The 72,089-nt window shown below is 42.7% G+C and overlaps 1 protein-coding gene across 2 annotated transcripts; it reads right to left on the bottom strand.

Moving 5' to 3' along the window:
* Positions 1–36,799: 36,799 nt before the first annotated feature.
* Positions 36,800–69,149, bottom strand: LOC117385697 (BTB/POZ domain-containing protein KCTD1). Of its 2 annotated transcripts, none has more exons than XM_033983007.2 (5): positions 68,701–69,149; positions 48,451–48,629; positions 44,367–44,511; positions 41,762–42,067; positions 36,800–37,914 (listed from the first exon to the last, which is right to left on the bottom strand). In XM_033983007.2, exons 1-5 carry the CDS (start codon positions 68,707–68,709, stop codon positions 37,750–37,752), a joined length of 804 nt encoding a protein of 267 aa, XP_033838898.1. In that variant the 5' UTR covers positions 68,710–69,149; the 3' UTR covers positions 36,800–37,749. The 2 variants fall into 2 exon arrangements, with proteins under 2 accessions (XP_033838898.1, XP_033838897.1); XM_033983006.2 differs by lacking the exon at positions 68,701–69,149 and adding an exon at positions 57,483–58,163.
* Positions 69,150–72,089: the final 2,940 nt, after the last annotated feature.

The raw sequence follows: 72,089 nt of genomic DNA, 5'->3' as shown, positions 1-72,089 counted from the left end.
GGAACGAGAGCATTGAGCTATAGAATATCGGGGGAATGCTTGTTGTGTAGAGTAAATTGTAGATAAAATGGTTAACAGAGAGAATAAGAATAAAGGATAAAGATACAGAATGCAGGTTTTTCAAGAGATAAACACATTTCTTCTTTTCATTTAGTCTTTATTTGTTAGGGACCGTGCACAAATGTATTAATCTTGCAAAAGAAAAGATGATTTGTACCAGATTTAGCTACTGCTGCTTTCCATGTGCAGTCCCGAGGCAGAACACACATTAAAACACACGTTTAAATAAGATTATAAGACAGGTCACCGTTGACATTAGCAGGAAAATACAATAAATGTACATGATGTTTCCTACAGTCTGAACTAATTCAATATAACTCAACTTTGATATTACAAAGAGAAATTAAATTTGAAATGACAGACACATCAGTAGTATTCATATTTAAAGTATTCTTATTTAAATAAATCATATAAATTATGTCTCTCTCTTTAGCCTTTCAAGTTCCTTTTTAAAGTCAATATTTTTTTCACAAGCCAAAAATAATAATAATAATAATAATAATAATAATAATAATAATAATAATAATAATAATAATAATAATAATAATAATAATAATAATAATAATAATAGTTCTCTGAAAATTCAACAGTCCAGGCCTCGGAGTAGAAAATTGTACATAGAGAAAACATTTATTCAAACTCTATTTGCTGCACTCTGATTTACTCGGTGTGAGGTTGAAACCAATGCACAAACATACTAGCAAAGCATTCTGGGATTTGTAGTATTAATGGTGCATGCGCTATATACTGGCTCTAATGTACATTTGATATGATCTCACGGGCCAAATATAATTACACCACGGGCCAGATTTGGCCCCTGGGCCTGAGTTTGACATATGTGAAATCGCCCATAAAAAGAATCTGTACCTGGAGTTTGAGTCCAAGATATTTAAGATATAACCACGCTCTGCAGTGGAGGAAGAAATAGAACTTAAAAGTACAGATACTAGAGCTAAAAAGTACTCAAGTAAATAATATTAAAGTACCTGTTTAAAAATGATCTTAAAAAGTGAAAAGTAAAAGTATTTCTTGCAGATTTTGAGTTCTATAATAAAGCTTCAAATGTGGTGATTTTAATAAAAATTTGTGTTGAATTTTGTTCAACAGAAACAGTCGATATTTTTTTTTCTGGCTGGTTTTATTTGTAAATTTGTGTTTGCTCAAATTATGACATTGACAAAAAAAGCCTGCAGCTCTTTCAGCATTTCTCAGACTATAATGGAAAACACTTTTACTTTTCAGTCCAATTTTTATAATGTAGTGCAGTAGAAAGTACAGATACTGCTCTCAAATGTAGTGAAGTTAAAGTAAAAAGTACCTTCTGTAAAATGTACTTAAGTAAACTACAGAAACCTAAAAGTTTTACATAAGCACAGTACTTTACTACTTTTACTTTGTTATGTTCCACCTCTGATTGCAAGATATCAGTCCAGTGCCTTGGTAGAGGTTCACTACAGACTTGTGTATTTGTCTTACCTATTTACTTATTTATTTGTTTGTTTATTTCCTTATTTATTCACTGTGTTTGTTTTTTTTTCATTATTGTTTAAAAGAACCAGCTCTCTCCCTTTAACTCTTGCGTCCTCCTGTTTGTGAGACACGACTCGTGCCTTGGCAGAGGTCTACACACGTTTGCTTTTATTCTCCCTTTTTTTAAAAACGCACATTCCTTTTGTAAATTACTGCATCTTATCTTTCGCGTTACTCACATTGGGATTGATAGAGTTCTACTTCCAAGCTATTTTCAACACATCTACATTTTTTTTTGTCATTCTAATTCGCTCCCGCCGGCCAAAAACACTCCCCTCTTGAGGTTTTTTAAAAAATCTGTCAGCTCTGAATGTCCTTAGGTCCAAATAAAGCAACTGCTCCAAGGGTAGACACACACAGACAGTCCATCCTGAGGGACCTGAGCCCACATTAGTCCACTGCAGGATTATTCTGTTGTAGTGTTCTCATCCGCAGCCACCAGAGGGCAGTGTTGTACCAAAGCATGCTCCTCCCCTCCCTCCCTCCCTCACAGCATCGTATCATTTACACTTTCATCTCTCTTTGCATCCTTGCACAGACTGACAGAATAAGCTCCTCTTTAGCTAACAGTAAGCACAATCCGTTGGCATGTTTTTGTCTACCGCTGCCGCAAAGGTCTTCAGTGAATACTTCAAATGGGCGGCGCGGTTGTTTCGCAATTGTCAGATGAAAAATGCAACTTGCCCCTGAGCCATGGCCAAGCTGTCAGACTGAGTTGGGTCATAAAAGGCTACCCTATCCTACGCTGTCCTGTTTGAGCTCATCACATGTCCAAAAAAATCCTCACACACCCACCGCTGTTTGGGGATAGAAGACGGGGCCTGCCTCCCCCTATCGAGGCTTCAAGGGGTTTCGCGAGTGTAAAAGTAAAGTTTGGGTTTACTTGCCTTACATATCCATAAGCCATCAAAATATGGTTCCTTTTAATGTTCTCTTTTAACTCGTAGCTGCGGGGAGACATTTTGAATATCATTCTATTATCTTGTATCGCTCATCTCATCTCCTCCATCCGTAAATCTCTTTCCATTCGCTCTCCTTTCACACAGCCTCACTTCAAAAATGGAAGTCGTATTTTTGAACGAAATTTATAATCACATACAACCAGGCCCCGGCGATGGAAATTTAACGACCCGGGGCAGGAAATCTCAAATGGTCCCCCCCTCGTTTCTTTCTCTAATAAGCAGAGGTTTGAATTCTGGGCCCCCCTAACACCCTGGGGCCCGGGACAACTGCGCTTTTTTCGCCCCCCTCGTGTCGACTCCCCTGCGTAAAAAACAATGACAAAGTTGAGTAAACACTAAACTAAAGCAGTGATCAGAACAAGCTGGAGCTGGATCGTGGAGAAATGATCCGAAACAAATTGACATGTTGAAATTCGCAGAAATGACACAACAGAAAATGAAAAAAAACAAGAAACGAAGGGACTGACAAAAGCTGCAGGGTGTTTTATTTGAATCTTTGTTGTTTTGTTTACGTAATATTTAGCTTTTTTGGCGTTTGCGTGTTGTTTTGAAGCAGGTTTCTACCCGAATTGACGCATTAAGCGAAGTAAATTGGGGGCGAAAGTGCTTCAGTTTGTGTAGTTTGTCCGCTGACCGTCAGGTGCGATTCCGGCTTCTACAAATGAACGCTGCTGTTGTTGTGTCCTCGGGCAAGATACTTCGCCCATACGCTGCTGTTTGAATGAGCGTCTTTGAGTGCCTCGAAGCTGGAAAAGCGTTATATATAAAAACATGACCGTTTACAGTTTAGTTGGAAACAAATGATCTATGGCGAACGTGTTTGACGCCAAAAACAACTCTCCGTTTTTGTGATGCGTTGGCCTCTGTCCAGACCGTCCTTTAATACACATTTTTACTCGATAGTTTGGCGTCACTTGTAACTCTGGACAGTATGAAAGTGAGTGAATAATGCAGTGTAAAGCGCTTTGGGACTCATGGCGATATATAAATCCAATGTTTAATTAATAATGAATAAAAGAATTAAGTGAACGATGCTGTAACGGGATCATTGAGTAAAAATCGATGAGTTGTGGAAGACGTTATCACAGTTTTGTTCATACCTGGTGTTTTCATTTTTACGTGCAGCCCTGGTCCTCCAGCCGCTTCTTCTGCGTTTTACTTTCTTCTCCGTGTGTCCTTCTCCTTGCTCACATGTGTCAAACTCAAGGCCCGGGAGCCAAATGCTGGCCCGCCACATCATTTTACGTGGCCCGCGAGAAGATAAATTAAAAGGCGTGACTGTCGTTTTAAAATAAGTCTATACTGCTTTAATGTGTGCACTGACAATAAACTAATACGATTTTCCCTGCAAGTGAGAGAAATGAAGTGAGAAATATTTGCAAACGTCGTCACAAAATGGTCACGAAGAGGAAAATTGTGGGCGTGGAAGGAAGTTGGGAGGAAGAAAGGTGAAGGTGAATACAAGTTTGTGCTTTGAGGAGAAAAACCTGTGTGTTTTTTGTGTTATGAGGCGCGGTCGGTACGGTCTACGTCGACATTCGGTTACATTTAGTGATTTTTACACTGCCGTACAGTCACGTCTGGCCCTTCATAGCCGCCATTTTGCTGATGTGGCCCTCGGTGAAAATGAGTTTGACGCCCCTGTCCTTGCTCCTCGTATAAATTCGCGGTTTGACTCCCGCCTCTTCCCTTTGCGAATCAGTGTTGGGAAGAGGTCAGTCATCTATTGTGTCCTCTTATAATTATCTTTACTTTACTTTTTGTTTGCTCTGTGGTTATATTTTATTTGTATTTAAATTAATATTGAGCTCCGGTGTTGTTTCGTTGTTTTTCGTTTGTCCATGTGGGCGATTGCTGGACCGACGTGTTCCTAAAGTTTTGTACTTTTATGGAACAGATTAAAGGTGACTCCAAAAGTTCCCGCGGTGTCTTACGGCTCCTTGTCACGCGACGCAGAAGTCCGCCGGTCACACTACATCGGGTCATGTGATTGCAGACGGACGTAAAGACGAGTGGGCAAGAAAGAAAAGGTTCCTGTACAGAATTTGATGGAAAAGTGCGTCATAGAGACTCTAAATATCTGCAAAACATCAACAGGTTCTGGCAAAGACATGAGGGCTCTACAGATGAACGCACGTGCTTACAATTCCCACGTTTTTATTTGCATGTTCGCGTTCTGATTTAGACGTCTGTGTAATCCCTCAGTTGTCCAAATCTGATCGACAGCGAAAAACGAAATTTTAATCTGTTGACAAATCGTCGTCGGAGTGAAGACGTTTCGAAACTTTTGATTTAGACCAATTCAAATGTACATTACTATTTGTACATATTTACACAGATGGGAAGAATACTTTGAAAATGCATAATAAATACCTTTATTTTATGTATTCTGTTACATGGTCCAATCAGGGCACTGTACTCTGAATACTTAGAATACTTTTACACAGAGTTGCATTTAGATTATAAGTATAAAAACGCAACATATGAACGGACAAATACTGCAGCGTTTTCCTTTGATTTTAATAAAGTAACTGAATCCTGAAAACGAAAAAAACACAAATAATTGTACCGGAATGTAGCTACTCAAAATTAGTATTCTGAAGATGTATTTTCAGTCAATATATTCATTTACTTCCCAACACTGCGCATTTACAAACTACATATGGTCAAATTTTTATATAGCGCTGTATATAGGAACCAATTGCCCATTCACACACAATCGAGGTGGGTTAACCTCCTGAGACCTGGCGTCCTCATCTGTGGACAACACATTTTGGGCTGTTTAGGCCACAGTGCAAATTTTAATTTTTGAATGTATTTTAATTACATTTTTTTAATTTAATTTTTTTAATTTAATTTTATTAATTTTATTATTATTATTATTATTATTAATTGATTAATTAATGTATTTATTTATTATTTTATTTTTAATTATTATTATTTATTTATTTTTTAAATTTATTTTATTGTATTGTATTTTTAATTTTTAATTTTTTAATTTTTTTTTTATTTAAAGGCATACATCTTCCTGCACCTGTCAGCAGCACAAATGAGACACATTGTTCCTAGAGGCACATTTGTTTCTCATTTTGTTTTTTACACAAAATGTCTGTGTTCAAGCACTTAATAGTTTTTGCAAATAAAGTCCTGCAAGAGCTCGGGTCTCAGGAGGATATGTGTCTTGCCCAACGACCCAACGACAGGATTCATCTGCCCGACCTGTGTCCAGATGAATCTTTACTCTCAACCAGCTGATCTTCTATGGCCTCCACGTATTTACTGTTGTTTACTTTTAAGCCCTGGCCTTTGAGATGACACGGTTTGAAGTTGCCCCTTTCAGAGTCACCTGTCAAAGCTTAAGATTCTCACCAGAACATACATGGAGACTGGACACGTTTTGCCCAGGGATAGATGCGAAGGAATAGGCAAAAGAAGGAGTCAGACAGCGCTAAAAACAATTCTGACTGAGGGCGAATGACCCGGGGGCGAGGAGGCGTCTGCGGGCGGTGGCAGGAGCCAGTCACACACATCACATGGCATTACTCTGGATGGGGTTACAAGAAAATGTCAGCCGACGCATAAGGAGAACCATCGGCCCATAGGATAATTCGATCGCCGGAGGGGAAGTGCAATCTTGCATTCCCACGATTCTCCACTATCCACCCACATCCTCGTTTCATTGTGTTTTTGAAAGAAATCACCCCGTTCTCTGTTATTTAATGCTTTCAATGTGGTTGTTTGCTTTGGTACCGGCGTTTTGTTTTGTTTTAAAGTTGCTGTGTTCTCGTCGCAGTGGGGTTGGAGTGGCATCCCTCTTCTCTTTTACCCCATGGGAATTTTCCACGCAAATGGTTCATAGCGTGGCCCGTGATGCCTGATTTTTATTTCAATACGTTTTTTCCTCCCACTCTCGCATATTCCGCGTCCCATCTCTGGTTATGGTACAAATTATGTCCCTGCAAGAACGGCTCCGGCGGCAGATGGTGTCAAGATGCGGAGAACGCAGAATGGTGCGTTTAAGCAGATGTTCGCATGCACATTAGCCTACCTTACAATTAGCTGTTTGGGAGAGAAACAGGCAAACGGGAGGCGGGCGAGGGAGAGTTCAGCGCGGATATGTGAGTGTGTCTGACAGAGAGGACAGCCCCGCAGGCAGGTCCCAGCCCTTCAGCACCAAAAATGACACATGACTGCTTTGACTTTTGTCATCACCATCTCCCTCCGCCTCCAGACTTTAGCCGCTAACACACAACAGCACTAGCGCAGACACACACGGGGAGACTCACATGGTCACACACTGTATACTGCTTAGATTACATTATCTTTATCCCCGGGACATGAGCCCTCCTTGTTGGATGACATTTGGGCTTGTGCAGCACTAAGGTTACCTTTCTTTGCCCCTGAGTTAAAGATGCCTGTCTGTAGCATGCATTGGAAATGAAGGACGGGGGGTGAAGGGAAAAATCAGATGAGAAAGATTTCCAAAAGCACTTTGATCAGAGGCATCAACAGTCACGCACAAACTTGTTAAGCAGTATGTAAATTTGGGCTGATACTGAATAAAGTTGCCAGAATGGCATGAATCCATTGTGCTGCGATGATCAAAATAAAAGAGGGCTTCATACGCTCCAGGGCAAGAAAGTCACAGACATGAAGGTTTTTTTCTACAAAGGGGCTGATGGGATGCAGAGGAGAGAAGGAGGGGAGCGAAATGAAAGATAGGGTAAAGCCTGCGAGGATCTCAATCTAAATTAGCAGAGTAGGAGCAAGAGTGTGCTGAGTGAGACGTATAATTAAAAGCAAAGCAGTAAAAACATCATTCACTCACTGGATGGTTTCTCTGCCATGTTAAGGTTAGCAGAGTATTGTTAAAACGCTCCGATCGCTGTGGTCGTTTCTCAGAACATTTCTCTCCAGCCAGAAGCTCCTCGCTCCTCCATCTCCACAGCTCGGCCTTTCTTCTTGCCTGACACTCCGAGATGAATAGACGGTGTCACGGAGACTCTTGTAGCCTGTCAGCTTTTAAACAAACTGTTAGCACTGGGATTGCCTTCACAACAAGTGCAAGGGTGAGGTGCAACTGCAGTCTGGAGTGTCTGTAAATAAGGATTGTGGATGAAAAAGAACTTTGAACAATGTAAATGGTGTCAACTCAAGCCAGTTCATCACAGTACTGCACTGAGCCTAAGAAATACGCCTCATCAAAGCACCTTAAGAGTGCAAAGTACAGCCCAATTCATCTGGTCTTCTAATAATTTATTTTAACAGTTTTTTTCAGACCATGGACTTGGATAAAGAAGTGCAGTCAATGAGCGTGACGTCACCTTTTGCATTCAGCTCCAGTCAAATGAAGCTCATCGAGTCTAGAGCAGTTATAGTGTCATTTGGAGCCGAGTTCCATATTTGGAAGTTCGACTGCGTGTATCATAGCAACCAAAGAGCCAATCCGGAGCGAGGCTGTTCAATTTAATGTCACTTCCCCCCTGCATCGTTAGCTTAGCAGGGAGTGGGCATTTAGCAGCGCTGTCAGTCAAACTTGTTGCTAACGCCAGCGGGGAAAGAAGGCGCCTGATTTGTCTGTTTTAATGTTCTTATCTTGATTTACAGACACAATAGTGAAATAAAAACCCCAGGATCATGCAGAGCGGGTTAATACGAACATTTAAGACCAGAATGACGAGTCCGACAGCAGCAGTTACAGAGAGAGAGACCCACAGTTTTTCAATGTAAAGTGAACTGGAGCCAAAGTCGAAGGAGCCAAACGCAAGCCCATGAGAACTTCACATTTTGGAACAACTAGCGCATTAGCTCTGTCCATTTATATAAGCCAAGGTTTAGTTTGTTTTCATACCTGAGAGTTTGGACTGGTCAGAGTGGTCACGTGATGTTACTGTGACGTGTTTAAACAGCGGATTTAAACAAGTTTTGCTGCTCAAATCCGACATTTCTGATCATGGTAAAAGAGAAAACCACATTATGGACTGGGACGAAGAAAACATCACCGACGAACACTGTCGCTGGATTAAGAAGATGATCGAAATATAGAAACATGCCCATGGGACTTGAAACTGGGACGAGGGGGCCTTTTTACTCTCACACACCTGGGATACTGTCCTAAAGATGTCGAACTGCAGATGGCGCTGTCGTCCTGCTTCCACCAGTAGAAACACAGCACCAAAACCTGTTTAAATAGCTGACCGGACAAGTCACAACGACATCACGTGACCACTCTGAGGCGCTAGTGAGCAGAACAAACAGTCAGGTATGAAAACAAACTAAACCTTGGTCTGAAAAAAGAGACTATTAAAATAAAAATAAAGTGCAAAGTGTGTTTCTATGTACAGTTGTAGTAGTAGTACATGTAGTAATAGTGTTACGGTAAAAACAAACTGAAGCAAAGAGAAAGCAGGCCTACGCTATTACTCTGTAGTTTTGTCGCAATAATACAATTTCAAACTCAATTTCAATACCAAAGGAATAGACTCGATACACAAAACACTATTTCTTTAGACAATAGAATGTGACTTTCAACATTAAATGGTAATACTTTGTTCCATTCCCATGCTATATCCCATCATGCACCGCGCCAACGCAAAAAAGAGACAAACATGGAGTCCACTACACAATACACGTCCAAATGTTCGTACGGGTTTACTTCACCTACAACAGAGCAACATGAAACTGTTAAAATGTGAGAAAAGATCTGTACGAGGCGACTCTCAGTGAAGTCCTGTTCATTTGTGTTTTACAGTCATCGCTGTAACTGACCAAACGGTGAGCGGAATTATCCCTTACACTTGTATATTAGCGTAGTTATCGTAATGTTTATTATTCATCCTTATTTAAGAATATTCTTTTGTTTTTAGGAAGCGACGAGCAGACGGCGGAGAGGGGAGAATGGACACTTATTCACCAAGGACAAATTCTCCACAATGAAGTTCGCTCCGTGACCCATTTCGGCACAAAGGCGGCTACATGGAGGAGTACGCTTCATCGGGTGGGTACTTCGAAGGGTACTTTGAACTGTGCATTGAAGGGTACTTTGAACGATGCATTTGCCAAATTGTTGTTGTTGTTCTGATACAGCTCAAGATCATTCTAAAAATGTTCAGGAAAGGTTCATTTCTGACTTTTTTTAGTATCTATTCTTGCTAAAATGAATATCTAGTTTCAATACTCGTTTTAGCATCGATTAGCATCCGATTTTCTCATTTGACAAGGCTATTAGTTTGCATAACCGAATCAGTGTATAATAATAACTAACCTTTGGATCATTTCTCCATAATAAATTGAATTGCTTTTAAATGAACCTCCATGTTTAAATCTTTACATTATGAACCAACATTTCATATTCGCTATCTCCAGTTTTTGAGCAGATTGTACAAAACACACTTTAGATTCCTTTGGCGCTTTGAAGGCAGCACCGCTCTGCATCATGTCACAATGCTAACAGTTTTATTAGCTCTGGCTCTGCATCTGTAGCCAAATGTCTATGGCGGGAAGTCTTCTGTTCTGAGGGGCATTTTTTTTCCCCCTCTACTATTACATCTGTCTTCCCTCTCCACAAATGTCCCTGCACTAAAAAAAAACCCCAACAATTCAGATTTTGTGAGGTAAGAGAGAGAGGGAGAAGCAGCCCCAATTGCCCCTCAGGTGTACTGTTGCTTTTTTGCACCTGCACCACTCTCTCAAGTCCTCGCGAGTCCCTGCACACACAATGGAGGCAGACAGTGCATCGTGGCCCGTGGCGGCTCTCTCCAGCTGAGAGTCACCATCTCTCCAGAGGACAAGAGGAGGAAGACTGCCAGCGCTAACAACTGATGCTGGCAGATAAAGAGGCAAGATACGCCCAGGGAGAGTGCCTTGGCCGACGCGAGCTTTGCCCCCGCGTTCACTCCCGCTTCCTCCAGCTCCCAGATAAGTGCCATATACAGCTACAGCACAAGAGGGGACTAAAAAAAGAACAGAAAAGTTTTATTAGTAATTGTAGTTGTGTAGTGTAGTGTGGTGAAGTTAAGCAGGAAAAGGTAAAGCGAGTTTATTTGTATAGAACAATTGGTACATAAGGTAAATCAAAGTGTTTTACAGAATAAGAAAGATATTAAAATCACAATACAACAAATCAGAACATTAATAATCATCATAAAATTAACATTTGGTCCTCGTTCAGTCCTGGTTCAGTCCTGGTTTAGTCCTGATTCAGTCCTGGTTTAGTCCTGGTTTAGTCCTGGTTTAGTCCTGGTTTAGTCCTGATTTTTAGTCCTGGTTTAGTCCTTGTTCAGTCCTGGTTTAGTCGCGGTTCAGTTCCGGTTTAGTCCCGGTTTATCCAATTTAGTCCTGTTTTATTCCTGGTTTAGTCCCGGTGTAGTCACGGTTTAATCCCTGGTTCAGTTCTGATTCAGTCCTGGTTTAGTCCTGGTTTAGTCCTGGTTTAGTCCTGGTTTAGTGATGATTTAGTCCTGGTTTAGTCCTGGTTTAGTCCTGGTTTAGTGATGATTTAGTCCTGGTTTAGTCCTGGTTTAGTGATGATTTAGTCCTGGTTTAGTCCTGGTTTAGTGATGATTCAGTCCTGGTTTAGTCCTGGTTTAGTCCTGGTTTAGTCCTGGTTTAGTGATGATTTAGTCCTGGTTTAGTCCTGGTCTAGTCCTGGTTTAGTCCTGGTTTAGTCCTGGTTTAGTCCTGGTTTAGTCCTGGTCTAGTCCTGGTTTAGTCCTGGTCTAGTCCTGGTCTAGTCCTCCTCATGTAAGATGGTTCATGTGGCTCATGTGGGAGATGTTCTTTGGTGCTGGTCCATGGAGAGACTTGTTCACACTGAGCTGCTTTAAAGTCTCTGAGCCACAGGAGCCACAGACCTGAGCCACAGGACACATGTGTGAAGTACTTCCTGGTTCTAGACCTGACCCGAGCAGCAGTGTTCTGGATGTTCTGGATGTTCTGGATGTTCTGGATGTTCTGGATGTTCTGGATGTTCTGTTCTGTGTCTCGTTTGGAGAGTCCAGTGATCAGGACGTTACAGTCGTCTAATCTACTGGACACAAACGCAGGATAAGTCTCTCTGAGTCTGGTTTTGACAGTTTACCTTTGATTTTTGACATGTTTTTAGACGGTAAAAAGCTGCAGATGTTACTGATTTGATGTGGCTGTTAAAGTTCAAATCCATTATTACCCTGAGATTTCTCGCCTAAAGTAATTTGGTTTGTAATGTCTCTAACATTTTTTTAATTCCCCAGTATTCCACACATTCTTAGTTCATTACTAGTATTGTAATTATTCCTTGTGATTAGTTTAAGTGGTTTTCACAAATTTCAGAGACCAGGGCAAAGTTTTGACATCACGGTATGCTAACAACAAGTAGCATGTTAAGAGCGCACTTCCTGGTTCACTGATGCTAACAAAGCTTTATAAATAGATGCGAACAGAACACAGTCTTTTGATCCGAACAGCTGCTTGTACAATATATTGAGAGCAAAACAAATGAAATTACATGAAAAAAATGTAGTTCATATTATACTGTGGTTCAAAAAGGTTTTCTCTTTCTCTAGAATTAAAGTAGCAGCTTGGATGAGCAGTCTTCACTCCCACGTTTGTCCATTTGACAGGTTTTGTTTCTCTTTTTCTATCATTCTTAAAAAGCTCAAATGAACCATGTTTTTAGCGAAAACGCCCCCCCAACATCATCACAGCACCTTAAAAAACGTCCTTTTTTTATAGAACGTGCACCTCCAGTCCAATGACGTCCATCTGGTTTTCTAATAGATTCTTTTCCCAGACCAAGGTTTAGTTTGTTTCATCCCTGACAGTTTGGACAGCTCTTCCTCACAATGGTCACGTGATGTTGCTGTGACGTGTCTGGTCCGCTGATTTAAACGGGTGTTGAGGCGCTGTCTTTCTACCGGTGGACGCAGGACGGTCTGGACAAAGGAATCTACATTGTCTGGCCAAAAAAAAAAGTCGCTACCTGGATTTAACTAAGCAAATAGGTTGAGGTTGGTGCAGTTGGTCTGGTCTAGGTTCAGCAGAATGAGGTCAGCTGACACCTGAATATACTGAATGACCAGGTTATTCCATCAATGGATTTTTTTCTTCCCTGATGGCACGGAGCGTATTCCAAGATGACAATGCCAAGATTCATCGGGCTCAAATTGTGACAGAGTGAATCAGGAGCATGAGACGTCATTTTCACACATGGATCGTCCACCACAGAGTCCAGACCTTAACCCCATTGAGAATCTTTGGGATGTGCTGGAGAAGCTTTGTGCAGCGTCAGACTCGACCATCATCAATGCAACATCTTGGTGAGAAATTAACGCAACACTGGATGGAAATAAATCTCGTGACGTTGCAGAAGGAGTGTGTGACCTTTTTTTTGGCCCATCTATGGAATCTATTAAAATATATGTTGCTGTTGTTGTTGTTGTTTTCTCTCTTCACATTATTTTGTTGCAAATGGAGAGCGCATTAGTATAGACATAGCCCAGGGTTTGGTTTTCTGCTGCGATCTCGTCTGCTGATGGTCACTACGCTAACCTCTATTTTATGCGGTCAGCCATATTGTGTAGGGCTGCAGTGACCACATGTCTGAGCATTCATGTTAGCCGTATAAGAACCACGGACCTCGCTCCCTCTGTGGGCTAAACTGCGCCGGTCATCTCCGGTCATGGCAGACAGAGCAGAAGCTAAAGCTTGTTTGGGCCTTTTTAATATGCTGTAATGTAGCGGTGTCAGGCGAGATGACCCAGCAGCGGATCAGGGGAGCTCTCACACTCCCGGGGGCGGTTGAGTACGCAGCAATTCGCCAGACCACAGATGGGAACCACCAGGAGAAGTCCTTATGCGATTATATGAACATTTGAACTGCATCAGGACAATACTTGACGCTCTAGTTACACAGAAGGAATGTATTCTGCAGAACGATATTACAGTCAGTGTTTCGGGCAGATCAAAGTTTTGACCAGGTTAAAGTTAAGCTTGAAATGTGTCTTTTGCAACTTTAAGAGTACAGGCGAAGTCTATAAAAAGTAAACTGAATCCGTGACCATCGAGGTGAAGTTCAGGAGAGGTTCTGACGCGTTTAAGTAATCAGTTTGTCTCATGTCAAACACCCTCAAAGCCTATGGCCCATTTCGTCTGCTTCTAACCCAACTTAAGGGAGAAAATGTTTTTGCTGCGTTATTTTCACCTGCTAGCTCTGAAAATGGCACGCTTGATCTTCGGGAAGTTGTAGGCATTTATTATCTCGCTGTTTTTTTCACATAATGGTGCAGTATGACTATGCAGCTTCTCAGGCGGCGGCTCGGCAAGCAGCTCACGGGAATATGATCGAAAGTAGCTCAGTTGGGAGATGTTTGTCCACTGATCTGAAGGTTGACGGTTTAAATCCCACTCTGCGTACACTGGTGTTTGAACGTGTGATTGTTTCCTCGATGTAAAGCCTTGAAGGTGGAAAAGTGCTAAATAAAAATGTGACCGTGTTCCACAAACAGCGTTAAAATGACATATTTCCATGGTGACAAGCAAGTAACGAGTCTTTAAACTGAATAAATGCAAAGTAATAATATCTGCAGGCGCCGTAAAGTTCCATTGTACTCGCCCATCTTTAATAAAATAACCATTACTTAAATATATTGACTTATACCTGGACATCATTTGTTCTCAAAATCCTATATGGCGTTTACTGATTTGCATAGTGTGTCCTCTCCTAATCCGCCCCAGCAACAGGGCCCAGTGTGTGTGTGGTCCACCAGAGCCCAGTATTTGTCCTGAGAAAGACCTTGATAGGAATGGGGCCTGAGCAGGAGCGCTTATTTTATTCTCCTCTACGCCGCTGCGGGCTATGGCTGTATTAATGCAATGGCAGGGATCTTTTGAAGTTGTGACTTTATGAGACAAAAGCTCATTTCCTTTCCTTTGTTCATTATCGAGAGAGACTTCCAGCCGGGCGGAAAGCATGCTGTGCTAATTATTCCATTCATGAGTCGTCTCCAAAGTATGTAATGGATTTCAGTGGGCTTTTCACAGGTAAGCAGTGTGATTCGATGCACACCCTGTCAACACACCGCCTGGGCCTGATTATACCGCTGGGAGACGTAAAGCCCGATGGATAAGATGAGCAAATCAATGGGAGCTTTTATGGAGGACCTGAAGGCAGCCTACAGCAATTTCATAATGCTATAAGGTTTGTAAGGGCCTGAGCCAATGTGTTCCTATACCATTTATTCAATGGAGCATATATGTCACATCATATATAAAACTGAAGCATGAAGGCTACGGCGGCCCAGAATGTCCACAACATCACAAAGTAAGTGTACGTTTCTTGGAATCCAGAATTGTGTTTCACTATTATAACAGTATGAAAGAACAAACACTTTGCTTCGATGTTTTAGAACTTAATATAATGACGTCTTGTTTCTAATGTATTTACGTATTGGTTTTATTGACATCTACTGGCAGCGGAGGGAATTACGTTTGAAAAATCACACAAACTCAAAGGTTAGCAGCTTTTTCTGACACGCTAACACAAACATGCAGTTGTAACTAACGCGATTTGAAGACATAAATGCTCTGATTTTGATTTACAGATTCAAACAACACAGGAGAATATCAGACTTTTACCTATAATGTCACAAAACTGGGAATTTTAACATTGTGTGTGCTTTTTCTGGGGTTTAGAGGGAGAGAAAAACTAAAACAAACAAGAGAAAAACTAAACAAAACTTCAGGTATTTTTATATTATAGATCTGTTAAATCCCTGTCATCGGCCTTTGAGAAAGACCACGCAAAAAGGATTAAAAAATAACCAGAAACGATGAACCATTTCGTTTGCGCTGCACGTATTGTTTGATATCAACTAAAACATAGTCCACAATCAGCTTTAGTTGTTAATCTTCTGCTGGTTCGTTGTCTGAGATCATTTCTAATTCGTGTTATGTTTAAAACTCCAGTTAGTGCTCTAAAAATACGCTGCTAGTAAAGTTTAGTGGCACGGCATACAGAGAAACAGATTTCCTCCTTGGAGCTTCTTCCTGAACCAAACCAGGGCCAACCAGCTCCTAAAACACTATGGGGACTATTGACAGAATGTTGCTAATTATGATAATGTATGTTAGCTATAGGCAAATATGAAAATTCCAAAGTAAACTTAAATCAAGTCTTGTATATTAACGAAAGAACAAATATTGCCTCATTGCACACTGCTCCAAACCACTCTGCAACCTGTACCCAGTTTTGACAAATGACTTTAGGAGTTAGTGAGTTAGGCAAGAGAGGTAATGGGATTTCCATCTTTCCCTGAACCAGTACTTGGCAGCGCATGAAGGCAAATGGCAAAACACTTCACTTTACATCTGTAGCTTCTTCCACCCACAACACCTGAGCCTTCTCTTCTCTGCTCCCTGCTCCTCGACATGACGCTCTCGCCCCCCGTCCGTGTTCAATCCGCGGTCTGCCACTCAGCGTTACCTCAGACGGGAAAGGAAAAAACGTGGAATCTGGGAAGGCGGAGATACACGCACATTCTAAAGTCGGTTTGGGCCGTATTCTAATCGCGTGGCCGGTCGAAACCACACGCTTTGACAAGTATTAAGATGAGTCTGGAACTGTATCTTTGTGATTTCCAAATGGCGGATTAACGCATCAAAAACGCACGGTCATTTGGGTCAAAACAAACATGGCGGTTCGTGAGTAAAAAGGGCAAAATTAACGCAGAGGACTGAGAAACACCGAGAAATAACATGAACTTCTGCAGAATCAGCAAAGCATTGAACTAACAGAAGTGATTTTGTTCTGATTGACAAAACAAAATGGCGGCTCATGAGTAAAACAGAAAAAAAATGATGCAGAGGACTGAGAAACAACATGAACATCTGCAGAATCAGCGAAGGACTGAACTCCTATTTATCTCAAGGAAAAGAAGTGATTTTGTTCTGAATTATTAGAGAATTTTCGAGTTGTATTTGACAGACTAATACAAATGAGCCTAACTCTAACCTCTGACTGGACCATTCCAAGTTAGGACGGTTGGTAGTTGTTAGTCGCCGTTTATGGTCCACTAGAGCTTTCTGCATTCGAACACGACGCAGGAGAGACTGGTTAATCGTATTTGAATATTTGCCAGACGAGCCAATAAAACGCACAGCCATTTGGGCCAAAACAAAATGGCGGCTCATGAGTAAAAAAGGAAAAAAAAATAACGCAGAAGAACACTGAACTCCTATTTATCTCTGGGAAAAGAAGTGATTTTGTTCTGATTGATAAGAGAATTTTTTGAGTTGCACCATCCCATCCCAGGTTAGGACAGTTGTTAGTCGTTAGTCGCCATTTATGCTCCACTTCTAGACCGTTCTGCATTCGAAAACGAAGCAGGAGCGACTGAACGGACAATTCATCTTTTTCGTTCTCATCGTAGATTTCCTGGTTGTTTCATTTAATTTGGTTAAAGTTGGATCGGGTCTCCTGCAGTGATGTTGTTGCTCAAAGTTGCTGTTATTTTGTATTGATCATGGAAAACTTTCACCGCTGGTAACGCTGGCACATTCTTCTCCAGCACATTTAAGACCTGGAATCTGTGGCGGTGGCTCATGAAACTGATGTCTCGCACGCTGTTTCATTATCCCAGCCCAGTGTTTCCCGGGATCCAAACATATCTTGGAATTTACCCCATTTCATCAGGAAAGAATTCGGCGTGTTTGTTTTTTGAACATGCAGCGCAGTCAACTGAGGGATATATTTACTTTCAGGTAGTACATTGTTTGACCGTCGAGTACGCTATTAAAGGAACTGTACGTGTGTGTTTGACTTTAAATTTCATGAACTTGTGACCTCAGATACAAGGAAAACAAATCTAATAAAGCTCTCACTAATAGAAAACGCAATGTTGATTCATTCTTAATTACGTTATTGATGTTATAATTTGGTATTTTTGTTCTTGGGACATTCATTTACCCAGTTCCAAAGCTGAAATCCAGTTGTTTTGAACCTAAAACGCCTCGCTCTGATCTGAATCGTCACTAGCTAAACCCCGGCACGTGCAGCCAATCATGAATCAGTGCTAGTGCAGCCTCCGCAGCTCGAGGACTGTCCAAAAGTTACTTCGTTAATTATCTTTTTAATTGTAATCTGCACAGTCCCGTTTCGTCCAACCCGCTCTGCGCCACCTCGACTTACATCAGCCGCCACTAGACGTACACAGCACCTCCCTCCGTCCCTCCGTCCCTCCATCCTTCCTCCACTCCCTCCAACTCTTTGTTTGTGCTCATTTTATTCGGCGTGCGACTCAGGTCAAGGTTTACCCTCACACACCATTTCCCCCCGCACAGCCCGCCCGGGGGGAGGAACACCGCCGGCCGCAGGCAAGGGCACGCAGCTCCCAACAAAATGGCCGCCGCCTCTAGGTCGCCTCTCCCCGCGACCTAGAAGGACGACTAGCCACACATGGTTGGATTTTATCTCTTCCTCCCTTTATTGATTTCTGTCCATAGCAAGGTATATGTCTAATAACTGCTAAATTTAATCGAGCAACGTAAGAAAAACTCCTCATTTGTTCTCCCCCGTAGTGTAAGTGTTCATTTGGAGAGTCTGATACTAACCCTGGCTAGAAGCGAGTGCTGGATTTTTAGCTGTAAATGGAAATCGCCCGTGGGCTTTTCATTTTCTGGGCCCAGACGTTCCCTTCATGGTGTCGGAGCCCTTGTGTTCACAGAGTTCATGTTTCGCCGGGGGGGGAGGTTTTTTTTTTCTTCTTTTTTATTTTGTTTTATCTCATAGCTTAGACTAGCAGGGCTTTAAACTCCCCAAGGACTCCTGCGTAGCAACAGCGGAGATCAACAGAGTAAGTTTGTTTATGTTGGCCGTGTCCGCATGTTGTCGACTTATACATTTCTCAGTCTCCATTTCCTGCCTCTCCTTGCCCCAGGGGAGAGCAGTCCTCTAATTGGATCTTGTTCTAATTGAGCCTAATACTAGAGCTAACCGGAGTTGGGCCCTGTGGCTAATGAAGAGTTGAATCTAAACTAAAGCACTAAAAGTTTGGCTGTGTGTGGAGGCTGGGTGTGTGTGTGTGTGTGTGTGCATATTACGCTCTATTTTCCGTTGAAGATGCACTACTTTTTTCCCCCCTTTTGGTTAGGAAGAATATTTTGATACTAAAACTTCAAGGGAAAACGCACTGATTAGAAAAATGTGTTTTTATTCTACAGGACCTATAGCGATGTTTAGATGGGATAGAATTACAATGAAAACATGTTGTTAGTCATACAGGTGGAGTAGTACTTTTCGTTTCCTGAGTAATTGGTATCTGGCTTCGCAGTGTAAATCCGTATACAGCGACACACGTGATATTCGTGTTATCAAATGGTAAAATAGACAAATACTCTAACGATTTACGTGTGTACTGTACTGTGTTGGAAGGTAATGGCGTAAAAGTAGTGAAAGGATGTACTTAAGTAACATTTTAGGTACATTTTAGCTTTACTTAAGTGCATTTTACAGTAGGTACTTTTTACTTTTACTTCACTACATTTGAGAGAAGTATCTGTACTTTCTACTCCACTACATTTTTAGAACTGACTCGAAAGTAAAAGTACTTTTTATATGATTTGAGGGGTTATTTTTACCATGTTCCTTGTGACATCTTGACTAAAGTTTTTGAGTTCAAGCTTTGGCTTTGAGTGAAACAAAAATAAATACACAAAATTCATGAGAAAAATTAAGAAATTGATTCGTTTTGACCAAAATATGTCTCATTTTTAATCAATATTACTACATTTGCACTTAAACAACTTAATGCTTTATCAGAATCTGTGTGAAATACTTTTACTTTTTGCTCTAAAAGAACATTTTAAACAAGTACTTAAATACTTTTAGATTTTTTCATGTGATTTTACTTTTACCCGAGTCACTTTTTGCCTCTGTATCTGTACTTTTACTTAAGTAACGGCACTGATACTGTAAACCTGATCACTGACCATGAAAATAAAGCTTTTCTTATTCTTGCACTTCATCCTTGTGTTGAAAGTTTCTAATCTGAAATATTTACTCCGTACTCTTTCCCAGATCATCAGCTACAATAAACGACACGCTGACTCCCACAGAAGCAACGACCAAAAGCACAAACACTGTACAAGACGTGAGGGAAGTTTGATTTTGTTCTAAATGTTACACGACCAATGAGCTTGTCACTGAAATACAGCACATTTCTATTCAAAAACATGAATAAATCCACATAAGTCGACTATTTTTTCTAGTGGAGAGTATGTCAACTGTTTGTCTCCATGAGGTTATTGGTTTTGCCTGGAATATTGCACAGTGTGGCATTAAAAGTTTCTATACAGTTTTATTCACTCAAAAACAGTAATTGAATAAATGAGAAAGATACGTAAGTCTAATGCCATACTGTGGAACAATAATAAAGCAATAACCCTATCCCTAACTCTAACCCCAACCTTCTAACCCTAAACCCTAAACTCTTAACCTTAAACCAAAACCCCTTAACTCTAACCCTCTAACCTCCTAACCCTAACCCCCTAATGCGAAACCCTAACCCCTTAACCCCTAACTTGAACCTCCTAACTCTGACCCTAACCTCCTAACCCTAAACTCTAACTCTAACTCCCTAACCCTAAATGTAACCCTACCCCCTAAACCCTACTCCCTAAACCCTACCCCTAAACCCTCCTCCCTAAACCCTACCCCCTAAACCCTATCCTCTAAACCCTACCCCCTAAACCCTACCCCCTAAACCCTATCCTCTAAACCCTACCCCCTAAACCCTACCCTCTAAACCCTACCCCCTAAACCCTATCCTCTAAACCCTACCCCCTAAACCCTACCCTCTAAACCCTACCCCCTAAACCCTACCCTCTAAACCCTACCCCCTAAACCCTACCCCCTAAACCCTATCCTCTAAACCCTACCCCCTAAACCCTACTCCCTAAACCTAACCCTCTAAACCCTACCCCCTAAACCCTACCCTCTAAACCCTACCCCCTAAACCCTATCCTCTAAACCCTACCCCCTAAACCCTATCCTCTAAACCCTACCCTCTAAACCCTACCCCCTAAACCCTACCCCCTAAACCCTATCCTCTAAACCCTACCCCCTAAACCCTACTCCCTAAACCTAACCCCCTAAACCCTATCCTCTCAACCCTACCCTCTAAACCCTACCCTCTAAACCCTACCCTCTAAACCCTACCCCCTAAACCCTATCCTCTAAACCCTACCCCCTAAACCCTATCCTCTAAACCTAACCCCCTAAACCCTATCCTCTAAACCCTACCCCCTAAACCCTGTCCTCTAAACCCTACCCTCTAAATCCTACCCTCTAAACCCTACCCCCTAAACCCTACCCCCTAAACCCTATCCTCTAAACCCTACCCCCTAAACCCTACTCCCTAAACCTAACCCCCTAAACCCTATCCTCTAAACCCTACCCTCTAAATCCTACCCCCTAAACCCTACCCCCTAAACCCTATCCTCTAAACCCTACCCCCTAAACCCTATCCTCTAAACCTAACCCCCTAAACCCTATCCTCTAAACCCTACCCCCTAAACCCTGTCCTCTAAACCCTACCCTCTAAACCCTACCCTCTAAACCCTACCCCCTAAACCCTACCCCCTAAACCCTACCCCCTAAACCCTATCCTCTAAACCCTACCCCCTAAACCCTACTCCCTAAACCTAACCCCCTAAACCCTATCCTCTAAACCCTACCCTCTAAACCCTACCCCCTAAACCCTACCCCCTAAACCCTATCCTCTAAACCCTACCCCCTAAACCCTATCCTCTAAACCCTACCCTCTAAACCCTACCCTCTAAACCCTACCCTCTAAACCCTACCCCCTAAACCCTACCCCCTAAACCCTAACCCTATCTCCTTAGAAACAACCACATGACAAACCCTCCGCAGATAAATTTCCACATGCTCTTTTAATAAAATCCTGTTTTGGTCGGACGTAAAAACCTTTGTAAACTGTCAAGACACGAGCGACGCCAAAACCGCGTAACGTCAACAGAACGACTCCTGCGCGGTTAAAGTGAACGTTACTGCGAGGCCTTAAAACAACATTAAATCTATACGCGTTCCTGATGGGTTGTTTTTTTACTTACTCTTTCCTCCTCTGTCACATCATATTTCAGCGCGGTGGATATAAAATGCGGCAGGCCGTGTTGCACACAGTTTAAGCGCTCGCACTGTAGGTGAAGGCAAAATGAAAATAAATGGAGCCAGGTTTAGCGCTGGGGGGCACGAGACTGGAATGGCTGCTCTCCCGCCAGCAGCCATGACACTATTGTTTATATATTTTACGTATCTGCAAATCACCTCTGTGCTTCATATAGGACACATTCAGACAATAATATCTCAAAGCTACGGTGCGTCCGCGTCCGCAACAGCCACGGTTTAAGTTTTAATACCCAGAAAAGCGGCGATATTTTTTCTATCCGTACAAACCTTAAGCTAATATCTCGCAGCGCTACATGTGGGTGGTTTAGCTAGCCAAGGTCACAGCTTAAAGTAAATTGCACTTGCTTAAATATTAGCAATTAGCCAAAAAAAAAAAGTGTAAAACAACAATCTGAGTTTTAACGGTGCAGCAGAAATAGTTCATAGCCTCAGAAAATTTTCCAGAATCGCATATGGCACAGGTTAAATTAGAAATCTACTTAGCTCTCTTAGTCATTGCAGGTCCATTTGACACCCTGCTAGCGTGGAGGGTTATTTAAAGACATATACCACGCGTTAAGTGTTGAAGCTCCAGGTGTTGCATCGCTAAAGCTAACTGATGGCCAACTCGCATCAGGAATTAACTTGGATTTTTTATTTTTTTTGGCTCAGTCCTTGCGTAAATAATCGCAGGATCGATATCAATCAACCGAGTTTGGATTTGTTTTCCACAATTTTAAAGTTTGTTACTTGTTTTGACTGATATAGAAAATTAAAAACACTTTGTGAGAGTGGATTTGAAGATGTGTTGCTTAAAATTTCTAGTAAAGAGCGTGCTACTTGCTCATTACGGCATTAGTTTGTATTAGCATTATATGAATTAGTTGCGTGTAAAAGATCTATTCAAGACTTTTCACTTTTCTATACTGAGGTTTGCGTTAGTCCAAAGTTATTCCTCACTTCGCTTATGCATTCAGAGTCTAGTTATTCACCCTGAGTAGTTTATAAGGGCTTTTGTAATCACACAGTTAGCATGTTGTGCATATTTTATGATTATCAGACGTAAAACTGAGATGCAGACGACATGTATCTGAACTGGGGCCAGACATATTTTGCTCAAATGCATAAAGAGAAAAAAAAAATGAAGTACAGTAAGTCTTGTTGATTTTCTTTTTTCACTCCTGAGGTTCACTGTGATGTTTCCTCCTCTATGTGAACATGCACCACACTTATGGACTACGCGTACACTGAACTGTGTAGGCCGCTGCTTTTCTTTCCTAAATGTAAAGGATTCAAGACTCAAAACAAAACATCCAATTAAAAGCTGAGGCCAAAAGGTTCAGGTTTAAGATTCAACACCATGTTTTGTTTAAAATGTGACTTATTATCAGGGTGATTAGAATAATTATCTGCACAAACTATCTGCTTTGTTTCGTTTAATCAACATGAGGCAAACTGAAGCTGGTTGATGTCTAAGCCATCATTTCATTTCAGAGTTGTGAGCTGTAGCTGAGGGCCTCTGGGGCAAACTGCTGGTGATTCGGACCATGGGGGGTGGATGTAGCCGAGCCGCTCCAGGTGGGCCGTCTTGTACCCCCCTGAGGCGCTGTGCCAGTGTCTCGAAAAGCAGGAGGAGGGCACTGTAAATGGTTCCAGAGCAAATATAGCTTTCCAAGCGTCCCGCCGCAAGGATGCAGCCCGGAGGCCAACCAGAAGATTGGAAGCAGATGAAAGAAAGGAATTTAGGTGGAGTTCCCTTATAAAGCCCGGCTGCTTTGACGCACTTTCTTTTGAACATATTATTACGTTTAGTTAAAAGCAGGAGACAGGTCGAAGCCCAGGCAGCTCTCTCAGTATATATAATGTTATAAATGATATGCTTTCAGTCATTCAGAGTGGCGAGCACTGCTGAGGAGCCCTCCAGCTCCTGTCTTGTTTGTTGACAGTATTAAACAAATGGTCACAAAGTCCATTACTCAAGGGGCGATGAAGTGCGAGTGTGTGTATGTAGTGTGGGTGGCCCCTCCCTCACCCCGGAGCCTTCTCTGGGGTTTCTTGTCACCCCGTGTCTCAGAGGTGAGAGGGCGGGTGAGAATTGAACACTCTTTTTAACAAATGTAGTGAACGGAGGAATCGAAAAACCTGTTAATGAGATTTGCCTCTCCAGGCACTGCTCAGGGATATTATTCTTATAATTTTCTTAATCTAATGAGTTACTCAAAGTTTATTTTCAAAACGTATTTCTCCCACTCAGCCTATAGGGCTGCTGTTTTATTAGCTGGCGTTTCTCAGTAGCTCACAAACTTTATTAATAAATCCATTTACAATGCTTTGGAGAGGCTTCCAGTGAGCTCATGACAAGGGCTCAGAGTGAACACAGAAGGTTACACCAGCTTTGAACGGGACCTTCTCCGTATTTGTGGTTTGTTTACCCCACAAGATGGCTCCTGGCTTAAGGAATGGACCATGAAAATGGCTGCTCTCATTGGCCTGCAGCACTCAATATAGATTGGAGTTTTTCATGTGGCACTGAGGCTGCTGGGATATGCGCCCCGGGGGATGAGCTCTCATTAAATGCACTGTCCCGGGGCACCGCTGCCCTGCTTCCTGTGGCCACTGACCTCCTTTTAGCCCTGGGCTGGAGCTGCAGCACTGCTCTGCCTGCTCTCCTGTCACTCCTGTCCTGACCGAGCCTCAGGGCGGTCACATGACTCGGGTGACCCGTGATCAGGTCCTGCCCCCCCTCCCTCCCTTCCTGTCGGCGAGCCGCTCGGAACCATCACACCCAGAGAAGGGTCACACATACCCCCTTAAAATGGCGCTGATGTCCTTGGGCCTGTGGAGGAAGACTTTCCAGAGCTGACAGTGTCAAAACATCATGTCAGCGGTGGCCAGCTCTGTGTGTCATCTTAAAGCAGTACAGCTGCTCTAAGGACGCCCCATGCAGAGCAAACCACAGTTATCCTAAAAAAACAACACACGCCTAGTACAGGTCTCTCTGCTGCGGCACGTGCACAGATCTGCTAATGTTATACTAAAATAAAGTTCACACATGTCCTTATGTGACTGACAGTGAGCAGCAGCAAAGCCCTCACTTAAACTCACACAGAGAATATTAACATCACCGTCCTCCTTAAGCCATTTTCTCACTTTAGCCACGAGTCAGACTGGCATTGTGCGCCGCTTATTCTAGATGTCAAATATGATAGTTAATCATTGATCATAAACATGACATTAAAACGCCGGCAGCCTGAGATACATCAATAAAAGCTCCCAGTCCTGCTTTAATTAAAGCCTGCTGCTGAATACTTTTAATGTCCGTTTTATTAGAATGATTCTCACAAAAATAACCTGGATACTGAGGCACTTGGGCAGTATTAGCACACAATGAGTTTTTAAGACAAAGGCTGTGGGGTGGCCCTGTGTTTCTGATTGGTGGATTGAGATATCAAACCAGTTCTCATCAGCACCACCCTCCTTATCCCTGCAGGCCAAACAATTCTGTCCTCCACTAGTAAAGCAATTAGATTATATCCAAACACACACATACTCCTCCTCTCAGTGTGTCCCCTATGCAGAAAATGCCTCTTTTTTGACTCAGTGTGACACTAGCTGCCTCCATATGTGTTAGTTTGTGTTAACATGGCCAAGCGGGCACACACTCTCACACTCACTGCCCGTAGGTATGTGGTTCCAGTTGGTATAGTATCTCTGTCTCTAAGCCCCAGTCTTATGGTACACCCCCCCTTCTTCCCTCTCGCCCTCCCTCTCCTCGCACCGCCCCGGGGTAACCATGGATGTGTATGTGTGTAAGAGGGCTACTGAAGCAAGAGGCCATTGTTTCTCTCCAGCGGGGCTTTATAATTGAACATTCATGAATTAGACACTTATTTATTATTTATTCTCAAAAGACAGAAAAAAAAGTTTCTATCACTACTCAACTGGGGTAAAATATCAGCGTTTTATAATATAAACAATGCCGTACACTGCTAATGTGAGGCACAGGCCCCTCCGACACACACACACACACACACACACCACGTTTATACTAAGCAATGTGGGTGAAGTGTCTTGCTTAAGGACACAACGGTTGGTGGACAAGTGCTCTACTAACACAACATAAGAGGTCTACAGCCAATAATCTGCCTGTAAGAGCAAGAATTTACACTTTGGAGCCAAAAAAAAAGGGAAATCTGTACTGTTCATGCCATTTTATGTGTTTTAATAAGACAAAATAAGATAAAATTGAGCAAAATTGTGATATTTTTCCCCAAGGACACAACGGTTGGTGGACAAGTGCTCTACTGACACAAAATAAGACGTCTACAGCCAATCATCTGTATGTAAAAGCAAGAAGTTACACTTTGGAGCCAAAAAAAATGGAAATCTGTACTATTCATGTCATTTTAATGTGTTTTAATAAGACAAAATAACATAAAATTGAGCAAAATTGTGACATTTTTCCCCATTCTTCGTTGTAATTCCCACTAAACACACTATGTTCATATTCATATTAAGCAATGTGGGTGAAGTGTCTTGCTTAAGGACACAACGGTTGGTGGACAAGTGCTCTACTAACACAACATAAGAGGTCTACAGCCAATAATCTGCCTGTAAGAGCAAGAATTTACACTTTGGAGCCAAAAAAAAGGGAAATCTGTACTGTTTCTGCCATTTTATGTGTTTTAATAAGACAAAATAAGATAAAATTGAGCAAAATTGTGATTTTTTTTCCCCAAGGACACGACGGTTGGTGGACGAGTGCTCTACTGACACAAAATAAAAGGTCTACAGCCAATCATTTGTCTGTAAAAGCAAGAATTTACACATTTGGGCAAAAAAAACACCCTTAAAATCTACTGTTCATGTCATTTTTATGTGTTTTAATAAGATAAAATACCATAAAATTGAGCAAAATTGTGATACTTTTCCCCCATTCCTAGTTGTAATCCACATTAAACACGCTCGCGCACTCGGACACACCATATTCCGATTCCTCCGAGTTCAGCAGTTAAAATGAACCCTAAGTGGAGCTCTTGGGGAGGCGCTAACTCCAGTCATCCCACATCAGGTTGCGCGCATATACGTTTATGTGTTTACTCTTCGGTGGGCGCGGGGGAAGAGCGGAAAAGACAGCAGGCAACAGGGACAAACCCGTCAGCCACTCAGATCAGATCAGGTCTGTCGGGACACATCGGAGCACAGCCAGCCTGATGGGAAAGGCCCTGGAGGGGTGCGAGGTCCAGATGACATACAAACCACAGGCAGGCGGAAGGCAGGAAGGAAGACAAAGAATAGACCCATCTTAACATTGATGCGCAATATGTTACCATTATGAATGCATTACTATACAGTCGTCATTATAAACACGTGCGTGATCTTGCGCCAAAAACATCTCGCTGCATATGCTAATTCTTATGAGCGCTGCATATGCTAGCAGCGCATTGGAAGACACGCTCGGGTACATATGTCCGCGGGGCTAAAGCGAAAAGGAAATAGACACTTTTACTCCATGCCTGTTTTTTAATTGGGGCATTTATTGTTTTTTCTTGTGGTGGTGGTGTTTACTTCATTAAAACGCATTTGAAAAGAGAGAAGAAATCCAGCATGTTTTCAAGGTTTATATAAGCGACGCTCAAAGCTATTAAGTGGCGAATTAACATATGACTGTGGGATATGCCAGTCTAAAGAGGGTTTTTTTTGTTTTTTTTTTACATTTTCAAACTAATCAACTTGACTTGAACACGTTGGATTTCAGTTTGATTCGCTTTCATCGCAAATATCGCTTCCCCCCGCGGCGCTATATTGTGTGGCGTCGTCGCTTGTCTGTGTCACCATGTGTCTTTCAAAGCGAATCTTGAAAATAAAAATAAGCGTACACAGATATCCAAGGACAAACATGTACTAATGTTGAATATTCCGTATTGGTTTTACTGTAATTCCTTTTCTAATTCTTAGTTTATTCAATTTAATCTCCTTGAGGCTGGTAGGTATGGAAATGAGGTCTCTTGGTTTTTTTTTTTTTCTGCGTGTGTAAATTGCAGCTATCACCTCAAGCCTTTTGAACAAGATTACCCAGATGGCCTTGCGTGGTGCGCCTCAAGTTTTATTTTCCCTCCATTCGCGCTGCTTTTCCCTCTTGGCTGCGGGGCTAAGACGAGTAAGGAACTTGGGAAGCCTCCTGAAAGCTGTAGGCGAAGCTAGCAGGCAGCAGCTGTGGCAAGGAGACATCTTGACGGGAGGGGGTGGATTGAGAAAGTGTAGAAGAAGTCTGCGAGGGAGGGGTGGTAGAGCTAGCGGGGTGGTGCTGGGGCAGTTGTTGTTTATGCATGGGTTTAGAAGCTGAGAGCACCAGCCGCTTGTCCTCCCAACCCGCTAGGTCACGAACTTCCATCGTCCTAGAGCTCGGGGATTCCATGATACCAGCCTGGCAAGACTTTGGAAGGAGCGAGTGCATCTGGAGAGTTTTTGGATCAAATTTGGATGAACTCGGGGTGAACATGTTGACAAGTAAGATGTTTACATGTTACCTAGCTGGCACCCTTGACGAAGTTGCTTTTTCTCAGTAAAAAACAAAACAAAAAAAGATCTTAACGAAGTCGTGGTTATTGGCACATTGTCTGGACTGACCTGCGAGTCAAAGATAGAGAAAATATTCCAAGGATTTTACAAGAGAAAGACGTCGAGAAATGAAAATTAAGTGAATGTGTTGCCATTTAGCCAATCCAAAAATGTATCTCGTCCAAAATTCGCCGTAGAAATAACACAAAACACGCACAATAGGTAAAATTCTCCAGGTAAGATGGTCCTAACCAAAATGTATCTTGTCCAAAATTCACCATAAATAACACAAAACATGCACAATAAACAAAATTCTCCAGGTAAAATGGTCCTAACCAAAATGTATCTTGTCCAAAATTCACCATAAATAACACAAAACACGCACAATAGGTAAAATTCTCCAAGTAAAATGGTCTAAACTAAAATGTATTTTGTCCAAAAGTCACCATAAATAACACAAAACAGGCACAATAGGTAAAATTGTCCAAGTAAAATGGTCTTAACTAAAATGTATCTGGTCCAAAATTTGCCATAAATAACACAAAACATGCACAATAGGCAAAATTCTCCAAGTAAAATGGTCTTAACTAAAATGTATCTTGTCCAAAATTCACCATAAATAACACAAAACATGCACAAAAAACAAAATTCTCCAGGTAAGATGGTCCTAACCAAAATGTATCTTGTCCAAAATTTGCCATAAATAACACAAAACAGGCACAATAGGCAAAATTCTCCAAGTAAAATGGTCTTAACCAAAATGTATCTTGTCCAAAATTCACCATAAATAACACAAAACATGCACAATAGGCAAAATTCTCCAACTAAAATGGTCCTAGCTGCAGATCTGGTGCTGAATTCCCTTGAGGATCTGTAGCTGGGGCTGTCTCTGCTTTGACCCAGCGGCAATGAAGCAGGTCAAATGCAGATGACAAATTTATGTACAAAGATCAGTGAAGTAAACCTTTACCCTTTGCTATATTTGGGGTTGGAACCTCTCCAAAGCTCTCCAAACACAAAGTTGCCAATATTATTTGAGAGAACTGTGGCGGCGTTTATCATTTTGTTATCCCAGGTCGACTGTTGAGTTGTTCTGGTTGGATAAACGTGGTTAAATAAACACAATAACTGAATATTAATGTGTAGGTCTTTGATTTTGACATATTTTTCTGGATGACAACCCACCCGAAAAGTAATGCTCTGCCCTGTTCTGCCAGTCCGAACGCAAAAATTAGTACATCATTGGGAACGGCCATGTTGTCGGCCACTGAGGCACAGGCGATCACGGTCGTAGCGGGATTTGTCATTGGGTTTCCACTCAGCGTACCTTGGACATAATCCGCTGCTGGTTCTCACCCCGAAGGAAGAATATCATTTTAATATATTACAGATACGAAATTATGCCGAGTTAAGTGTTCACCTGTTTATTATTCCAACATGCAACAGCCTCCCCATCCGCACTAATCTCCGAAAAGTACACACCCGAGTCCCAGATTGCTGATCTTGGCTCGGAGGCAATGTTGGAAGGAGATTCTTACCTGAGATATGTTGAGAGGACAGGAGGAGACTGTGGCAGAGAAGGGGGAAGACGACATTATGTTTAAATAACAAATATGGGATGAGCACGGGCAGACGGATCTTAAAAATGTATAGAAATTCATTATATTTATACACATTAGTGCATAGATGTTTCTCAAGTAGAGGTTGCGCTTTTAATTAGCAAGAGGATTAGCATTTCGCACTCAAAATATGCCACGCTCTTCATACTGCTTTAGCATTAGCGTCTGAGTAAGCCGTCTTCCTCCCGTCGTCCGATGCTGTGACTAATGTTTGATTTAGCAAAGGTCGCGGATCCATCGCTTCCTGCGTCATCGATCCGGCGTTCACATCCATAGCTAACGTTTAACCTATAGTCTGATAAATGGCGCTATGCTTTGCTAATGTACTTTTTGGTCACCTTTCACGTCGCTTGACTTCGCTCGCTTTGCAACGTCCAGAAACGACAATACTTCAACCTGTCCGGGTCAGCACTTTCCCAAATCCTCGCGCCATTCCACGCTTTGTTTGCACTCCTTTCCATTTGTTTGTTTTGCTAAGCTTTCTATCATAATGAATCACTTTCCCCCCCCCCCCTCTCGCTCCGATCCCGCTCTTATTTATTCTCCATAGCTGGAAGGTCGAACGGTGGTGGTTGATGAGGGGCTGAAATGAACTGAGCCTTAGCCTTTAGCCTCAGGGGCGGTGCATATCTTAGCATAAGTGATGGCCGACCGCGGGGCTTGCATAGAGCTGAGAGAGCCCTCAGGACAGCCACTCTCTGACAGATCATGTATTTATAGGTCTGTTGAAAGACCTCTATTGTGTCCCACATCGCCTCTGAGCATGTCTGTCCTCTGTATTATAATAAAGCCGCTGGCCTTAACCGCTATGATGGATGGGTGGCCCTTCGAATGGCAAGCTCCCCGAATCATTAGCGGGAACATGCAGGTCTAACCACGTGAAGACCAGCGCGATACCGGTGAGCAATGCAGACCAGCTGAGACCTTTTAATCATAGCCAGGTAGCCGTTATTAATTCTAAACTGGACGGCGCAAACTGGAGGCTTGAATGGTGGAGAAAGTACGTGGGGGTAGGGTTTAGTCGACCGCCGAAGGATACATTCGCAATTATCTCGGTGCCTTAAAATGCCTCGTGGCCTTCTTTTTCGTAGCAGGTTACAATGCAGCCCCTACGCGGCGTTTACGGCTAGCTTTCAAAAGCCAGAGATTTCGCTGCTGCTGTGGAAATCCACACTAAACATTCCATCAGACCTCCGCGGATCCACGCAGCGTCCATAAATGTTGTATAATATGTAATGCATGTAAGATTGGTGGCGAAACTAGCAGAAAAAGAGAACACAACTTGTTCAACTATGCTCCAAAAAAGAAGTGAAGAAAAAAACTTGACTTTTCGGTGCCTTAAGCTTCACAAGGCAGAGTGGTGTTTGAGCAGTTTCCCAATCTCATGTTCTTCTGTTACCTCTGGAGTAGAATATAAATGATTCCCTCTCAGTGTACAGTGTATGCCAAAGGGGCCCGCAGCCACCGTAGTCCGGTCTAAAATTCCTCACTGCTAGCGCACCATAACTCAAGGCCTGCCTGATAAATAAACAATGAAAAGCAGCACAGCAGTTTTTTTTTTTGCATGGTGCAGTACATCCTGTTCACCACTTGGAGCACGGCGCACATTTGGAGGCCAGTCTGTTGCATATTAACTCAACATTGTCTAAAAGATTGACTCATTAAGATACGTGAAAACTGCATTTTTACAGAATGAAAGGAGTTAAATAGCTGATGATTTATTTAATTTCCGTATCTGTAATAAAGTACAAAGGCGGAGCTATTGTCCATTGCACATAGGAACCAATTTTGAACCATATTTGAACTATATTGCGAGTTTAAAGACAGTAAAGTAAACGTTACAGCAGTTTCGATGATCAGATTTATAAAAGTTCTTTGCCTAAATCCTTACGTGTATTGATATGTAACGTTATCTATCTCTTCGACCTAATTTTCGTGATAATATCTGTTGTTACGCACGGGCATATCTGGTTTGTTAGCGTAAAAGACGATGTGTCCAGCCGCCTGGAGTCACTGGGACTAGATTAAAACGTGTATGATTATTTTGATGGTATAAATAGACTGTACGTATGTTCATTTATCTGCTGAAGACAAGACGACACTTTCAGGGACGACAGCTCCTTGACAATCGTGCACGACTGATTCAATAAATCTGACTTTTTGATTCAAGTCAAGTTTGATTCTCTATTGACTTTATATTTTTTAAGGTTTTGACTATTAGAAATTCCACTGCAGTTCTAATTTGTGTTGTTGCTCTGTGTGATTCTGTGAGCGTCAGCGAGAACCAGGGACATTTCGGTTTAGATCGGTGTCCTGTTGATTTCCGGTGCGCATGATTGACAGCTGGATTAACCAATTAGAGAAAAGCATGGACCAAACAGATATCGTACGCATTTGAGAGACACGTGCCGCAAAAGTGCCTGTTTGGGATATTGCGCTGGTCTTTAAAATGCAGCTCGAGAGGTTACAAGAGACAGAAATCACAGTTAATAAGTAATTTCTTTAATAAAAACTACACAACTACTTATATAACGCGACGCCAGGACGAAGAGGCGCGGTCAGAGGAACTGTGAAATACACGCGAGTCACTAATAATGAATTAAACAAGAGAGAAATGTGAGAAAATGTTAATGTCTGTGTGAGAAAAGTGTATAAAGTGTGTGGTGAGGCCGGGGATACTCAGATGTGATTGTGAAATATATGTTTTTCTTCATTATTATGCTTTTTTTTGGCTGGTGTGATGTATACTCCGGAAACTACGGTAATAATTGTAAAAAATAAAGCTGACTACTTCGCAGATTTCGACTATTGTTCGTTATTTTGCAAGTTTCCTCCCCGACAAAAACCGCAATGTCGATGAAACGTTCTGCACCGACAAAGACGCCTGGGGTCGCACCCAAAAGGTCGAGGAAGACGCTAACCATCGCAGAAAAAGATGGACTTCTGGACACGCTGAAGGAACGTACAAGTTACGCGGCTGTAGGGGGCGCCATTACGGAATAAAGAAGGAGGAAAATAACGTGGTTTCATTCTGTAATAGTGTGTTTATTTTTTTTTTAAATCTACGAAGGTTTGAACTTTGAGAGAGTTTAAACAAGAGAGAAATATGAGGAAATGTTAATGTCTGTGTGAGAAAAGTGTATAAAGTGTGTGGTGAGGGGTTTTACATTACATAATTGTAAATAATAAAGCTGATACTTCGCCTATTGAACATAACCCCTGCGATAAACCAGGGACCACTGTAGACAGAAATCAGTTAATGAGTACTTTCTTTAACAAAAACTAATCCACACAACTTTTTAATCAACTTTGCTGCCTTGAAATTGTGATTTTTTATTTTTTTTTACATCAGTTTCAAACTTAAAGTAAAGTTGATCTGCTCTAATTACCGCCATAATGTGTCACAAGTACAGACTCATTTTATTTTTTTCAACAGTACCATTTTCTCCACCTCTGCCATAGACGCTGACACATTATTTTAGAGCCGGTGTCCTATTTGAGATATTATCCTTTTGTGATTGTCCATCCAGGGACATTTACAGCCCACATAGTGTAGAGAATTCATCACGCGAACGAACTAATTTTTCCAGTAGAAATAATGGCCAGAAATATGTGGCCATTATATTATAATAAAGATATTTATGAGCCTTCAATCTTGCCCGGTCTCACTATGAGATATCTTTGAAAATTTGAAATCAGCTCCTGAGGCTGAGGGAGGAGAGGAGCGAGGGAGGCTGAGAGAAAGAGAGGGATGTGGGAGTTGTGTTTTGCTTTTTCGCCACGGGTTACGTTTATAATTATCTAGCTGGCATAAAATGGCTGCCGGGCTTTTTCAATAAAGGTAGGAGGCACCTCGAGTGGAGAACATTACCTACAGATCAACAAAGGCAAACTGCAGCAGAGAATGAGGTCCCGAGTACAAAGTCAATGCGCTGTAATAATAAGTGTGTTTAGCTCGGGCACTCATTAGCCGAACAGTCGAGCAGCAGGCTGGTGATTTGAAGGAGGAGGTGAACGAGTCCATCCACTGACCTTCACTGGAGTGGTGAGTAAGCAGGCCCCGCGGAGAGAAAAAAAAAGATGTCCGCCACTATCCCCTGGCTTCACTCCTGACTTCTGATGAGTCGAAATAATCACCAGAGAAAGACAGTGAAGAGACTTGATCACAGCGCGGCTACACGAGATCGGAGAGCAGCGCCGCAAATTGCTCCCTGCGAAAAAAAAAAGGAAAAAAAAGCACTGCAAGTCAAGTTTCTTAATGCCATTCATCTTTTTCCTCCGAAAGGCTGTGTCCTCAGAGCAGGATATTTCTAATTCCTTTTTAAGTTGGGCTCAATTCAGGAAATGCAAAGAGATGGGGCTGGATAGGAGCTCATTATAGTCGGGCTGCCCCACAGGTCAAACAACTTACAAATCACAAAGGTTGCACAAAAAGTACCTCAGAAATTCAAGCTTGCTCTTTTGTTTTCTCAAGTCTCGGACAAACACCTCTGGAATAAATTTTACCCCCAAAGATTCTGTAATTTGGCTGAATATTAAATCTATTGGATAAAGGAAGGTCTTAATAGCCTAATATCTATTTTCAGCTACTTTCATTGCACCGAAACCGTTGCTTTACCTTTGAGACTAGCAATTTAGAGTAAGCTAAAGCTACAATTCTGAAAATACGCTACAATGCTAACGTTACGCCTATAATTAAGCTTGAGTTTCAATACTACAGCTTTAGTCAACAATAAATATGCAATTTTAAACTTACTTATCAGAACAAGAGAATATCATTTGGGCTCCATCGATCTGTTTTTGACGTAGCATCGCTTTGTTGCATCAGCAGAATGCTAAAGCTAACTGACAAACAAGCAACCTATGTCCCAGCATTTAAGCTAAACCTTTATTAGCATGTTTCTTAAAAGTTATGCGCGATAAATGACGATATTAGCCCGAAGTTAGCTTTTCATAGCATCACAAACAACTTGATTGTTCCTGCAGTGACCGCGACACAGCATCTCTTTGTTGCATCAGGCTAATGCTAAAGCTAACTGGCAAGCCAAGAATTAGCAGCAAGACAAGTAACCTATGTCCCAATATTTCAGCTAACCCTTTATTAGCATGTTTCTTAAAGTTAAACACGTTATATGCTGATATTATCCTGAAGTTAGCTTTTCATAGCATCACAAACTTGATCGTTCCTCCAGTGACTGTGTGCTCAGGTTCCAGACGTACATTTGCCGTGAATTTTTCCCAAAGACTGGCCTGGAAACACCATGGGGTCCCACTGGAGGAGCTGAAGGACGTGTCTGGGGTGAGGGAAGTCTGGGAGTCCCTGCTCAGACTGCAGATAATAAGCGGAAGAAAACGGATAGATGGATTTACCCAAAGACTTTTCGAAAAATTCAAATACTAATTGCGTATTAATAGCATTGCGGAAGCTAACCAGCTACATGCTAACGAATATCCATAACGCGGCTGTTTTAAGTCCAAAAAGGCTGTTTAAAATGCAAGATTCTGCAAAATGTTTTAATAACTTAACTTAGTTTATAAAGTTTCAGAAACAGATTGGTGGTCATTAGTTACTTGATTATCCTCGAGCAAGCTTTCAAACTTTTAATATTCTTTTTTTTTTTGGAAGGTCTATGAGAAAAATTAATGTGAAATTTTGTTACGCAACCACAGGGTGGGTGGTCGCTGTTGACTTCTAGAGGGAGGAGTCAGAATACGAGCCAATCAGGGAGCTAAATCAAGCTACCTGTAGTTTTCTGGGAGGGGCTTTAATACAGAGTGCACTTCATTGACAGAAAACGTCCGAAAAAGATTTATAAATGACCAGTTATAGCTCTGTAAACAATGGATCAGTGTGGCAGGATGATGCTAACTGATGCTAACTGATGCTAACTGCTGCTAACTGCCACACTGTTCTCAACAAACCCCTATTCTCATTCGAATGCATGATTGAAAGCAAAGCATTTGTGAAGCGCTGCACTCACAGTTGCACCTCTGGCCTATGAGAATAACAGTCAGTCAAAAGGGAATCTAGGGCAAAGAGGCCTGAAAGGGAGACATATAGCACAAACTGTAGATAGCCAAAGAAAGTGGAGATTGTGCCAAAAGCGATGGAGGCAGGACGACAAGGCTCTGTGTGGGATTTCACTTTAGATTTTAAGCCTGCAGGGAAATGTGGAAGCACAACTGACAGGACGGGCGAGAGAAGTCGACTCTGTTCAGTATAACTAAGTAAAGAATGCCCCGTGTTCAGTGATGCACCAGAACAAATCCTTAAGTTAGGACACTGTTGTTTTAGTCAATCTGCGTCCTAAATCCTAAATCTCGGGCGTCTGTGTAATCCCTCAGACGTCCAGGTGCTTTTCCGGAGTGAAACTTTAAACGTAGAGTGTGTAACTTCCTCAAGATGCACGTCACCTGTAGGATTCTATGGAAATTAAAGAAATAAAACTCGACTTTTGGGAAATTTTCCGTAGATATATTTGTTTTATGCCGTAATGTGAAATATTTTGGCCACAGTTACAATATTTCCATGGAAACAAGCAGGTCAAATGAGAGTCAGGTTTGTGGAGATGCACGTCACCCGTCTGATTACATGGAAAAAAAACAAAACAATTTAAGCCCTACTTTAAGAAATTCTCTGTGGATAAATATGTTTTATGGAATACTGTGAAAGATTTTGACCACAGGAACAACATTTCCTTTGAAACAAGCAGGATTAAGCCCCTAGGACAAATGAGAGTCAGGTTTGTGGAGATGCAAGCTGCTCAGAGTAAAAATATAAGCATGTAAAGTACTTTGGATACCTTGCTACAAATCCCAAGCATAAAAATTGGTTTATAATATATATATTTTTTGGATGACCTGATAGAATATTTGAAAGAACAGAAACAAAACAGGACTTTTTTTTTCTGGAAAATGTATTTATTGTATGCGGCTTGGTAATATTATGAGACAAGTGCAATATAATTGTTAAACTTTACAAAGTCAAGTCAAAAGTTTCTTTTCAAAAACACTACACAAGGGAATCAGGAAGTTTACTTTGGATAATGTTTCGTTCAAATTTTTTGGACTCAACAGGTGCACGATCAAGTCAGGATACAGTTCCAACATGAATGACACCAGAACAACTTCAAATGAAATGTTTTCGACTTAAATTTTGCTACATTCCTCTAAACTTAAATTTAAGGAGCGTAGGAGGGTCAGTCAAGAAATACTTTATCAGCAACTTCATATCTTAATGCGAAAGTGACTAAAAGTGGGTAGTACAATAAGCTTTCAATCTTTTCAGTCCAGTCTGAGGCAACATGTTCTCCTTTAAAAAAGATTCAATGTAAAAATCACAAACACATTTACAGTGGTGGAAACATTTACAGTAGTGCTATCCAATTCAACCGAGAAAGTCAAATCCCCGTACGACAAGATTTGACTTTTTAAACTAAATCTTTGGGTGAGATGTGGAAATGAAAATCAATATCGTCTTCAAACACTTCATTGGTACAACTTTACAATATGTTGAAAAAAAGCTCTTGTGTGGGACCGAAAAATAAAGATATTGGCCAGTGCGTGTAATTCAGTTCAGTGGTGACAAGTTAAGCAACATACTACGATATAATTCAATGCGATTTTAATTTAAAGGGGTAACATAGGAACTCATTTAACCTAATGTAGGCTTAAACAATCTTTATTTGGGATCCAGCGTTTCGTTTTTAAGGGGGTTAGACAATCACAAATGCCAAAACAATTTCTTCTCATGGCAAAAAAAACAGAACTCGGAAAAGTAAATAGTCCACAAAACTCGGTAGTGCCGTTCAGTCACCACAAGTAAAAAGTCTAGCACCTCCTAGTGTGTGGGAGGCCTCTAGTCCAGCTGCTCCTGCTTTATCCTGTTTGAATTGAGCGCTCCTCGGTGACTCGTCCTCCGCAGCTCCCGCCTCAGGACGTACTCGCTGAACTGGGAGGAGTCCACGCCTCCGCCGCAAGAACCGGCGATCTCGAAGCCCCGCTGCTGCAGACGCTCTAGCACCTGGAAGGAAAGAAGGATATGTGAGTGAAGGACTTTTGGATGCAGGGAGTAAAAGTACTTCTGTAGCTGTTAGCCAAAGCTGCCAGCCGTTCGACTCAAATGTCCTCTCGAACAGCTAGAGGTGACGAAGTACATTTGACACAGGCACAGTGGTGAAATCTCTTACCACTTTCCTTTTCTTGCTAAGTTTCGAGCTAATTTACAAGCTAACTTAAGAGGTTGCGACCCCGTGTAGCCCATAATGTACAAGAATTTCAGAATCACGATACTGAAAACTGTAACAAACTAAACTGTGTGGCCAAAAAAAAAGTCGCCACCTGGATTTAACTAAGCAAACCGGTTGGGGTTGGTGCAGTTGGTCCGGTCTAGGTTCAGCAGAATGAGGTCAGCTGACACCTGAATATACTGAATGACCAGGTTATTCCATCAATGGATTTTTTTCTTCCCTGATGACACGGGGCGTATTCCAAGATGATAATGCCAGGATTCATCAGGCTCAAATTGTGACAGAGTGGATCAGGAGCATGAGACGTCATTTTCACACATGGATCGTCCACCACAGAGTCCAGACCTTAACCCCATTGAGAATCTTTGGGATGAGCTGGAGAAGCTTTGTGCAGCGGTCAGGCGGTGTGTATCTTCGTACTTTTATGCGTTTTGCAGTTACACCAGACGCTAAGAGGTCAAACCCATCCATTTCAAAGACTGGCAGTGTGATCCCGCTTTGGACCGATGCATAGCGCCATTGTATCATGTGGGCTTTTCACGAGTAGCGCGCGAGTGATGTGGCCGGACGCTTCAGTCGACCCAAGTACAGGTGCGGTTAGTGAACTCGCACCTTCTCGCCATGTGTCTATGAGTCTATGAATAATGCAACGCAAAGACTCTCTTGAGCGTCTCCGTTCATTCTCCAAACCAAATTGCATCACGTAATTATTTAACAGTTCGGTCTGTCATTGCGATTGTGTTTGAAGCTGTTGAAGCCGTCGCGTTCGTGCTGATATACTTATCCATTGGACAGGTGCAGGGGTAGATTCTTACGCTAATGAGTCCTGATGAGAACAGGTGTGAGGCCTTTTGACACTGTACACACACACACATTCAGTTTTGGGTCTGTTCAGTCATTTTACACACCACCCAGATGCTGCATAATCTCCTGGCATCTGCAGTCACCATATAATGCGATGCTTAAACATTAATGCCGGCCTCTAACCTTTTGTATACCACCGGGAGGCCAGCGAATTTGACAGTTTGTCTGGTTAGTTTTGCCCTGCCGAGTTGGAGTCTAGCATTAGAAATAGCTTTGGGACTGCTACAGCATACGGTCTGTGATGAGAATTTGGATCAGACTTTTTTATTGTGTTTTGCTACGGCTTTTCCACCCTTATTTTCATTGTTTTCTGGGTTGCGTATTGTGCGGTTGTGTGCGGTTGGAGCCTCGCAGACATCCACAGACGTAACCTGGAGGGCTGTAGGATCACATTCCATCAAAGAGCCCCCAGGGACTCGCCGGGGCTTTCTCCCCGCCATTTGGCTTGGTCTGGGCCGCTCGGCAGTCGCCCCCACCCCCCCCCTCCAAACCCTTACCAACCAACCAACCCCTTCTTTCTCCCTCTCTTTCTCTCTCTCACTCCTCTACCCCTTTCAGATCCCCTCAGGCCCAAGCCTCCGCCAAAACTACAAAGGTCCCTCTACTGCTGGCAGCTCTCCCCCCTTCCTTCTCTCTCCTTCTCTCTCTCGCAAAAAAAAAAAAAACGCCTTGCCTCCATTAGCGGCAGATACAGCATCCACCGGCGGCGAGCTTTAATATCCAAACAGGATTATGGGCCTGCCTGGGGACAACCTGCCAGGGAGTGTGCTCAGTCTCTTGCTCGCTCTCCACGACTCCCGCACACACTTTAAAAACCTCGTTGTTTGTGTGTGTTAGATTTTGACTTGCTCCGATGGAGACATAGGCCAAATCGCTGCTAAATCCCGTCTTACATGCACATTTACGTTCATTTATTCACGCGAGTCGGAGGTTTGTGTCATCAATGAATTAGCGGGGTTTCAATATGTAATCGCGTAAATGCAATATTGACACATCCCGACCGGAAAATCTGCAAGAAAATGAGACGGCTGTTTTGGTTGCCAGAGTTGTCAATCAAAAGTATGGGTTTGATTCTAAAATGGAGCATTGATTTGAACCCCGCTAAACACTCAAGGGCACCATCTTGTGTCTATTGCATCCCAAATTGCTCACTTCCTCATGTTGTCAGCCTCTTCCCCCTCGGTCCGCACATTCATGTGACGATCCACCTTGATGGAAGATTTCTCCATTTGTGAAGTGCACAATTATCGCCCTTTGAGATGGTCTATAGTGGCAACGCCCCACAGCAGCCACTATAGGAGTTTATAATCGCACTCAAGCTCCATCTGTTTTCCTCGTGGGGGTGAGTTGTAAAGATAAACAAGTTTGTACAATGTCCGAATAAAGTACGAGTACGGCGAAGTCAAAGTTGAGAACGGTACAGTGGCGTTATGGCTGGTTAAATGGCACGGTTTTTGTGAGATGAAAATGACTAAAAAAGAAGTTTCAGCAGGACGCAAATCTTCTCTCTTTCTTTTTTATGCAGCTTTACTGTATATAGTTGTATTTATACTGCTACTAATACTAATTTTGTACTGCCATGTCCCTTCTAATCAAAGGTGGGTAGAAATGGGTTGCGTTTATTTCTTTTAAAGTACTATTACCAGAGTTTTTCTTATGTAAAAGTACTTTTTCTAGAGTTAACTTAATGTAAAAGATGTGTGAAAGTTGGAAATCCTTAATGCTACAACTCGTTCATTACGTTTTATGGTTTTTGTTGGCTAATTAGCAGCACTTAGCAGCAGTCGGGGAGAGTGAAGGTATAAGGACCTCAGCGTACAGAAGTGAACCATGGATGAAAGAAAATCAATCAGTTTTGATATACATGCTATTAAAATAAACACTGACTGGCCATAAAACAAATCTCCACCTGGATTTAACTGGGGTTGCTGCAGTTGGTCCGGTCTAGGTTCAGCAGAATGAGGTCAGCTGACACCTGAATATACTGAATGACCAGGTTATTCCCTCAATGGATTTTTGGGCATATTCCAAGACGACAATGCCAGGATTCATCGAGCTCAAATTGTGACAGAGTGGATCAGGAGCATGAGACGTCATTTTCACACATGGATCGTCCACCACAGAGTCCAGACCTTAACCCCATTGAGAATCTTTGGGATGTGCTGGAGAAGCTTTGTGCAGCGTCAGACTCGACCATCATCAATGCAACATCTTGGTGAGAAATTAACGCAACACTGGATGGAAATAAATCTTGTGACGTTGCAGAAGCGAAATCGAAACAATGCCACAGCGAATGCAACCAAATATTAGAGTGTGTGACCTTTTTTTTTTTGGTGGCGACTTCTTTTTTGGCCAGGCAGTGTAGTTAAAAGTGTCAACAAGTAAGATGTCTGTGTAATCCCTCTGTCGTCCAGGTGTGATCCATAGTAAAAAAACAAAAGTTAAGTCTGTCAACTGGAGAAAAAGTTGTAGGAGTGATGCTCACCCAAGCCGCTTCTTCAGTTCTGGTCAGATTCCTGCAGGACGTTGGACACTCTTAGCCGTTTTCAGCTTCAGTGTCGTTAGCTCCTCCCTTCAGGCAGATATAAGGCAGTGTCCAGCAGTAATCTGACCAGAACTGAAGAAACGTCTTGGATGAGCTGCGAAAACGCCTTCACTCCTACAACCTTTTGTCCATTTGACGTATTTTCCTTTACTACACCAACACGTAAAAGCCTCTAAACATGCGAGTTACTTCCGAGTCCCTGCCGTACTTACCTGGACAGAGTTGAGGTGGCAGTACCCGTTGAGAGGAAAGCGGATGACATGTGTGGAGTCGTGGTTCCATCCCGCGTTGACCGAGTTGCACATGACGTCGCCGATCTCGGGGAAGACGTCTTCGATGAGGGCCTTGTCTCCGCTCAGGGTGATCCTCTCGCCCAGGTCCGGAGCCACGCGAACCACCAGACACTCGCAGGGACGACACACCCGGCTCAGCTCCTGGTCCTGCCGCCAGCGCTCCAACTCCGACAGCATGGGGTGCAGCTGGAAGTACCGCGCCTCCTCGTAAAGAAGACTGTAGTCCTGCGCAGGAGATACGGGAAGCGGTTAACGCTATGAAGACCTTATTGGAGTTGGAGCTCCCGATCTTGACAACAAATAAGTTCTATCGGGACTAAAGAGCCATTTTGAAGCTTCCAGAGAATCGGTGCAGTGTTGACTTGTTGTTGCACATAAACATTGAACATTTGACCCAAACCCACCTACTTTATATAACATTTTAGCGGCAAAACGTTTCCCAAATTCTCTTTGCTACAACGAAAGCGTAGTTTAGTTGCATTTACGGACAAAGTGTGTAGGTCAATTGAAACGTAACATATTTGCAGTATTCACCTAATGAATCCCAAGAGCTGGAACGTTACTTTTTTGTAAATAAATCACTGGTAAGACTTTTTTCCTTTTATATTTGGACATTTATAATATCACATGTTAAGCTTTTTGTCCTCCAATACAAACGAAACTACAAAATAGCTCCAGGTTTTTCAGTTCTGATACCAATTTTGATCATATCTGTTGAAATATCTGCCGATGCAACTGACATTTGTGCAGAGACTTATTTCCTCACATTAAAAAAGACAAAAGTGATTCAAGATTCAAGTGTGTTATGTTGCTGTAACTACATAACGACTTTGTATAAATAAAAGCTGAACATGGACAGACTTTCTGGACCAACTACGACAACTAAATAGTCGTGTTATATCGGTTTATTTGCCTAAACAAGATATTGGCTGAACCATTATTCAGAAGCTGCTGCCTGATCTAGCTAATTCTTACGCTTTCCTCTGTTTCTGTGCGTCATTTCCGTAGAAGAAACAGCATTTGTTTTGCATTCCTCGCTGGAACATTTACACTAGCCTGCCAGTCAAACGATGACTGAAAATGTAGATTGTACCTTGGTCCATTTGCACATAATAAGTATAATTTTTCTCAAATCCTTCTGTTGTGAACGTGGCCTCAGACTGAACCTGGGCCTGTGCTTTGTCTTTGCTTATTTTAGCTGACATACTTTACAGTGATTGAGTCGCCCTGCAGACAGTCCATCTGATAATGTGCTTATTTGTTTTCCCTCCGGGCAAGTTCAGTAATTACAACGAAAATGGCAACCAGCAATATAAAAATCCTAATATATCTCACACAATAAAACTAACGACGGATAGGACGCAAAATGCTACCAGTCCGTATGCGTTATATGAAGTTATTGTTTTGTTTATGAATATTCAAGACAAATTTCATCCGTATTTGTTCTCTGCATTTGATCCATCGTTCGACCAGTGCGTCCAGAGCAGTTTGGGTCAGTGCTGTGGGTCAGAATTACCTTAATACTTTAGTACTTTGAAACCCACTGAAACATCCAACAGTAATTCAACGGAGAAATGATGAAAATCTAGCACCACTGCCAAGGCAATTAACTATTCAAAACAAGTGATTATATCTTTTGAATGGGCAAAAGTCGTCAAACGTCATCTATAACAGCGGTCGCAAACTCAAATTAGCTGGGCGCGCGTCGCTGTTTTCAACATACATGAAGAAATATGCCAATTTTTATGGATTTTATGGATATACGTCGTTATTTGTTTGAATCTCGTGTGACGGGAGTACACAGCGTTAAAGTGTTTGGGGTTTATTGATTTGGCGGAACGTTCTACACGCGACACGGTAATGCCACACTAACATTAAGCTTTCATATTGTCCTGCGGGCCACAAAATATTGTCTCGCGGGCCGCAATTGGCCCCAGGACTGTGAGTTTGAGACTCCTGATCTATAAGAAATCATGGGTTTCTGTTTGTGGTGCTATTTTAAGGACGTTATCTGTGTAAACCCTCAGTCGTCCAGGTCTGATCCATAGCAAAAGACGAAGTTAAAATCTGTCAACTGGACAAAACGATTTGACAGATTTGACAGATTTTAACTTCGTCTTTAGCTATTTTAAGGACGGTTTACCTTTCAAAAGATCTACTCATATATATTCTGAATTGTGAATTGATATAGCAACGTTTCTAACTTTTATTAATCAAAAACCCATGAACCAACTGCTACTTTTACAATTTTTTAACAAGAGGAGTTTGGTGAATCAGTCCTATCACACGCTGGTCAATACATATTTCCTTTTTACATCTTTTTCACTTGCCGTTTACGTGTATAATATAAAAATACCTACTTTATTTGATACGCAAAAACACCAAACCACCTCGTACCAGCTAGTACTACAACCTGGCCTCCGGTGTGGACATAGCCTGAGCCTTAGCATTCATTTTGTGTGCCGACTTGAAGGAGTGCTGACTGATGGCTGATGGGACTTTGTACAGTTTTCTCAACACTCACTTTGAAGTCGTCCGGGATGAGCAGCTTGGACGTCCTGAGGAAGTTGAGGATGTAGCGGAACATGTGTCCATCCCTGTCAATGAAGTAGTGCTGCTTGAGGCTATCCAGGACTATGGGCTCTGTGCCATCAAAGAGGCGGCCGATTCTACCGGGCAGAGAGGGGAGGGAAGAGCGGGTTAGGCAATTTATCTCCGTGTTTGCATTGGACAAGTTCAAGACATTTCGGTTACGTCATCTGTTTCTTTAATCTGTTGTCTTTTACCTCAGAAAAAAAGGTGCAAAATACTAAATTTGTGAGATTGATTGCTGCTAGAGACCAACTACGCTACTTCCTGGATTGGGAATGTCTGGGAATTGTCGTATGGAGCTGGAACTCACATTTTTGAAGCAGTGCAGCCAATATATTTAAACTGTCAGCTCCGGGGTGTAAAATGTCTTTGTTTTGTACCAGCGGAATGGCAAAATGCATGGGGAACTACATAGACCATGATTCTTTGCTTCATTTCAGCACAAACCTTTATTTATTTGCGTTATTTGGTTCGATTTGAGTTTTAATATGATTCTGATTCCATTAAAATGTTTCTGTGACAACTTTAGAGAAACAAAATGCCATTAATCTGCACAAATACTTCAATAAATACATGGTAATACTTTGACATCATTGCACCTCTGCTAACTACTCGCCTATTTCATTCTATCACTTGGAGAAATCATTATTATCACGTGTCGTATTACAAATGGGAATTCATATATTGATTTAACCTCGGGCGGTTGCTCCGGCTGATGCAACTCATTCTTTTTGTTTACACTCGAGGCTATCAGGACTACTACGCTGGGCCGGGGATCCCTATAGCTTGATTAGAAGGCCGTAATGATCGTATACACCACCACGTTTCAGCCCGAGATTCTACAACTGCTTCGGTTTAAGGGATCTCATCTAATAAAAGGCAAATGTCTAATCTAGCGCTGGTGATTTCAAACGAGGAAAAGCAGAGACGTAGTGAAATAGCGAGGGTTATAAACAGGGATAACTTGAGCTACGTGGGTTTAATCCCAAGTTTTTCCCATGCTTTGAGTACTTCTTGGTACGTTTTACTAAAATATTTTGTGACAGCGCTGCCATTTTGCGTCTTGTTTGTATCGATATCGCAATATTGGCTGAGGAAATAATCGATATTGCAAGAAAATATATCGCAACAAGACAAGGTTTATTGCAACAAAAGTAAAGAAGGTAAAATTTGATGTACGATTTTCCTCATTAACGACTTGGGTTGGTCTTGGTTTAGTAAAACATAAAAGCATGAACATTTTTATTTTGTAACAACTTGTTGCGAAAAAAGTAATATCGTTATCGCAATAGAAATCGCCGTTATCCAATATATCATCTTTCTGTTATATCGTACCGCCCTAATTCCAGTTCAATTTGAGCTACTTAGGCATAATCCAAATTCATCCATGCTTTAAGTACTTTTTGGTACGTTTTACTAAAATATTTTATGACAGCGCTGCCATTTTGTGCCTTGTTTGTATCAATATCGCAATATTAGCTGAGGAAATAATCGATATCGCAAGAAATTATATCGCAACAAGACAAAGTTTGCTGGAAATAAAGTAAAAAAGGCAAAATCTGACATACGATTTTCCTCATTAAGGACTTGGGTTGGTGTCAGTTTAGTAAAACATAAAAGCATGAACATTTTTATTTTGTAACTGAATTTGTTGCGAAAAAAAGTAATAGAAATCACAGTTATCGAATATAGCTTCTTTTTGTATCGTCCAGCCCTAATTCCAGTTCAAGTTCCAGTTCAACTTGAGCTATTTAGGTGTAATCCCAGTTTATTTGAGCTTTGAAATGGCATAAAATGTAGATTACAGTAGATTAAGACTGGGTTTCATTCGGTTAAATGTTTTGTGCTCATCTCAGAGGCATTGAATGAAGTTTCTATTGGCCTTAGCAGCAAAAAAGACAAAAAAAACATGGTAAAAATGGGATATTTTGTTTGGTACGTCATAAACTGCAGCCTTTACGACCTGCGTTCATTCAAATTTCACTTCATTTGTGGTTAAACTTGCAGCTTTTATTGTTGTGCATGTATGTCACTTCCAAACAATCAGCCGACATAAAGAACAATGGCGACAGAACCGAACAGAAGCGCTAAAAACAAGCTAAACCTGAGGTGCTGTGGAGGTCAGAGCCAGCCGGGTGTCGGGCGCTCCGGGCGGGTGCCAGTCACCCTGAGGCGCCGGCCCGGAGCGACAGTACAGCCCCCCGGCCTCCAGATGGCCCCTCACCCTTTGGCCCCTTCACTGCTGCTGCGACATCTGTCAGAAAAAAGCACGTCTCTATTGTCTGTCTGCTGCACGTCTCCTGCTCGAGGTTTGTGTTTAGGTTCTTCACAAAAAGGAGATCGTGGTGGTTTACCGGGATTATCGTGAGGCTGTGGTCCTGATGTCGTTTACCAGGTTAATATGTCACATTGACCTAAATTTGAATGAGTCAATTAATGTTTTTATTTAGATTATAAGGAATTACAGACTCTGCAGTAGAAATGAGAAGGTTTGGAGTGGATTAGATGAAGATTTAGGACTGAATCTTGCCTTTTTCCATATAAATACACTTTATAAACTCCTAGTACGTTTCATATTTCACGTCAACCAAAATTTGTATTAGTCAATTAATGTTTTTATTTAGATTATAAAGAATTACAGACTCTCCAGTAGAAATGAGAGGGTTTGGAGTGGATTAGATGAAGATTTGGGACTGAATCTTGCCTTTTTCCATATAAATGCACTTTATAAACTCTTTCATATTTCAAGTCGACCAAAATTTGTATTAGTCAATTAATGTTTTTATTTAGATTATCAGGAATTACAGACTCTCCAGTAGAAATGAGAAGGTTTGGGGTAGATTAGATGAAAATTTGGGAGTGAATCTTGTGTTTACTCTGCCTTTTTCCATATAAATACACTTTATAAACTCCTAGTACGTTTCATATTTCACGTCAACCAAAATTTGTATTAGTCAATTAATGTTTTTATTTAGATTATCAGGAATTACAGACTCTGCAGTAGAAAGGAGGAGGTATGGAGCGGATTTGGGAGTGAATCTTGTGTTTCCTCCTCCTTTTTCCACATAAATTAACTTTATAGACTCCTAGCACTCCTTTTCTGTATAATTAATTGTTTTTGCATGAACTCTCGTTGCAGTCGTGCAGTTACGTGTTCGGATCATCTACTTTTGCCACGCCCCCTTTTTAGTCGACCGATCGATCCGCGGAAAATATCAAGAGTTTGGTGTTAGTGACAGCTCTGATTATCACTTATATCACATTTATAGGGTTATTCTGGGGATGTTTACACTCACGGCTGGATTATTTTGTGATTAGATTAGCGATAGACACGTTTGGAAAGTAGGATTCTGTTCATAGCGTAAACAACGTTGTAAATAACTCCAGGAGGGTTAACATTTGAGAAAAGAGTGAAATATGAGCTGGTAAACTAATACAAGACTCCTGCATTTCTAGAGTATGTTTGTTGAGGTCTAAACTACAGCTAAAAAAAGATTTGTTTATAAAAAGACAAGAGGATTTTCTATTATCAAAATAACTGCATTGTTTATGATTTGAAAATTGTGCCAAATCAAATTGCGTTTTTAGTTTGATTGTGACATGCTGAAATTAAAATGATTATTTCTGTCAACACATCACGATTAAAAATGTCTCCAGGTAACACGATAAAGCAGGGCTGTCCAAACTACGGCCCTGGAGCCAAATGCGGCCCTCAGACCAATTTTTGTCGGTCCTCGTGCCTCGTCGTAAACTGGCCCAATTGATCAGGAAGTATTTTTACTACAAACTGAAAAGATTCTCCCTCTATAACCTGAATAACATGACGTTTCATTGTGACACAGACCTCAAAATAACCTTCCAAGTCGTATTAAACGTACTGTGTTAAATGTTGGCACAAAGCATCATGGTCTATGTAGTTCAATCTGCTTTTATAATAACAAGGCCTGGATCACAACATCATAATATTGCAACATATCTGCATAAAACAAACGCTTTCGTAACATTTGCCGTCTTACCGTGACTCTGGGAACTTGGTTAAAGTGGCCAGGCTGCTGGTGTACATGTGACCGCCCACGTCGATGTGCACAGGGGCGTTGGACTTGGTGAGCTGTGCCGGCGTGGGGATGCCCTGGTTACTCAGAGGGGACACTGGCGACCGCGTGATCATGGGCCGAGACATGCTGGAGCGATTATCCTGCCAAAACGAGCCAAAAGCAAACGTTAAATGGACAGCAGTGCGTAAGTTCAATGTTAAACGCTGCAGATGCTAACAAATGAGATGTGGAAGAGGCTATGCTAGTGTGAAATGGACAGGGATTGGTTTTGTTAACATGGCTGGCTTGGTAATTTTAGAAAAGTAGTTATTTTTACTAGGGAAAAGCAAATAAATTGAAAATATTGATAGAACATGATACTGTACAGTTCGAATCTCTCTTTAATTACAATTTCTATACATGAATGAATAAACAAGTACCAGTAAGCAGAATTCATGTCGTAACGGTGCGGATAGGACCAAAGGATGCAGACCAGAGCAGTTTTAACAGTGTTTATTTACAGCGGTGAAAATGCAGTCTTTAAACAGGTCACAAGAGCAGGTACAGGAACCGGGGAGCGGGAGACGGGTCAGGCGGGTGCGGTGCAGGTAGAGGCGGGCAGGACAGGACCAGGACGGGGATAGAAGCAGGTGCGGTACCAGGGCGGGCGGAGCAGACGAAGACCAGAGCGGGGAGCGGGTGACAAACCAGAGACCAGGACCGGACAGGAGACGGGACGAGCAGGAGACGAGACGAGCAGGAGACGAGACGAGCAGGAGACGAGACGAGCCGGAGACGAGACGAGCAGGAGACGATACCGGGACTGGAACGTGACGGCAGGAGCTGGGCGAGTGGAGGCAGGAATCTGGAGGGTGCATAAATCCAAATGAGCATTTGCAGGAAGGTACCAAATAACAAAGCTTAGCTAGAAACATTCACGTTTTACACGCGGACGGTCTGGCACCGAGTGTAGACTGCCAAGCCTTCTTGTACTCAGCAGCAGGTGGTGGTGATTAGGCTGATGCACCCCAGGTGTGCACGGGAGGAGTCAGGCACTCCACCCAGCTCCAGACACACAGGTAGGGGAGGGGGAGAGAGCACGGGAGGACAGGGAAAACTGACATCATGACAGTACCCCCCCCCTAAGGTCCACCTCCTGGTGGACCCCCAGGCTTGTCAGGATGAGCGCGGTGAAAGTCTCTCACCATGTCGGGGTCCAGAATGCGTGCCCTGGGCACCCAGGATCGCTCCTCCGGACCGTAACCCTCCCAATCGACGAGGTACTGGAGGCCCCTACCACGGCGACGAACGTCAATCAGGCGGCGGACGGTGAACGCCGGGTGGCCGTCAATGACTCGGGCGGGCGGTGGGGGATCGGCCGGAGGGCACAGGTCGCTGGTCCGGACTGGTTTAATCTGGGAGACGTGAAAGGTCGGATGAATCCGGAGAGACGGGGGTAACTGGAGGCGCACCGCCGATGGATTTATGATCCTCATGATCTTAAACGGTCCCAGGAATCGGGGGGACAGCTTACGGGAGTCCGTCTTCAGCGGGACCGTCTTGGCGGAGAGCCAAACCATCTGGCCAGGTTGGTATACGGGCGCCGGGACACGGTGGCGATCGGCCGTCGCCTTAGTGCGCGCTCCAGCCCGAAGAAGGGCCGCCCTGGCCTTCTTCCAGATCCGGCGACAGCGCTGGAGATGGCGCTGAACAGACGGGACGGCGAGGTCCCTCTCCTCCGTGGGAAAGAGAGGGGGTTGATATCCCAGCGATGCCTCGAAGGGGGACATACCAGTGGCGGAACTCACGAGGGAGTTGTGAGCGTACTCTATCCAGGGTAGGTGAGTACTCCAGGTCGCGGGGTTGGCGGAGGCGGTGCACCGTAGGGCCGACTCCAGGTCTTGGTTGGCCCGCTCCGTCTGCCCATTAGATTGTGGATGGAACCCGGACGTGAGGCTAACCGTGGCCCCCAAACTGTCGCAGAAAGACCGCCATACCTGAGAGGTGAATTGGGTCCCTCTGTCGGACACGATGTCCACCGGGATGCCGTGGAGTCGGAAGACATGACTGGTCAGCTGGTCGGCAGTTTCTTTGGCTGTGGGGAGCTTAGGCAGGGCAACGAAATGGGCGGCCTTGGAGAAGCGGTCCACAATGGTGAGAACCACCGTGTTCCCCTGGGAAGGGGGAAGGCCCGTCACGAAGTCCAAGGCGATGTGGGACCAAGGGCGACGAGGAACTGGGAGAGGATGCAAGAGACCAGAAGGGGGTGAGTGGGAGGCCTTGGCCCGAGCACATACCTGGCAGGCGGCGACATAAGCCCGGGTGTCTGTGTCCATCGTGGGCCACCAGAAGCGTCTCCTGAGGAGGGAGAGAGAGCGACCGGCACCAGGATGGCAGGCGAAACGGGAGGCATGGACCCACTGGAGCACCTGAGACCGGACAGAATCGGGAACAAACAGTTTATCTGGAGGGCCGTTACCTGGGTCGGGGTCGTTGGTCTGGGCCTCTCGGACGGTGTCCTCGATATCCCAATGGACCGCGGCCACCACACACGAGGAGGGGATAATTGTTTCTGCGGTGACCGGGCTATCCTCCAGGGCGAACTGGCGGGAGAGGGCATCTGGTTTGACGTTCCGAGATCCGGGGCGGTAGGTGAGGAGAAAGTTGAAGCGGCTGAAGAAGAGGGACCAACGAGCTTGACGGGGATTGAGGCGCCTGGCGGACTGGATGTACTCCAAGTTTTTATGGTCGGTCCAGACGATGAATGGTTGCTCCGCCCCTTCGAGCCAGTGGCGCCACTCCTCCAAGGCCAGCTTTACGGCAAGGAGCTCCCGATCCCCCACATCATAATTGACCTCGGCCGAGGACAATCGCCGGGAAAAGAAGGCGCAGGGACAGAGGCGGTTGTGGGGGTCGAACCTCTGCGAAAGCACGGCCCCTACTCCCGAGTCGGAGGCGTCGACCTCCACGATGAATTGCCGTGAAGGGTCGGGCTGGTGCAGGATGGGAGCGGAGGTAAATAGTCTCTTAAGCTTCTCGAAGGCTGTCTGCGCCTCAGGAGACCAGGCAAACGGCAAAGCAGGAGAGGTGAGTTTAGTTAAGGGCGAGATAACCCTACTAAAATCCCGGATGAAACGTCTATAAAAATTGGCAAAGCCGATAAATCTCTGGAGCTGTCTCCGGCTGGTAGGAACGGGCCACTCAGTGACAGCCTGGATCTTTTCAGGGTCAGCTCTTACTTGGCCCCGCCCCACAATGAAGCCCAAAAAGCTGACCTCCTCTGCGTGAAACTCGCATTTCTCAGCTTTCACGAACAGTTTATTCTCGAGGAGGCGCTGGAGAACCTGGCGAACGTGCTGATGATGCTCCTGGTGGGACCGCGAGAAAATCAAGATGTCATCCAAGTAAACAAAGACGAATCGGTTAAGGAAATCACGGAGCACATCGTTGATGAGGGCTTGGAATACGGCAGGGGCGTTGGTGAGACCGAAGGGCATAACCAAGTATTCGAAATGTCCCAGGGGTGTCTTGAAGGCCGTCTTCCATTCGTCTCCCTCCCTGATGCGCACCAGGTGGTACGCATTCCGCAAATCCAACTTTGAGAAGATGGTCGCACCGTGGAGGGGCGTAAATGCCGAGTCCAGTAAGGGAAGCGGGTATTTATTCTTTACAGTTATATTGTTCAGACCCCGGTAATCAATGCAAGGCCGCAGGGATTTGTCCTTCTTAGCCACAAAGAAGAACCCCGCTCCCACGGGTGAAGTGGACGGGCGGATGATTCCGGCAGCCAGGGACCCACGGATATAGTCCTCCATTGACTCGCGTTCAGGTTTAGACAGGTTATATAGCCTGCTAGATGGTAGTGGGGCACCCGGCAGGAGGTCAATGGCGCAGTCATATGGACGGTGGGGCGGTAAAGAGAGGGCCTTGCTCTTGCTAAAAACCTCCCCCAGGTCGTGATATTCAGCAGGCACCGAGGACAGATTGGGGGTGTCTGGGGACGGATCAGCGACAGGAACGGACCTCCCGGCCGGAGGGAGGGCGGACCGAAGGCACTTGGCGTGGCAATCGGGACTCCAGCCCGAAACTCCGCCCCTGGCCCAATCGAAAACAGGGTTGTGGGCGCGTAGCCAGGGGTAACCAAGGACCAGAGGAGAAGCGGAGGAGGACAGGACATGAAACTGACGGTTCTCTTGGTGGTTGCCGGACAGAATCACGGTGACAGGTTCTGTGATGTGAGTGATGTGCCCCAGAAAACGTCCATTGAGCCCCTGGGCATTTAAGGGGCGTTCGAGGGGCTCCAGGTAGACCCCGAGCTGCTCCGCGACTTGGGCATCAATAAAGTCCCTCTCAGCCCCGGAGTCGATAAGGGCGGAAACGCATAAGGTCTCTGTGCGAACGCACAGGGTGGCGCTGAGCCGCAGTCTATTGGAAGAGTCCAGGATGTGTTGCTCGCCCACCAGTACTCCCAGTGCTACTGGTGGGCCCCCCCTTTTGGCCGAACTGGGCAAGTGACCACATAATGTCCGCGCTCACCGCAGTAGAGGCAAGCCCCGGCCAGACGACGCCTCCGTTGACGCTCCTCGGCCGACACAAGGGTCCTGTCGAGTTGCATGGGCTCATCCGGCGGGGGCGGGGCAGCGCGTGGCTCCGGCGGGACCGGTGACCGGCGTCTCTCTCGGCGACGAGCCCGTAGGCGGTTGTCTATACGGTGAGTGAGGGAGATGAGGGTCCGCAGGTCGGGGGGTTCGTCCCGGGAAACCAATTCATCTTTCAAAGTCTCGTTCAGGCCCCGCACAAACACAGCCCGCAGCGCGCTGTCCGTCCAGTCCAGCTCCGCCGCATGTGTCCAGAATTCAATGGAATAATCCGCTACCGTCCTGGAGCCCTGGCTGAGAGTCAATAACCGGGAGGCAGCATTGTCCTGGTAGTGCGGGTGGTCAAACACCAGCTTAAACGTGGACACAAATTCATTAAAATCCAGGCTATCCACAGACGTCTTCATTAGGCGCGCCTCTGCCCACTGGAGAGCTCTGCCCCGGAGTAATCCACATATATATCGGATCTTGGTGGCCCCCGAGCTGAAACGAGAAGGGCATTGCTGGAACATGAACTCGCACTGGAACAGGAATCCGCGACAGAGGTGAGGTTGTCCAGCATACGGCTCCGGATCCGTGCCTCTCGGCTCCGGGAGGCATGGTGGCGCTCCGGCTGCAGCAGGCGGGGTGACGAGGAGCGCGGCCACCTGGTGGTTAAGCTGTGCCACCTGCTGGGACAATGTCTGATTTAGCTCCAATAGAGTTCGAATGGATTGTTCATGCTGACCCAGCACCGCCTCGGGGTGAGAGTGCGTGAGGCGGCGCGTCTGGTCCGGATCTGAGCCTGCTTGGTCCATAGTGGCCAGACCGTTCTGTCGTAACGGTGCGGATAGGACCAAAGGATGCAGACCAGAGCAGTTTTAACAGTGTTTATTTACAGCGGTGAAAATGCAGTCTTTAAACAGGTCACAAGAGCAGGTACAGGAACCGGGGAGCGGGAGACGGGTCAGGCGGGTGCGGTGCAGGTAGAGGCGGGCAGGACAGGACCAGGACGGGGATAGAAGCAGGTGCGGTACCAGGGCGGGCGGAGCAGACGAAGACCAGAGCGGGGAGCGGGTGACAAACCAGAGACTAGGACCGGACAGGAGACGGGACGAGCAGGAGACGAGACGAGCAGGAGACGAGACGAGCAGGAGACGAGACGAGCCGGAGACGAGACGAGCAGGAGACGATACCGGGACTGGAACGTGACGGCAGGAGCTGGGCGAGTGGAGGCAGGAATCTGGAGGGTGCATAAATCCAAATGAGCATTTGCAGGAAGGTACCAAATAACAAAGCTTAGCTAGAAACATTCACGTTTTACACGCGGACGGTCTGGCACCGAGTGTAGACTGCCAAGCCTTCTTGTACTCAGCAGCAGGTGGTGGTGATTAGGCTGATGCACCCCAGGTGTGCACGGGAGGAGTCAGGCACTCCACCCAGCTCCAGACACACAGGTAGGGGAGGGGGAGAGAGCACGGGAGGACAGGGAAAACTGACATCATGACAATTCATGACATAACACAACAACCGTTACCCACTTCCTGTGTTTTCCCCTTCAAAATAAAATCCATTTTGTGTGTGAGACATATATAAGACAGATATACACCACAATACTACGTTTGGTGATACAGCATCGTTATTGTAAGAGAATCTGTTGGTATATTTGACTATTTTTTGACAGTGCGAGCATTCAGTTGCTTGTTTATATCGATATCGCAACATTGGTGGAGGGAATAATCGATATCGTGAGACAATACATATATCGCAACAACAAAAAGTTCTCAATTTTATAAAAAACAAAAGTAAAAAAGGCCAAGTATTATGTATGATTTTCCTCATTAAGGATTTGAGTTGATCTTGGTTTAGTCTCTGATAAGTTTTTACAAGTAAAAAATTAAACAATGTACATTTTTATTTAAGTTCAAGTTATTGTGCCATGAAGTAATATCGTTATCGTGCGCTGCTGTATTGATATATATATATGTATACTCCTAAGACCATTAGTATCTTTAACTTAACTATTTTGTGACAGTGTGACCATTTAATTGCTTGTTTATATCAATATCGCAACATTGGCTGATGAAATAATCGATATCGTGATACAATACATATATCGCAACATATATCGGTTGGTCTTGATTTAGTCTCTGATAAGTTTTTTACAAGTAAAATAAAAAAAAAAACATGTACATTTTTCAAGTTATTGTGCCAAAAAGTGCCGGTAAAATATCGTTATTGTGGGCTGCTGTATCGATATACATATATAATTAATCGATATCGTGATACAATACATATATCGCAACAACACAAAGTTCTCAATTTTACAGAAATGTGCTGTTTTTGAAAGTTAAAGAGGCTAAATTTGTTGTACAATTTTCCTCACTAAGTACTTGGTTTAGTCTGTGATAAGTTAAAAAATAAAATCATGTAAATTTTTTATTTAACTCTAACATATTGTGCCAAAAAGTAACATCGTTATTGTATCGATATATCACTAAGACCATTTTTCGGTATCGTTTACTGAACTATTTAGTGACAGTTCTATGATTTAGTTGCTTGTTTATATCGATATCGCATAATTGACTGGTAAAATAATCGATATCGTGATACAATACACATATCGCAACAACTCAAAGTTCTCAATTTTACAGAAACCTACTGTTTTTGAAAGTAAAAAAGGCAGAATTTTGGGTTGGGTTGGTCTTGGTTTAGTCTCTGATAAGTTTTTTACAAGTAAAATAAAAAAAAACATGTACATTTTCCAAGTTATTGTGCCAAAAAGTGCTGGTAATATCGTTATTGTGGGCTGCTGTATCGATATACATATATAATTAATCGATATCGTGATACAATATCGGAACAGCACAAAGTTCTCAATTTTACAGAAACTTGCTATTTTTGAAAGTAAAAAAGGCCAAATTTGATGTACGATTTTCCTCATTAAGGACTTGGTTTAGTCTCTGATAAGCTAAAAAAATAAAACAATGTACATTTTTTATTTAACTCTAACTTATTGCGCCAAAAAGTAACATTGTTAACACTTTTATCGAACCCAGCATCTTTTGATTCCAGTTCAAGTTGGCGCAGCCCGACCTTGACCCGGATGGTGCCCTGCGTGTTTTCCTGTGGGCCATAATCTTCAAAAATGAATTAATTTGGAGCATCAATTTCACCGTTCGGAATGAGCAATAATGAGCTGCCGTGATTCCAGAGCACTAATAAGGTTTTTTGGTGAAACGTCTCTATGCACTGGTAACCTACAAACACCGAGTAGCCGAGGGGGGGGGGGGGGGCGTTTTCACACTGATCAGACGTGTTTTAAAGTTGAAATTCGAACAGTAATCACACCTTATCTTGGTTTAACTATGTTCTCTCCAAAAATGCAGAAACAGGGCAGGAATATTGAAGCATTTTGTGACTCCTGCAGGGTGAGGAGAGAGGCGTCTGTAGCTGAAAGACATTATCTACTGTCTGTGTTAACAAGCTCACTTCAACTACAGCAAACCACACATGGATTTAAGATGCGTTTAGTCAATGCAGCACAATGAAAAACCACAGACCAGGTGAGGTGTTTCAGGTCAGACTCCACACACGTCTACACATTTCTGCTGTTTAAAGCTCTAAGTTAGTCAAGACTTCACTTAGACTAAACCAGGACCTGAGGCACAAAGGATTACAAGACACAAGTGTGTGGGAAAAGTAGGGCTAAAAGGAACCGACAACAAGGGCTAAACATGGACTAAACCAGGGCTAAACCAGGGCTAAATCTGGACTAAATCTGGACTAAACCAGGGCTAAATCTGGACTAAACCAGGGCTAAACCAGGGCTAAATCTGGATTAAACTAGGACTGAACCAGGGCTAACTCTGGACTAAACCAGGACTGAACAAGGACTAAATCTGGATTAAACTAGGACTAAACCAGGGCTAAACCAAGACCAAAAAACAGGGCTAAACCAGGACTAAACCAGTGTTTAAACCAGGACTAAACAAGGACTAAACCAGGGCTAAACCAGGACTAAAACAGGATTAAACTAGGGCTAAACATGGACTAAACCAGGGCTAAACCAGGATTGAACAAGGACTAAATCCGGATTTAACTAGGACTAAACCAGGACTAAACAAGGACTAAACCAGGATTAAACAAGGGCTAAACCAGGACTAAACAAGGACTAGAACAGGGCTAAACCAGGACTAAACATGGACTAAACATGGACTAAACCAGGATTAAACCAGGACTAAAACGGGGCTAAACCAGGACGAAACAGGGATAGAAACTTGACTAAACCAGGTCTGACCCCTGCAATAGACCTTGAATCACTTCTGTAACACAAAACAATCAGTGCACAACATCAGAACATCCCAAAAACCTCCCAGTTTCCCCAAATGTCTCCAAAACTGTTCCATTCCGGGGACTTTTACGCGCGCGCTTTACCTGGACCGGCATCACTGTGTTGGGGGATGAATTCACGGAGTGGTCATTCTGCTTGAGCGAGGCAGCGGGCAGCGGCTCTCCTCTCACGGCCGTGTACATGTCCCTGCTCTCGGCCGCTCGCACGGGCAGCCGCTTGAGCGTGGCGTGCACCGCCTCGTCCGCGGAACTGATTGGACGCGCGCGCTTCCTCGCCTTCTGATGCGTTAAGTCCATGATATCCGTCTCGTCCATTTACAGAGCCGCGTTTAGGGAGCGAACAGAGCTGCGTTTGTCTTCTTTTCTTTCTTTTTTTACGTCCTGTGTCAAAATAAAGCGCGGAGTCAAAGGTTTAAAGAGCAGAGGAGCGCGGAGAGCAGCAGCGGAGCCGTGCGCGCCTGTCACACGCAGCAGCTCCTCGGTGCAATGGCTGGGAGAAGTCAAAGCCCCCGACAACATTAGCATTGTAGCGCCCGGGGCTCTTCTGGGCTGTCGCTGAGTCTGTGGCAGGTATGTGTGTCGCATTTTCACAGGAAACCACTGGAAACCCGAGCCCTTCCCGCGTAACACACATGTCACGCGTGGGTCCTGTCCTGTCACCGCTGCCAGCTGCCCTTTGCCCTCGGTTTTGTTTTGGAAAAGCCCCGTGCGCGGACAGCCCTCTCTTCCTCTGACATCTCCTGCTCCTCTGGTTCTGATTATGTCGAGCAAATCAAAGCCAAGCCACGTTTTTAAGTGTGACCGAGCACCTGGACCAAAATGCCCCATTATCTCCACCCACAAACGTGTGTCACTCCACACTGGCCACATGCACAAGCTCACACTGTTTGGCACTGACCTTGTTCCTATTTTAACTTATTCATTTACTAATAACATCTCCATAATGAAATAGTTTTACCAGGACAAGCTCAGGCCAGTCAAGAGAGTCAAGAGTCATGTTCAGTACTTTTCCTGGCAGGTGGTGACACTCCGCTTTAGTTCCGGAAGTAAAATATCCATATTTTTCTCCAAAAGACTTCAATAAAAATTCAAATATTAAAAGTTCAAAGCCACAGCAGAGGTGAACCAGCTACGTGCAAACTAATAATGCAGAATACGGTTGTTTTAAAGCCCAAAAAGCAGATTTAAAAATGCGAGATTCAGCAAAATATTGGTTTAAAACTGCTCAGAATCAGAAGACTTTTTATTGCTACTGTCAATGAACACGGCTCACAAACCAGTGTAATAAAAAAACTGAGTAAGTACAAATAAGGGCATGCACAAAGTAAAAAAAATGCTTAAAAATAAAATAAAATACTTAGAGATAGATACATACGACACCAAATCACCAGGGCGACCGAACGTGACGCCATCTTGGAACGTTATGACTTTCTTTACCTTAAATCTTCACTTGTTTTATGGATTTCTTTGACTTAACCTTCATAATATCATCTTGTTTGTGCGTCTAGAAGTCTCCAGACGCTTTGACCAAACGGGTACGACTGTTTTAATGACATAAATACACTTTTCGTACTTTAATTTGCGAGCTGAAGGTGAGACGACGCCATTAAAGACGACATTTCTTTGACGTTTGCGCGCAGTTCACTCAATAAACCAGACTTTTTTGATTCAAGACTTGTCGATTCTCTGTTGATTTGATGTTTTTTAAGGTTTTTACTCTTAGAAATTCCACAAAATAAGGTTTTAAAAGCAGATTTTAAATTGATTTTGATGTGTTGTGGTCAGCAGAAGTCGCCAAAATAGCTGATTATCCTTGAGAAAGCTTTCAAACGTTTAATATATATCTTTTTTTTTTCTTTTTTTGGTAAGTCTATGCAAACCGGTCGCTACTAAATATCGCTTTTTACACCGCCGATTCGATTGCGTTGAGTAAAAGTACCTGTAACTGTTCCTACTCCTCGTTACCGCTTTATTTTCTTTTTCTAATTAATACCAAGTCCATTTTTAATAAACCAACTCGCAGCCGCCAAACTCCCACATTTAAACTAACAAACTTTCTTCGCCCGTGGCTTCTTCGCCCGCCGCCCGCCGCCAATCACTCAGCCCAAGTGTGTGTCACGTGTCTTGCCCGAGGACACGACACCACTAACTACTGAAAACGCCTCTTCGCTCAGCGTCCGAAAACTACCAATTGATTCGCTTCCACCTCAAACCTAAACTAAAATTCGTTCTTTTCTTTCATCTCCCGGCTCCTCGTCCGCTCTTCCGGCCACGTTTGCGCGACCGCTCCGTCAACAATACGGCGCCGCTAATGACGTATGTGTTACAACGGCGCTCGGAAGTACCGTTACAGACCTCTGCCGGGCTGTTTTCCCCCTCCTCTGGAAAAAAAAAGCGCTCGGAATCCACACACATTTTAATAACATTTAGATTAAAATTAATTAGTTCAACCACTGGCCTTAAAACATGCACACTCTTCCCTGCTTCTCATTGGCAAGTAACACGTTTCACACCTAGATACCCAATTAGCAATTAAGCTTGCCTTTGAGTGCAGGGGCCTCCAATGCTGTGCCGTGTGATCCCGCTCTGATTTGCATGCCATTTGTGCGCACGCTGATAAGCCCAGGCCTATACATAGTTTTTAAAATTCAACTCCTCAATCCCTCCGTGCAGAAGGCAAAGGAGAAGCCTACGGGGCAAAACCGAGGGAGAAAATCACATGGCTGCTCTTCAAAAGACGACCTGTGTTAGGCAAACCAGGCAAAGTGCGTAGGATCACACTCGCAATGCAGGTAATTTGTTCCCTGACTAATTTGCGGAGATGTGTGTGCATGTGTGTGTGTGTGTGTGTGTGTGTGTGCCCCCGCGGAGAGGAGCAAGTTCTGAAAAACAGCTCGGCCTGGAATTGGATTTCCTCAAAGCCTTGTCATCGCAAAGGTGGATGGAGTGTAAAAATCTGTAAGGCATTATGGAGAAGTGCAGAGGGGAGAAGTGAAAGAGGAACACAGGCAGTCAGGTGGGTGGGAATCATGAGCGTGAGGAGGGCTCCGAGGAACAGGTTCGGAAATTATTCAGAGTTTGGAAATGTCTACAAGATCATGGGTCTGCCGTGTTATTTGGAATCGGGATGGAGTTTTGATTTCTTCATGACGGTCCGGTCTTATTGCAGGATGTACAGATGATAATTGATGTTAAAACTAGCATCGAAGCTGAAAAAAAAACATTTAAACGGAACGAGCTGGACGTTTTCTGCACATGGAGATACAGAAAAATAGATTTATAACGTTAAACTGCTGTCGAAAACGGTGTAAATCGAGTAAAATCTGCAGTTTTTGTGTTGTTACAGCTTCATTACTGTCAAAATCAAAGTAAGAATGTAAAGTAAAAGTACTCCAGTGTACCAATACGCAGCGAAAGTTTTGTTATTACTGTATTTTCCGGACTATAGTCGCTCTGGAGTATAAGTCGCACCCGCTAAAATGCATAATAATGAAGAAAAAAACATGTATAAGTCGCACTGGACGATAAGTCGTGTTTTTTGGAGAAATTTATTTTACAAAATCCAAGAAATGCCCTTATTTTTGAGACTTGTTGCGGATGGACAGTATGTAAAATAAATAAGAAATACTATACAACTTCAACTTTCAACACATAAAAGTGAATAAAAAACAAATACAATACAATAAAATACACAAAAAAGTGCAGAAAAACACCAAGATGTCCTGTCGAGCGAGTGTTAAATACCAGGGAGGAGAGGCGGGTACGGCAACAACAACACATTTTTCCTTCATATATATCAAAATTACGTTATATTAAATCATTATCATTTAAAACTTGTTCTATCTCCTGAACTTAAACAGTACAAGCTTTAAATTTGTCCTATTTAAGACCTAAAAAAACTTGCTCTGGAGTATAAGTCGCACCCGCTAAAACGCATAATAATGACAAAAACATGTATAAATCTTTTTCTTTTAGGGGCGTTTTTGTTCAGTGTTTCTCTTTGTCTTTTAAATCACCGTGAATGTTGAAATTTTAAATGTTCAGTGGTTCAGGAGGAGTAGAAACTGACACAAGCCTCGATGTGAAATTATATATTTAAATAATTTCACGTATAAGTCGCAACCTGGACCAACTATGAAAAGTGCAATTTATACTCCAGAAAATGCAGTACTATTACAAATACCACCACTGTGTCTACTACCACTACTCTCCTTACTACTTACTACTACAAATAGGACTGGAACTTCACCGTCTAATACTACTACTACTACTACTACTACACTACTGCCTCCCAAAAGTACTACTATTTAGACCTGTCAAGTCTAATATTTCGCTGAAGTAAATATAAACGATAAACGATAACGCCGAAACCAAACAATAAAGCAGAATTATCCGCTTAAAAAGTGTTCTTAATGTACAATAATGTTAAAAATATGAGCTGCAGCGAATACTTATACTGAATACTGCAGTACTAGTTCATAATTCAAACTTCTACAGCTCAAATCTCGTCGTAGTACAGAAAAAAATAACCGTTATAAAGAAAATGTACCTCCAAAAACCGATGTGACAGACTGACCGCTATTACTTTGCGCTAATATAAACTGAACATGGACGACCCCAGTTTTGAAACGCAGTAACGTAATAAAACTGCAGTATGTTATCGTTTTATCCGACCACGTTTCAGACTCGCAGTTTTGACATCTTTAATTTGACTTCGGACTTGTGGAAAGTACCGAATGTCCCCTGATGTTTGCAGCCTCTGTGGCCTGCCAATGTTTAACTTTTCATATTTAGTGAAATGTGAGCGTGCATCTACTCCATTTGTATACTTTCTACACCGCAATACGCACAAACAAATCTAAAACAGACCCGCTCCGTCCAGAATCGTTTGGCACAAGTATTTTAAAGAACTCGAAGTAGCTGACGTTTGGTACCAGGGATTCGCTTAACCTCCTGAGACCCGAGCTTTAATCAAATAAAATAATAAAAAAAAAATAAAGTAATAAAAAAAATAAATAAATAAAAATACAATAAAAATAATAATAAAAACAAATAAAAATAAAATAATTAAATAAAAAAAAATAAAATAAAAATAAACAAAAAAATAAATATTCTAAACTCTTAAAAATATTCCAAATTGAACATGTTCTTGTTGCTGTTCTTCTAAAAATTTGCACTGTGTCCTAAACAATCCAAAATTAAGGCCCGAACGAAGTGAAGATTTTGAGCCGCCAGTGAGGGAAAAATGACAACGTAATGTGTCTAACTCGTCTGTGGGAACTGGAATTGCACCGCCAATCTGTGGGTCAGTGGATTTACTAACGATGTTTATGTCAAGAGCGGGATTTGAACTAGCAACCTTCAGATCAGCAGATAAACGCTCGACAAACTGAGCTACTGTGGACGAAAAATTGGTTTTAAAGACAATTCTTGGACAAAATCAGGAAGTAAACTGGACCAATACTGTCAAATACTGGCCACATACAAGTGAATTTGAATTTAAAAGTAAAATAAGTGTAAATAAAACCCAAACTAGGTCGAACAAGAACTCGTTTACGTTTAAAGTGCTCATATTGCGCTGTTTTCTGAGCTGTTCTGATGTTGTTTCCTCATCACAAACAGACCCGGAGTTGTGTTTTTTTGTTCCATTCCCACATGTTTAACACACAAACACACCTGCATATTTAGGCCGAGTTCTTCTCCCAAACCGAAAACACCCTGTTCCACCTTGTGATGTCATCGTGTGGTGATACAGGAAGTGCTCCACTGTGTTTTGAAACTCCATAAACACCTTCATTTATAGAAACATTCCGATTTGACTGATTTCAGCCCTGGAATTGTCGCTTATTTCTATTGAACTAAAGGTAAAAGGAGCTGTTAACTTGGAAACGACCACTTCATGACATCACAAGGTGGAACAGAGCGTTTTGAGGTTTGGAGATGTACGGACTAATAATAAATTGTTACTCAAACATGTGAGAATGAAACAAAACACAACTCCAGGTCTGTTTTTGAGGACGTAACAACATTATAACTTGACTTAAACCTAACAAAAGTACATTTTTGTGTAATATAGGAGCTTTAAACTGTGTCTACACTACGACAAATCAGACATAGAAAACACGACCACGAGATTTAAACTAGTTCTAATCTGAGATAATCCAAGACTAAACCAAAAACTCAATACTGAACCAGGTCTAACAAATGTAATCCAGCTGTTTGGTCATTTCGATTTAATTTCTTGCTTTAAAAATATGCAAATCAAACTGTACCATTCTTTCTTGCTCTTTATGTCACATAAAATCAAACCTATTCTACAACTTTCAGAGCTTTTAACCGTGTTCTAGTCGTTTCTTCTCATTGACCGTCTTAAAGTTGTATTCTGAGCGAGTCGTGCGTGTTTAATCGCTTATTTTCAAGACGCCATATCACCGATTTATCCCCGTTTTCGCCTGCTGTTCTCTACTTTGTTCTCCAATTTTATTTTCCCCATTCTCAATTTCTCAAACGTGTAGGATTCGGCAGCGTCGCATCGTCATTTTGGTACAAATTTTTTTTAAAACCCGTTGCTCACTCGCTAGTGTGAAGTTCCGCTATCCGTAGGGGGCGCCAACAGCTACACGGTGCTTTGTTGTGATGACGTTTACGGCGACGTCTGCTCCCATTGGACACCGCAGTTTTCTAACGAGGAAGTCGGCGGATTTGCTGAGTTTATTTAGTCGTTTTAGATGAATATTGTGATTTAAAATGTGCAAATTATAACAGAATGATCCACGAGTGTCTTGGATTATACAACGACAGAGCAAAGTTTGATTTGATAAAGCAGATCGCATGCTAGAAGTAAGCTAACGGTAGCGTACGATGTTAGCCTAATGGAAGAAATGGTCGAAGATTTCACTTTTGCTTGGTCAAAGTATCATTATTAACCATGAATAACTGTAAAATCAGTCAAATTTGATATTATGACAAACCAAAACCAGTCCGGCCTCGACCAGCACAGCCAAAACGAGTCCTCCGACGCTAACTAGCATACCGCATTTTGAGAGAACCGCTTTAATAATCCGCATTCTTGAACATAAACATCAAAAACTTCCAATCCACATAACACTCGCTTTGAAATTTCTCCTTGTATAACACAGTCTGCTTGTGTTTTCACATATTGCAGAAAGAAACAATTAGCATTTCAGATCAGAGCATTACGATTCGGTCGGAGGCAGGCAGACTGGTATTTACATAATCTGGATGGGTTGTCTCTGCTTTCTCGCCCCCGGCCATTTGTTTCAAATGTCCACACACAGACAGACAGGAGCTCACCGTGGCGGAGGACTGTCTGGGCTGGGGAATAGCAACACGTGTAGGTGAGGTACGCTCAGACGGAACAGGGACGGGTCCAGATGGAAATACACAGATTTATATCGATTGGTTGATGTTTGGACTTTTGAGCAGAGGATGATGTTTGGTTTTTGTTTTGGTGGATCTGCAGCTGCAAAATACGCACACAAAGCTTTATGTTAAGAGTTAAATGTGCAGATGGGAAGTAGCAGTAGCTAAATCTGGTGCAAATCATCTCTTTTTTTTGTGAGATTAATACATTTGTATGTGGTTTCTGATGAATAAAGAATAAAGAAAGAAGGAAATACGAAGAGATGGTTGTGCAAAATGTGACTACACAGCTCTTTTATACGTATGTAGTAAAAAAACATGGGGTTTGGGGCAAGTTTGGAGTAAATTTAAAGTAAAGTTTAAAGTTCATAGTTTGGCTGGGGGTGCGATTTATACTCAGATGTGATTTATATGTGAAATATACGTTTTTTTTCTTCATTATTTTGCGTTTTTTGGCTGGTGCGACTTATACTCCAGTGCGACTTATACTCAGATGCAATTTATATGTGAAATATTTTTTACTTTCTTCATTATTATGCATTTTTTGGCTGGTGCGACTTATACTCTGGAAAATACGGTGCATAATATGAGGGAAGATAATTCTGTGTTCTAAATAATTCATATCAGTATCAGCGATTAAAAAAACAAACATATTAATCTGTCTCTAAATAAAAAGAGGGACTTGGTGTGTACAGTTTATCGCGGGGGTCACGTTCTAAAAAAACCCCACAAAAAGCAAAATCCGTGAAGTCTCAGCTTTATTTTTTACATTATTCTCTATGTTTTTGTCTGTAAAACCCCTCACCACACACTTTATACACTTTTCTCACACAGGCGTTAACATTTTCTCACATTTCTCTCTCGTTTAAACTCTCTCAAAGTTCAAACCTTCGTCGGCGTCTTTGTCGGTGCAGAACGTTTCATCGACATTGTGGGTTTTGTCGGTGGAGAAAACAAATCGCAAACGTACAGCACTTCAGAGTCACACTGAGATCCAACGTTTATGTAAATTTGTCTGAACACATTCTGTACTGGACAGGAGACACGGCACGGAGGAGACTGATGGACAATGGTCTACAGTCCAACAGCCAATCAGGACGCAGGACACAATGGTCTACAGTCCAACAGCCAATCAGGACGCAGGACACAATGGTCTACAGTCCAACAGCCAATCAGGACGCGAGGGACAACTGTATTACGAGTTCAATCTTATCACAGTTCAGTCTTTCAGAGGTAACTAAAGCTGTTTATAAAAGCTCATTCTTCATTGTGATTGGTTGAATCCACCTGTCACTCACTCACTCAGCGCATGATGGAGACTGACCAATAGGAAGAGAGAACGCTGAAGTAAACAAAGACGCAGAGATCACGACATGGCAACTTTTGATGGTTTGATTTTCCAGGTTTGTCGTAGCGTCCAGCCCGACTTGGTGTTTGTTTTTTTTGTTTTTTTTTATCGTAAAAGTCTAAAAATAATTCCACAGGTGTTTTTTTTAGTTGCACGGACAGACAGTGTTTAGAAAAATACTTAAAAAAATGTCTTAAGTTACAGAATTCTGAATAACTGGAGTAAAATGTACGTTCTGTTCAATGGTCCAATCAGAGTACTATGTTCCGAATACTTACAGATGATTTATGACAGTATTTAAACACTGAAGCATCAATTAAAATGATTTGTTTTGCATTTATTTATCACTGATTATCATTAGTGAAGTAAAAATGCAGAAGTACTCACCATAAGAGTACTGCGTTAATACATTTCAGATGAAGCTCTGCGATGTTTTCGGAAATGATTTATGAAAACCACCAAATGAAGAAGTAACTGTACTGGAACACGGGAACTCTTTCATAGTATAATAGTACAATTACTACTCTGAATACATATTGTTGTTATATTTATGTATTCATGAGTTTGTTTTTGCTGTAGTGAAAAAGCTAAATCGTCATAAAAGCTAATTCAGTCGTATTCGGGTCTGATTTTGTCCCAAACGGAAAGAAGTTTGAGGTTTTACTTTAATAACGTTTGTACTAAATACGTTATTGACCTTGAGTGGATCTGACCGCAGTTTTACCCAAACGCTCACGCAAAACTGGAACAAAACGTGAAACTAAACCTGGACTAAATCAGGACAAGAACAGGACCAAAGCAAGTTTACATCAGGACAAAACTTGGCTCAAACCCGGAAGTGTGAAAGCAGTAGTACTAGGACAGTAAACATGTGGATTAGTTCTGCTTTAAGTACTTCTTTAGCTTAAATACTTCTGTAGACCACCTTTATTTTCACTACTGCTTTCTTTTTTAATGAAGTACAGGACTGTGGAAGTGTTGTTTTGCTGTTTTACTGCAAACTATTGAAGAAAAGGAAAACTAAATACGGCTAAAAGGTTAAATAATTCTTTTTTTTTGCTGTGTTCAGTGGTGGAAAAAGCTAAAAAATAACTAATGTGGCTTCATATTTTCATATTTTTCAGTAGGCAGTCTGTTATGACATGCCCATAGTGTACTCTAAGTAGATTATAGGTACATTTAAGTGCTGTAGTGACCTAATATTATAGAGTAAAGTGCTTTTCAGCCTGACATCACGGATCAGGAAGTGTGCCCCATGTTGCCGGAGGCGCTTGGTAACAGAGCATGTTCACTCCAAGCAGCGGCGCAGACTCCCAGGGCGCAGGAGTGTCCCAGGGCGCAGGAGTGGCAGCCCTCAGATGAAAAACAATAACACAAGCACCAGCACAAGCACAAGTCCTCCCTTTTGAATCCACTGCAGCCATAACGCACAATAACGAGCAACACTGAACACCTCAAATGTGGCCTAAACTCTGGCAACTTCTCCACAAGTTCAACACCAATGAAAACAGCTCAAGTATGAGTTGTGACTCCAGCGCCATCAAGTGTCCACTTCAAGAATTTCACGTGTCAAAAACTGAAGTAGACACTATTTGCTGTTAAGGCATCTGAAATGAGAGTTGTTACACGTTTGGTTTACGCACACTCTTTTTTTTTCCTGATATAAACTTCAAATAACAGCAGTTTTATCCACGTAAAACTTGAAAAGATCTTATATTATAAATCATCAGTAGGACAAAAGACCTCGAGGCAAGTTGTAATCTAAACAATCATGTCTTATGTTAAGGTAAACGCAGTGTTTTTTTTAAAATATTAAACTCCAAAAACTGGTCGTGCTGCGTGTTCACCATAACCTCAGGAGTTTTTACGCACGGTCCGTCCACGAATGACCCTCTCCATCTGCACAAAAGCGTGATTACATCAAACGTAGATTCAATAATTACACATAAGATGAAGTTTGCATGTCGTGGTGATTCATATATTGCGTGCGTAAAGCTGAAGGTACATCCTGTTTTTACAGAAAAAGCCAAATGGCCCGGGGCAAAATGACTCCACAATGGCGTCTTTCATTAGAGGATCTGGGGCAGCCTGAAAAGCGAACAGTTTCACGACTCAAACAACTTAGTATCATGAGTAAACGAGCAGACAGGCGCATATGTTCGGTTTGTGTAAGTTTGGTACAAGTTACTGAGCCCCTGCGTCGCGGGCACGAGCTGGTACGAGGCGAAACGCGCCAGAAGCGAAACGCAGCGGGCAGAAAGTGAAGCGCCTCTGTAACCATCCACCTCTCCGAAATCCCACACGCCACACAACCCAGGCTGCTTTCTGACCATTCTCCTACAATCTTACTTATAGCTACAATAGCCAGGAAGTGGTTAAACATTTTGTAAAAGAACTGAACCGCGAGAATCGTTTTTTTTGGCACATGCGTAAAAGCTGCTGCGCCTTCGAATGTCCCAGTCCGTGTTGCTGCCTGCTTCCCCAAACTACTACTACTGCTGCTGCTGGTGGTGGTGCTGCTGCTGGTGCTGGGAGGAAACAGGAGCAAAGCGAAGAAATCCTCGCACTTACCTGGAACATGGAGCCGCATAAAGTCGATCTTTTTTGGAGCACCTTTTCGCTCTGCGTTTTCGTCTCCCCACGAGCGGTTTCTTCCTCGGTCTCCCTTACAGCGCTGAGAAACGCAATAGCTCGGCTTGGGTAGACAGAACAAAATACAGAGAATACTGGCTCCGGGGCTCTCGAAACCCCTCAAGGCAAGATCAGGATACAATTAGCTCATGTCTCTCTGCCCCAGTCCAAACCAAAGTGGTGTGTATAAAAAAAACCTCCCGAGCTACACGACACCCAACAGTAAAAAAAGCACTGTAAGAATTTATACTTTTTATAATATCAGAAAGAAACCTCGTATTTTCTCTTCCTTTCCCTGTGCCTCCAACTTGCCTCCCTCACGAGCAGATCTAATCGTTATGATTAGTTTTGATGTAATGTTCCCCCGGGGCATCGCTACAAATGGATGGAGTGTTTCTTTGCCAGAGAGGAAAGGCAGCAGATGATGATAATTATATAGAGTGTTGCTTGGGACTGCTTTGATATGTGCTTTTTTATGGCGCGTTCTTTCTTTGTTGTTTCCAAATCTCCCCACAAAACCCGCTCCTCACCCGTGCGTAAAAGGCGCAAAATGGACTTGTTGATTAACCAAATGAAAAATCAATGGAATCTCGTTAATGAATCTCACTATTACTGGACTCTCCCCGCTTTATTTCTTTATTTCTTTATGTTTTTCCCCCCTTCTTGCGCGCTTTGTAATCCGTTCAGTTCCCTTTGGACAACCTCCAAATGACGTAGTTGTATAAATGCGCACTTGGAGCTCGCCTTGCCCCAATCAAGCCGGAATCAGTGCCCCAGGCTGGTGCGCGAGCTCATTTCAAACGTTCATCCATGCATGATTTCAGAGAGATTGAGACACTTCTAAAGCCCCTTCTCTCCCTGTTTTGCAGCGTTCCTCCACACGCAGCTGAACTAACACACCTTCTAAATAAAAACGCACAGGAAAGGAGTTGTATTTTGGAGTTGTTGGGGTTTTTTTTGTGGGTAACGTGTCGTTGTGGAGCGTGACAAACTAAGTGAGACAGACTGTAAGGCTCAGACTCGCCCCCTACTGTCGACACAGCCATTTGTTACAACCAGACAAGAAATCAATGCAGCCATGTTTATTGTAGAAGCAGAAATGATAAACAGAAGAAGAGGGAGACTGGTCCAAAAGGGCAGTGTGCACCAGTGAAACATGACTGATTACTTTAAAGCACTGATTACTGATGGTATTTTTTTTATTTTTACTACTAACTATCTCATAATCATGTGACATATACAGTATTTTTTATTCACAGTGATCTGCCTCAATGTTTCGTTAAAAAAACAGGCTTTTTTCAATTTTCTGATCTATGTTATAATGTTGTTTTCTCGTCAAAAACAGACCTGGAGTTGTGTGTTTAGCGTTTTGTTCTTCGCTCAAACTGAAAACGCTCTGCTCCACCTTGTGATGTCATCATGTGGTGATACAGGAAGTGCTCCGCTGTGTTTTTAAACTCCACACACCTTCATTTCTAGAATCATTTGGATGATTTCAGAGTCGTGGAATTGCTAATCTCGACTGAACTAAAGGTGAAAGGAGCTGGTAACGTGAAAATTGACACTTCGTGACATCACAAGGTGGAACAGAGCGTTTTGAGGCTTGGATATGTTACAGACTAATAATAAAGTGTGACTCAAACATGTGTGAATGAAAAAACACAACTCCAGGGTCTGTTTTTGAGGAGGGAACAACATTATAACATGGATTTAAGCTCACAAGAGACAGTTTTGTGTAATATCAGAACGTGGATCTTTTATGTATGTTGAATTGAATTTTATTTTATTTTATTTTATTTTATTTTATTTTATTTTATTTTATTTTATTTTATTTTATTTTATTTTATTTTATTTTATTTTATTTTATTTTATTTTATTAATTAATTATTTCAAGCAAATTTCACTTTTTTTCTTATTTAAGCTTGAAAAGGAGTAGGAAGAAGAAAATGTATTAAATCCTACCCCTGTCTATCTTTTCTCAAATGCACTTTTTACCTGTTTTTACTTGAACGCCCAAGAGTCCTGCAAAATAAATCTAATTTCTATGATATTTTGTGCATCTTTTAATTTTGTCACATTTTTATTTCTATATGTTAAAATTACACAGATTTTTTTTACACAAACTTTATCTCACCCACAAATGTTCATACAACTTCAGCCCTCCTGTAAATGTTCCTCCCTTCCTGATGATGGAGGGAAGGTCCACCCTCCTGTCTCCACGGAGATGCCATTTGCTTTGCCTGGAAAATTCCACAGTACGGCATTAATCAAATTTACCCCACGGATCCAATTAAGCAACATCACCACCAGCCCACGTTACAGGTCTGATCTGCGGAGAGATTTTTTAGTTTTTGTTTGTTTTTTTTGTCCGAAATAAGAACCCCCGATGCTGCGGAACATTCCAGGCAAAGCAACAACATCTCCATGGAGACCAGCAGGTGACAGACTCCATCAGAAAAGTTACAAAGTGCAGATTTAAAAACAGAATGAGGAGCGTGTGTGCGTAAAGTGTTGAATTTCACGCACCGTAAACTAAACTTCGCCTGGATTTGAATCACGAAAGCTTGAATTCACGTTTGAAGAATTGGTCGGACAAAAAAAAAAAACAAACAAAAACTACAATTCTGAAATAACTAGCTTAACTTTGCACGACGCAGCCCCAAACCGGCGTAAATGGAGCTCGTTGTTGTGTGCAAGCGAAACGTTGTGATCTGTGGAGCCTTTTACACATTTACTCTGATCACTTTCCCAGAATTCCACAGTGCGTGCTTCATTTTCCACTGGACCCCCCTCTCTCTCCTTTACACCCTCATGATGTCATCGGGACCACATCTGCAACCCATCGGGATAATTTGTTCGTCATCGCAGCCAGAACTTGTTGCTTCTGCTGCGTCTATGTCCAAGAAAAACACTACTGTAGCACAAAGAGTCACCTGACCCAGAGGTACAGGGGTTTACTCCTTTTGTTATGAATAAATATGTTCAAATTGTGCTAGAAAATAACAGCACAATTATAAAGTTTCATGTGTCGTGTGCGTTATGTCGGCAAAAGAAGGTTATTTGTACAGTACAATTCATACAGAGTCATTCAAAGTGTTTTACAGAATAAGAAAGACATTAAAATCACAATACAATAAATAAAATCATACATAATCATCATAAAATTAATGTTAAAACAGAAAAGTGCAGAATAAACCCCTTTCAGTCACATGCACAGATAAACAGAACAGTTTGAGTCTGGATTTAAACATCGTCGAACAGATTTAAACTGAACAAAACAAACACTGATTCAACATGTTTAGTCCTGGTTTAGTCCTGGTTCAGTCCTG

Source organism: Periophthalmus magnuspinnatus, chromosome 17 (genome assembly GCF_009829125.3).
Source record: "Periophthalmus magnuspinnatus isolate fPerMag1 chromosome 17, fPerMag1.2.pri, whole genome shotgun sequence".
Taxonomy (NCBI): Eukaryota; Metazoa; Chordata; class Actinopteri; order Gobiiformes; family Gobiidae; genus Periophthalmus; species Periophthalmus magnuspinnatus.
The sequence above is the reverse complement of the archived record's forward strand: the minus strand, read 5'-3'. Positions and strand labels throughout refer to the sequence as shown.

Bases quoted from the DNA above. Each gene is read 5' to 3' on its own strand.
- LOC117385697 (XM_033983006.2), bottom strand. From the start codon at position 57,713: ATGGACGAGACGGATATCATGGACTTAACGCATCAGAAGGCGAGGAAG. The intron at 48,630-57,482 runs GTAAAGCGCGCG...TCGTTTTGGCAG, and splicing joins ACACAGTGATGCCGGTCCAG to GATAATCGCTCCAGCATGTC. The intron at 42,068-44,366 runs GTGAGTGTTGAG...TCTCCTGCGCAG, and splicing joins TCATCCCGGACGACTTCAAA to GACTACAGTCTTCTTTACGA.